This window comes from Argopecten irradians, chromosome 1, assembly GCF_041381155.1.
Source record: "Argopecten irradians isolate NY chromosome 1, Ai_NY, whole genome shotgun sequence".
Lineage (NCBI taxonomy): Eukaryota > Metazoa > Mollusca > Bivalvia > Pectinida > Pectinidae > Argopecten > Argopecten irradians.
This window is the reverse complement of record NC_091134.1, coordinates 59,126,328-59,182,494: the sequence shown is the minus strand read 5'-3', so window position 1 is coordinate 59,182,494 and position 56,167 is coordinate 59,126,328. Positions and strand designations below refer to the sequence as shown.

The 56,167-nt window shown below is 36.0% G+C and overlaps 6 protein-coding genes and 1 long non-coding RNA gene across 8 annotated transcripts; 1 reads left to right on the top strand and 6 right to left on the bottom strand.

Moving 5' to 3' along the window:
- Positions 1-3,150: 3,150 nt before the first annotated feature.
- On the top strand, positions 3,151-7,574 carry LOC138335598 (uncharacterized). The gene is made up of 3 exons (XR_011210304.1): positions 3,151-3,201; positions 3,505-3,556; positions 5,529-7,574. It is a non-coding gene; the product is annotated as an uncharacterized lncRNA (long non-coding RNA).
- A 2,234-nt stretch (positions 7,575-9,808) lies between these two features.
- Positions 9,809-20,312, bottom strand: LOC138335586 (L-sorbose 1-dehydrogenase-like). Of its 2 annotated transcripts, XM_069284749.1 has the most exons (11): positions 20,058-20,312; positions 18,332-18,540; positions 17,642-17,831; positions 17,006-17,137; positions 16,797-16,918; positions 16,263-16,430; positions 12,145-12,295; positions 11,794-11,954; positions 11,533-11,701; positions 10,593-10,818; positions 9,809-10,459 (listed from the first exon to the last, which is right to left on the bottom strand). In XM_069284749.1, exons 1-11 carry the CDS (start codon positions 20,182-20,184, stop codon positions 10,294-10,296), a joined length of 1,821 nt encoding a protein of 606 aa, XP_069140850.1. In that variant the 5' UTR covers positions 20,185-20,312; the 3' UTR covers positions 9,809-10,293. The 2 variants fall into 2 exon arrangements, with proteins under 2 accessions (XP_069140850.1, XP_069140858.1); XM_069284757.1 differs by lacking the exon at positions 18,332-18,540 and having other exon boundaries at positions 20,058-20,263.
- Positions 20,313-22,284: 1,972 nt separating this feature from the next.
- Positions 22,285-24,704, bottom strand: LOC138336335 (putative uncharacterized protein DDB_G0284695). Its single transcript, XM_069285809.1, has 4 exons — positions 24,691-24,704; positions 24,389-24,445; positions 22,897-23,965; positions 22,285-22,353 (listed from the first exon to the last, which is right to left on the bottom strand). The coding sequence occupies exons 1-4, from the start codon at positions 24,702-24,704 to the stop codon at positions 22,285-22,287; spliced, it is 1,209 nt and encodes a 402-aa protein (XP_069141910.1).
- On the bottom strand, positions 24,389-32,121 carry LOC138335577 (sarcoplasmic reticulum histidine-rich calcium-binding protein-like). Its single transcript, XM_069284739.1, has 3 exons — positions 31,901-32,121; positions 24,695-29,176; positions 24,389-24,445 (listed from the first exon to the last, which is right to left on the bottom strand). Exon 2 carries the CDS (start codon positions 27,881-27,883, stop codon positions 24,779-24,781), a length of 3,105 nt encoding a protein of 1,034 aa, XP_069140840.1. The 5' UTR covers positions 27,884-29,176; positions 31,901-32,121; the 3' UTR covers positions 24,389-24,445; positions 24,695-24,778.
- Positions 27,925-29,111, bottom strand: LOC138336249 (uncharacterized). The gene is made up of 2 exons (XM_069285698.1): positions 28,656-29,111; positions 27,925-28,512 (listed from the first exon to the last, which is right to left on the bottom strand). The coding sequence occupies exons 1-2, from the start codon at positions 29,109-29,111 to the stop codon at positions 27,925-27,927; spliced, it is 1,044 nt and encodes a 347-aa protein (XP_069141799.1).
- Positions 32,122-34,369: 2,248 nt separating the features above from the next.
- On the bottom strand, positions 34,370-37,241 carry LOC138310975 (E3 ubiquitin-protein ligase XIAP-like). The gene is made up of 5 exons (XM_069252355.1): positions 36,934-37,241; positions 36,577-36,598; positions 36,044-36,093; positions 35,678-35,729; positions 34,370-35,162 (listed from the first exon to the last, which is right to left on the bottom strand). The coding sequence occupies exons 1-5, from the start codon at positions 37,078-37,080 to the stop codon at positions 35,005-35,007; spliced, it is 429 nt and encodes a 142-aa protein (XP_069108456.1). The 5' UTR covers positions 37,081-37,241; the 3' UTR covers positions 34,370-35,004.
- Positions 37,242-47,000: 9,759 nt separating this feature from the next.
- Positions 47,001-53,047, bottom strand: LOC138335560 (uncharacterized). Its single transcript, XM_069284709.1, has 6 exons — positions 52,986-53,047; positions 50,778-51,497; positions 50,346-50,515; positions 50,026-50,204; positions 49,196-49,730; positions 47,001-47,267 (listed from the first exon to the last, which is right to left on the bottom strand). The coding sequence occupies exons 2-6, from the start codon at positions 51,470-51,472 to the stop codon at positions 47,188-47,190; spliced, it is 1,659 nt and encodes a 552-aa protein (XP_069140810.1). The 5' UTR covers positions 51,473-51,497; positions 52,986-53,047; the 3' UTR covers positions 47,001-47,187.
- Positions 53,048-56,167: the final 3,120 nt, after the last annotated feature.

Below are 56,167 nucleotides of genomic sequence, written 5' to 3'. Positions count from 1 at the left end.
ATTTTCAACTGTGGTAGCTTAATACTGTAATAGTTTTTGGTGATGTGAAAATAATTACTATCATCATATTCAAATTCCATATATATAATACATTTAATGTTGTAAACATTTTTTGATCCAAATAATTACCATCATCATCTTCATTCCATATATACAATACACATTAGTGTTGTGATTTGTGAATTTTACTTTAATATGCATATACTTGGTATTTGTTTATTTTTTATTTTCTATGACATCTACATGCTTGAAATAAAAAGAATAAATAAAACATTAAATTTATAACACAATATGACATTAGTTGTTAATATTTTTAGAGAAAACATATTAAGATTATTGTTAATAATACACTAATCATCATCTTCGGCATACTTTATTCAAAATAAATTAGATATTAATTTGCATAACACAGGTTGTCTTATGTTTTCCCTCCTTGACTATCAATCTTCTCTGATCACTCTGAAAATGGTGATTTTACCTTTTTCGGTCGCCACATGAACTGCCTTAAATCAATTATATCCAATGCAATGAGACAACTGCATTTATTATAACGCTGTAAGGCAATTCTGCAAGATCAGCTTACATTGTTAATTTACATTGAACATATACATGCACAGTATGGTACCTTATTTATATCTCCTTTCCTATTTTCAATATACCTTGATGACTTGGAATCTTATCTGGCGGAAAAAGAATGTTAATTGTCTGACAACTATTGACAAATTATTTACAGATAATATTGAAATGTATCCCAAACTTTTATCATTTTATATGGCGATGACACTGTTCTACAACAAATGTTAAACGGATTTGAATAATATTGCATTACATTATTGCATTACATGGAAATTATAATCTAATATATCAGAAAGATAAAAGTTGTAATATTCTCAAAACGTAAATTGGCCCAACAACACCAGTTTACGTTATGGGATATAGAATTATTTTGATAAGAAGGGTATACATATCTATGTATATTTTTTTAACATTAATGGTAGCGTTTTTAAAGAAAAGGAAAAAACTGCTGAACAAACAATTAAATCAGTGTCTACTATTTTTAAGAAACAAAGGAATGTATCCCTTCCTGTTGATTTTAAACTGAAAATATTTTAGTCACTTGTAATGCCAGTTTTATTATACTCATCAGAAGTATGGGGATTTGAAAATACAAATATTGTAGAAAAAATCATTTGTAATTTCCTCAAGTTAAAAAAAGTGTATAAAACAATTCATGGTTTATGGCGAGCTAACAAGATACCCAATTGATATTGGAATAAAATGTAGAATGATTACTTTTTGGCATAATGTATACTTAACATGAAAATAGACCAGACGTTTTTAGCTCGCCTATTCGAAGAATAGGGGGAGCTAATGTTGTCACCCCGGCGTCGGCGTCAGCGTTGGCGTCCCATTTCACGTTAAAGTTTTTGAGCAAGCTTCTGTTTCGTCAATTGTTTAAGCTTAAGTCATCATAAATGTTTCTGATTTTATTTTCCTAATGTGTATGGATGCTGAACGTGATAATACAACCAATTTTGGGCCCTTTAGGTTTTTTTTGAGTCTGTTAATTTGTCATATTTCACGTTAAAGTTTTTGAGCAAGTTTCTATTTTGTCTATTGTTTAAGCTTAAGTCATCATAAATGTTTATGATTTTATTTTCCTAATGTGTATGGATGCTGAACGTGATAATACAACCAATTTGGGGCCCTTTAGGTTTTTTTTTAGTCTGTTAATTTGTCATATTTCCATGTTTAAATAGTAAATACTTGAACAACAACTTCTTCTGAATAGGCGAGCTTTGCTGTTCTCCGACAGCTCTTGTTTAAATGGCTGTAAGATGTTTAAGATATTTTATCAGAGCTAGTTTAAATCATGTTTGGATATATCAATCAACTTGCTGTTTTACAAAAGACTAATTACAAAAACTTGTTAAAAGTAGACCAATTGACCAGTTTATTCAGAAATGGTATGACTATATTGATAAGTCTTCTTGAGGACTGACATATTCTATATTTAAGACATTTTGGCATAGAAAAATATGCCTCTTGTCTGTCTCTGCTGCAAAACAATACTTGTTAACTGATACTTTGGTCCCAGGAACTTAATGAGAATAGCAATTCAGAATGGATATTTTAATTGACATCAAATTAACAAGGAAAAGGTTAAAGATGCTATAAAGTCATTTGGCATATAACACCATAGGAAATATTAGAATGGGCTCCTAAGAAGTATATGTTTTCTTATTTAACTCCTTGGTGTCCAAGGAATTTAGTGGAAGGATGTTTCTTATTGTCCATTTAAGTCCTCGACATATATGAAACTTCAATATGTAATGCTAAATTATATATAATATTCGATGGAATGAAAATGTCCAAATAATCATGCAGTAGGGGCAGCAGGTACAATTCTAACGCCCCTGAACGCCTCACATGGCTTGCACGGTAGTTGTAAATATAATGAATTAGGGTAGAACTGTCTCAAATCATTTTCAGCTCTTATTTGTACATGTTAAATTAAAACCTAGGCTTTTAAATATTTCAAATTTTACAATGTTGGTAATTTTTGGTAGTGAATAAAATAATAAAAGCTCTTCTTAATTCGTTAGTATGAAAATTATGGCACATACAAATTCAAGAATTAAGTTTATTTCCTACTATTTATATATGTCTATATAAAGTCAATGGAAGAGCAGTTGTGTTCAGATTAGCGTAATTGCAATGTTGAATGAATACAAACCCAGTGTCCACTTCACCCTTCCGTAAGATGTTCCGTCATTTATAGTTACATCAATGGTAATATTTAACTTGTCAGACTATAAAATAGATTAGTTTAAATGTACGATTCCATTTATTTTCTAATGGATTACGTTTTCTAAATCAATACGCAACGTCGAGGTCTCTATTGTAACGTCATGATAACGTCGGGCTTTCGCGCCGTTCTCGGATTATTTGATTCATAGTAGTATAAGAAAGGAATCTGCCAACCAGAGAGTCGGATTTAGTATAAAAACAAACAAAAATAATAATATGATAATATAAATATACACAACACTATACATTGAATATGTATATATTATAAATCACCTCAAGACATTGTTCAAACCCTTATATGGCTGTTATATTTTATATTGTATAAATCCATTTTTTTCAGGATCAGACGCCTGCTTGAATCGAAGTACATCACTTATAGGCACATTTAAGGTGATATTTCCCACTTATCTTTTCAAATATAAATTGATTCATTGGTATTCCTCAGTAAATAGTCTTTGACTTTCAAATCATAATGAAAGGAATTATATTAGAAATAATGCAAATGAGTGTTATGCGTTAAGTGTTCATTTTTATGTGTACGTAAGCAATCCATATGTTTAGTAATTTATATCAGTGCATTTGTACATGTTTTACATGGAAAAAATGGAGGAAAAATGGATGAAAATAATGAAAGTAATAATAATAAAAAAAAAACCACAAAAGATAAGTTATATGTTTTATATAATATTGCAGACAGTCCATTCAGCGCGGGTCACTAGGCATGCGCACACAGGACGTGTCGTTGGTAAGTAATCACTTACATAAATATAAATGTACATGTACTTAGCGAAATGTATTTTGTCATCATACTTGGATGTTTTCCTCTGAGAAGTCGAAATTTTCTTGTATCAAACTTTTTTCTCATAAAACATTTTGGAAAGAGAATTTTATGCTATAGAAGAAATGGAAGAAATCACATGTCCGTGTGCTTGTTTTTGTCACTCCAAAATATCTAGTTGACAACATATTGGATTTTATTAGAAATTTGCCGTTTTGACAATATACACTAGAGATTAAAGCCACAATTTCCTAATGAGGTGTTTGATATGTATGGATGTATGTAGCATTTATTTCCCAATGGGCTTCTTTAAAAATATACCAGTCATAATTAATAAGACTCATATTTTTTTTTCTCAGAATAATACCATATGCTACCCCCTACCCCTTAATTTTGAGCTAAATAATGGCCACTTTCAGCCATTTTTGCCAAATTAAACCTTTATAGAAAAAGGCACAAAAATGGAGGGTCCGTGTGCTTACTTTTTGTCCCATTTAATTTTTTTCAATGTTTTTGAGTAAAAAATAAAAGTGTTCAAATTACCATTGAATGTACAAATTCAAGTGACAAAGGTGTATAATTTCACAAATTAATGCTCAATATTTTAATTACCACGAATCTAGTAAAGATTTACAACAAAAATGAACTCGATACAGCTAAAAATGCAGGAGCAGTGATGATATCAGTAAAAACAATTTAAGGATGTATTCTTCTGAGGTTTCAGTCCCGTTGAAGTCTCGTTTCGACAAAGATCAAAGAAGTTATGAGATTTTCAAATATATATTTTATAAATATCTGTAGCAAGTTGCCAGATGCAAACTTTGTCAAAAAATAACATTTCTATTTTCAGTGGATTTTTTTATACAGGGGATTTAAGAAATGGCCCATTTGGCGACCATTTTGAAATTGTGTCTTTTTCCTCTTTGAGTAGAGCCATAGTTTAACCAAATTTTACTGAAATTGTTTTTACTTAAATCATCACTGCAACAGCATTTTTAGCTGTATCGAGCTAATTTTTGCTGTTAATCTTTACTAGGTTCGTGGTTATTAAAATATTGAGCATTATTGCGTGAAGTGATACGCTTTTGTCACGTTATTTTTACATTTAATGGTAATTTGAGCACTTTTATTTTTTACTCTAAAATACTGAAAATATAACACGTATTCAAATGAGGCAAAAACTAAGCACACTAACCCCCCATTTTTCTGCCTAATTTAGAAAGAACAACCCATTCCCTATTGATATGCAAAATATTAACAAAAGTTTAATGCCACAACTGTTTCTATAAAGGGTTAAATTTGGAAAAAATGGCTGAAAATGGTGTATTTTGTAGCTCAAAATTAAGGGGTAGGAGTAGCATATGTTGTTATTCTGAGAAAAAAAATATCTATCTTTTTTTAAAGAAGACTACATTCTTCAAACTTCCATACATATCAGACATCTCATTAGGAAATGATGGCTTTAAACTCTTGTGTATATGATCAAAACGGCAAAAATCTCAAAAAATCTAAGATTTTGTCAACTAGATATCTTTGAGTGACAATAGCTCAAAAACAAGCACACCGACATATGTTTTTTCTTCCATTTTCTTGTATGGTATGAACTCCTATTTCCAAAAAATCTATATGAGAAAAAAAGTTTAATACAAGAAAATTTTGACTTCTCAGAGGTGTATATCCTTAACATATCAAAACTGGAATGTGATATGCAATAACGTAACAAAATAATGCAAGCGAATAAGAACGTCGCTTCTGATTGGCTGTAACAGCAGTGTAGTGATTGAAAAATGAGTCCCTAGAAGTTTGTTATTTCTCCACTACATTGAATTTATTTTATTTTATCATTGATTAATTGTTATAAAGAAATCATTTAATACCTGTATCCCTGTATGTATAAGTAAAAGCTATCGAAATCATTTTCACGATTCCTCATTGACAGAAGACTAACAATGGGATATATTCTGTAAGATATGCCAGGAACACTTGGCGGACGTGACCTTCCTGCCGTGTGGACACCGTGTCTGTTGTAGACCTTGTAGTAGATGTATACGTCACTGCTGTCAATGTTTCTGTGTCGTCGAAGGAATCGAACCCTAAACTACGGACTTAAGGAAATACCTGATATATGGCAACGTCTTGCTTCCTTCGGCTTTGTACATATGCTTTAATACTAACTACGTTTATGTATCTGATAAGAGTTTCTTCGTGCCATGAAAAGCACGAAACATTCCCTGACTTACGCTTATGAAGTAATGATGTCTGCTCAGCGCTACATTTCGTGATGGTTATGCAATATATATACCATGTTCAATTCTAACTTTTTATTGTTTTAACTTTATCTATTGTGTTGATTCAAATTAAAAAAGAAGGGAATTTTTTACGTGAAAATGAAGTAAGAGCTCCGTAGGACTACACGGACATATCTGTGATTAATAATGACTGGTATATTGAGATTTTACATCAACTGAGACAGTCGACTGATTAATGCATATCTGCTCGTAGTGACTTCGATTGCTCATTCGTTTTAGTTGAACACCGACATGGACATTTGACCTAGATGATAAATGGCATTCAATATCTGATGAACTCTTGCCATTGTTATAATTAATGATATTGTTATAAGCTATTGGAACCTCACCTTTCTATTCGTCGTTTTATTATATACCGTACTTTTATATTTAATAATGGTTTTACATGGTATTCATAAATATACACACCAAGTGTTTTATAGATGAATTTAATACGTCTGTGTGCTAAAACATAAAACTGTCCTGCGTTTCGTAAATATTTCTTTCATGTACAATCATGTTTACAATATTTCACATCGTAACGTAGTGTTTTATTTATGTGCATGCCTTTTATCTTGCTAAATCTTGAATATGTTTTATTCCCAGCTATATTCGCCATTATTCTCTGCCTAAAGCCGAAAGTGTAATGAAGAACTTATCAACAACAGATATGTTTAAAGATTCCAATTAAATGTATAACCGTCATGCAATTGGGCAGAATACTAATTGACAAGATATATATTAGCTTTGTATTTTGTATTTGTATTTATTTTAGTTAAATGAGCTAATATGTTAAGAGTTACTCAACGAATTGCAAACAATAATGGCCAATCAAATGTCAATCAAATGGCTGCAAACAACAATTTTACCCCCCATTCAGATAATTGATAGATCAATTAAAATAACTTTCTTTAATGAATAGATACCCAGAGGATTTAAACTTGATACCGGTTGAGATTGTATCCTGTAATATAATAAGGTTGTCCATGAAATAAAAGTTATACCTTCTAATAAAAGATCTATCAATTAAACCATAGGATTTAACATGATACCGGCTGAGGTACTACCCCTGTTAAATAAGGTTGTGCTTGGTAGAAAAAATTCTTAACCTGATACCGGTGGGGACGCCCCCAGTAAATACGGTCCCCTGTAGGAAAATTGACTTGACACTAGATGGGTCCGGCCCTGGTAGATAAGGTCACCTCTAATTGCATTTTAGAAGTCTACCAGCAATATTTTTAAAGTATAACCTGATACCAGATGGGTCATCCCTGGTAAATAAGTTAATTAAGTAAACAGTTAGATTAAAGGTAGAAGTCTACCTAAATAATAAGTATGTTTGTAGTCGTACGAGTAACTCAAAAGAAGCCACAGATTATTTAGTTATAGTTTAGGTTGTAGGCTTTTATTTGTACATCTCATGGTATGAATTTATTATTTTCAATTAGATGGATGTATTAGTAGTAATAAAACAATTGAATTTTATTATTTTCAATTAGATGGATGTATTAGTAGTAATAAAACAATTGAATTTTATTATTTTCAATTAGATTGATGTATTAGTAGTAATAAAACAATTGAATTTTATTATTTTCAATTAGATTGATGTATTAGTAGTAATAAAACAATTGAACTATAATCTTGCCTCATTGTGTGTAAAATGCATGTCACATATCTAAGAACTAACAATATTGATTTTGATAAGCCGCAAGGCTATTATGTACAATATACATGAGTGAGAGAGAAAGAGCTGATAAAATGGTGCGGACTTTTAAGTGGAAGTTTTAATTTATTCAAATGTGAAAATAAAAACCGGAACAATTAAGCATTTCATAGACAATATAAGAAATCTAGTTTTGATTTAGAAATTACAAATTCAGCGTGGAGTTTATTGTTGGGTTTTATTACATATTTATAGTGCAGGGTTTCACTATTAAAGGCCCAATACCTTTCAGGAGCAAAATTGAAAAAAAATTCTTAAAAACATCAATAACATTAGAAAATACATATCGATGATCTAGATGAGATAACATCGAACATATGCAAGATTTCCTCCGTAATGTATGATAACAGTGGAGGTTCATTTCAGAGTTAACTACCCCGCGGTATTTAGGACGACGGCGGGAAATTTAAGACTATGTTAAGATCTGATATCATAAGGATGCAAAAGAGGAACATATGTTAAACAACAAATGATAAATATTAGAACATCAAAGAATCGTATTTTAATAAGCTTATAGACGTAATACTAAAACATTATTGTACAAAGTAAAACATTGTTGTACAAATTAATTAATGATCAGAATTACAATATGATTACTGTATTGAGAATTGTAAAAAGTATTGAAAAATAATAGTAAAAATCTAAGCATCTTGAATCAAAGAGAAATTGACCAGCAGCACAAGCCAAATGGTGTGTTAATATATATTTATACTTTGTATTCTTTTTAGAATATCGTAAGATTGAGGCCAGGTAGGTAAATGCCCGCGAACACAAGATCAAAAAGGATAGCTTTAGATTTTGTTTGTTGTTTCCTTATATGGATATCTTGAGCACAAGATGTAAAAAGGAAATAAAGGCCAAAGAGTGTACCACCGTAACCAGCATATTTGGTCGGTATAGCCAGGTTTTTCCGGGTTATAAGGTTTACAATAATGGATGACGGGGACGATGCCATTTAATTATGTTGAAATAGACATGTAGGTATCAGGGTTAGACAAGGACCGGTTTGGGTAAGTTATACTAAAATTGTAAACAAAACATACATGTTTTAAGTTGTAATGCTAATAATAGGGTTTCGTTAGGGTCACGGTATTTGTAGATATGTATATTGATAAGGGTGTGTGTGTACGTTTATATTGTGTAATTGCAGTGCGCGTTTGTGTGAGTGGAGTGCGTGTGTGTGTGTGAATGAGCATATGATTAGTATGGGAGTAACATATGTGGTATGATACAACATTTAAACAAGAGAAGGTTCTCATGGAGCAATGAGTGACTTACTGAATAATATGAAGGATGACAGATAGAAAAGTGAAATTAAAATGGATAACATTGCAAAAATTGTGTATTGAAAAAGTTATGTTCACTGTAATTAACAAAACAAAGTGGAAAATGTGGATTCAACCATTTAACCATAAAAATAGCAATAATAGAAATGAATATCACAATTATTTCGATCCTAACTGAATATGACAATAAGATAGGTGAAAGTCACCACACTATCTAATACCGCGAGAATCATCATATTAGAATTACAGACACCTCAAATAGGTAAAAATCATCGTACTATCATAAGGATTTTAGTGCTTTCTATAATAATACAATATTGTAAAACAAAGGACAGTGAACGCGTACCTACATATAATTTTAACGGACAGATGGATGTATATATTTATTTCAGACACTACATTTGACATTGCTATACAAATTTCCTTGATTTTATTGTTGTTGGATTAACCGCGGTAATTATATCAGCTTCAGTGCCACATAAAGTTAATTGAGTAATTGTATTACGTACATGGGTCAACCAGGTGGTATGACACTTAGCCTCAGGGCAATGGACACGCCAATTAAGTATAATTAGCCTACCCGCCTGACCAGTATATTTAGAGCAGTAAATGTCAGGTATTTTTCTGTTGTATTTCATTTAAGCTTATGTTTATACTCTGTAAGATCAGTGAAGGCCACGACCACCGAACGGACAACACGGCACTATTTTGGATTATCCAGGATATGCCTACCGTTCACGGCCAAAGTGCTAGTGTAATAAAAGACCGTCAAAAGAAATCATGACGGATCCTTGTTTCTTTTACGAAATCAACATTTTGTATAACAAGTGAAAAATTTCCTTGTTATAGTACTGTCTATTACTGCGGGAATCATCATAGAATACAGATATCTCAATAGTAAAAAATCATACCGAATATCATATTAGAAATACAGATATCTCAAATAGGTAAAAGTCATCGTACTATCTATTACTGCGGGAATCATCATATTAGAAATACAGATATCTCAAATAGGTAAAAGTCATCGTACTTTCTATTGAAAACATCATCGATACACACTTTTTTGTTTTGTTTTGCGACAATCATCTCTGAAACAAATCATGCTATGCTTAATGGTACTAAATAACTCACTTTTTACCAGCTGTGCCTTCTCTGAACAAGTGAAGGTCCAACTAGCCCACATATATAGATTTGACATAAGGACATATAAAGTCAAACACTCAAAATCTTTGTGTTTTACTTTCGATTTTTTGCTTAGGATGAGTTTCCCGTTTGTTTTATCTGTTTGTTATTTTTGATTTGTTTCCCAGTTGATTAAACAAGAGGCGATATTTTATCAATTGTGAATCTCAAAACAAATATTTATGTCTTCATGATCATTAGATATCTAATTGCTTGACCACGTCATCATATATTCCTTGTCCTCTGTCTTAAGTTTCCAACCGTATCCACATTTCTAATGATATCAGCAGCCTTCTCCGCTATCATGATAACTTGCGCGTGCGGAGAACCGGAGTAAAGGTCGCGGATGACAGAAGCATCTACAACTCTTAGTCCTGACACACCCTTTACCCTGTACAAAAATAGATACAAAAATAGATAAGCATTACTGCATGCTGTTATACAGAGGAAGTGAAATCCAAACACGAGAACAAGATAATTTGACACAGAATGAAACGTAATCCCAAACGTAGTCAAATAATTACCTCATGTATGGATCGACGACAGCTGTTGGATCGTCTGAAGATCCCATCCGACAGGTTGATGCCTGGTGATAAAGAGTTGACGCTAGATGGCGCACCAAACATCTCCAATAATCGTCACTTCCGGGGGTATGTTCTTTACAGAAATTAGGATGCCAGGCATCTGAAGCTTTGGCTCCTATTGCTGCCATGGTTCGTGTATTAGCTAATCTTTCACAAAGACGAATACCTAGGATACACATTAGTAATTGTAAAATAATAATGTCAGTTGTAGTAATTGCATTGTCAAATATTGAAATATATAAGGTATAAAGGAAAATCCTTTTTTCTATGAAACTGAAGGCAGGGCCATTAAAGAGCGCAGTCAGATGTTTAAATAATCATTAAGTATGCAATGTGAAAAAAAGTGAATTTTCTGTAAATAACCGAGCCGATTTTTTCTCTATCTTTCACCCCCCTCTCATTTAAGAAGAAAAAAATATTTCCATAACAGATATGCCGTTTTCGGTCAGCTGACTATACTAGAAGCTGGTAGGGAAAGTTAATTTTTGAATACCAACCAAAAATATATTTATGTACCGAAAGGTTGGAAAAAAAAAGCAAAACAATATTGCTGACGATCATTGTATTAGTGAAAGGAATGTAATGAAAATCTGTCAAGGAAATGAAATCAAATTACTATGTCCCCTTCAAGAACGTTTGAAAATTAGAGCTTCACATGGATAAGGATTCAAATCACAAGAGCTTACTGCAGAGCATCATAGCCACGGTAAATGAATCAAATATCGCTGCCGAAAACTTTACCTGTCTGTGTTTGAATGATGAAGATAGGGTTTATATGCCTTACCTTAGAAGTGCTTCGCGTTTCTTGTCCTTGCCCTAATTAATTTACATTACCGGTATGCTTGCAGCAACGTTTACCTATTTACTCATCTTTACCTACCTTTTAAATACGTGTCTACATCTTCCGATTCTGCTAGATAATTTGGATTAATGAGCGGGTGATCAAATGGGTTTTTTGAACGAAGCCGAATGGTGCCTTTGCTTTTAGGCTGAAGCAGAATTAATCCAAATGAAAAACTTCGCTTGCCATCTGGTATAGGATTGTGCACCTATGTTAGAGAGAGATAAACGCAATTATAATCAATTCAATACATGCTGTCTATTCTAACTTCACAATTGTAGTAAAAAATTAAAGACTAACCTCATCCCTAAAATTAAATATTCCCATGTTTTGCCCTGATGAAGAAATAGACTTGCTGTAGAATGAGATCTGGAGATCTGCTGGTTGTTGTCCGGTTTCTCCAATCGATGTGTCGCTATGGAAAAATGCTGATGCCTCTGGTCCCCCATATGACAGCGGTCCTGTTGGATATAACAATAATTGAATTATTAGATAGAATGATGCCGCTAATAAAACTTTCCTTCTGTGAAACTTTTTTTCGTTCGAGGCTAGACATCATACAACAGGAAATGGGATTAACCTGAGATAATGTAACCCTTGTTGGCGATCTTGTGAAACATTCTTTTGATAGTACATATTTTCAGTAGCTACCTTTTCCGAGTAGTTCATACCGCAGCCTTTCCATGACAGACCCAGCCTCCTTCTCTGTTGTAGAAAACGAGGTGTTGGTTAGTTGCCGGAACACAAACATCAAATGGTCGTGCAGGTTTTCTCCGACAGGAAGGTCAGCAACAACAGGAATCTACAAAGGAAATACTAAGAGATTTGGAAGCAATGTTTCTAACAAAAATGACATGTGTTTGTGTTGATTTGTCTGTCTTCTGAATAGTCTCAAGGTCATGATATTCTCTGTGCTGCTAGACGACTTTCTAAGCTAGATAGAATGGGCTCCTAACCTATAACAGCACTGGTTCAGTTGCTCTACCTGTCTTGAGTAGCAGCTATATCTGGTTTACTATAATAAAATCCGATATTGACGCATGTATGTTACACATTAAGGTTATGGCTGACTGAGGAACATGTCCTCGTTTGCTATATGCAATTTATAGAAGATTCTCAGGCTCTGTCGTGTACAAACACGAAACATGGTGTCGGATTGATGTTTGATGAACTGTAGATGAAGCTACCGAATGGTGCACTGTGTCATTAAAATCATCAGAAACGGGTGAAGAAAATCCGCCAACAAACTGACGTAGGTTTGATCGAGTATGGACGAACTATGAGATTGCTTCTGAACTTGACAAAAAGAATGATGCATTCCGTATTGCAACCTTTCTAACGTGTGTTGGATCAGACGCAATAGAGATGTTCGAACGATTTGAAATCTCGGACGCGGACTCAAAAGAGACGAAAAAGATCATAGAGTCGTTTGTGAACTTCTGTATAGGCAAGACCAAAGAAAGAGGTATTGAATCAATAAGCGTGATCAAGGATACGATTCTGTAGACACCTATGTGTCAGCTCTCAGAAACTTGTAATTATGGTGCTCACGAGGACATTTTGATTCGAGATAAAATTGTAATGGGAATCATTGATAATTCCACGAGAAAAAAAAACTGCTTCAGGAACAAACACTGACCTGGGGAAAAAGCGTAGATATTTGCCGATGCTAATGAAAAAACACAAACACAAATGAAAACGATAATGCACGAAGAGGTCAAACAATAAGACCGCAGTACAATGGAAGACCTCGCAATTCAATGTCCAAAAGAACGTTAAATGTGCAAACTGCGGTCGTCAACATCCAATCAGAAAATGTCCCGCGCTCAACAAAGAATTCTGAAATGTGCTGATTTTCAATTAGACACTTGATCATCCGTGAACGTGCTTCCATCTGAAGCGTATGTGAAAGTTTTCAATGGCAATGAAAAGTACAGCATGGGATTTGAAGTTGTGAATGGTGCATGGTGTACATCCGATACTAGGTCAAGACTCGTTCGACTCGTAGGTAAAGACGTTCTCACTCGTGTTAAGAAACCAATGGGTTGGAGTTCCGCGATGATAATGGTGGCAAAGTCGTCATGAAAGATCCGTCCGTGCATAGATCCGAAACCCTAAAACGAAAACATTCTGATGCCGACTCTCGACGATGTGTTGCCAGATCTCAACAAAAGTATTCACGGTCGCTGATGTTAAAATTGGATTTTGGCACGTAGAACTGGACGAAGCCAGCAACCTACTCACTATATTCTCAACTCCATGGGGCCATTACCGCTGGAACCGCTTACCCTTTGGTATCTCTCAAGCCCCTTAGGAGTTCCAAATGAGAATGAACGAAGCCCTAGAAAGACTCGAGGGTGTACGCGCGATGCACGATGATATCTTGATATTCGGGTCCGGCCAGACCGACAACGAAGCGTTCCAGGACCATGAAAAATATCTAGAAGCGTTTCTTAATTTCTTAAAGAACGGAATAACAAGTTAAACAAAGACCAATTTAAAGTCAGAATGGACAGAATAACGTACATGGGACTCTAGCTAAATCCCGAGACGACGCGAGTGATCGCCAAAATGAGTGAATTCGACCCTAAGAAGAAAACCGTGCTGCAATGTGGTGCGTCACAAACCGGTCTAGGTGCGTGTCTATTACAAGATGAACATACAGTGTGCTACGCGTCAAGGTCGCTTACCCAAACTGAGGAGAGATATGCACAGATTGAAAAAGAACTTCTCACGGTCGTATTTGGAATGGAGAAATTCGAAACGTATATATACGGTAGGCCAGTATTAGTGGAATCGGACCACAAACCATTCGAGATAATCAACAAGAAAAATATCTTAAGTGCACCTAAACGGCTACAGCGAATGCTACTGAAATTCGACATCACGATCGCCTTCAAGCCTGCGATACAACGTAGTTGGCCGACACACTCAGTCGAGCATACATCACGACAGAACCAGACAACAGATCCTACAGTGTGCAGGAGATGGAATACGAAAACGTAGTCCTGCCGATCTCGGAAAACCGGTATGAAACGTTAAGAACAGGAACTCAAAATGACAAGACTTTGTGTGACCTTGAGACTCTTATTTTGAGAGGATGGCAAATACGCGAGCTGAAGTACCCGTGTACCTACATACCTACTTCACTTTTTGTGATGAACTGACTGTGCAAAACGGACTGATATACTAAGGTGAACGTGTTTCCGTACCCGATTCAGAACGTGTCGATTTGATTCAGACATCGCATGCACACATCAGAATTCAGGAAGATATCCGCAAAATCCGAGAATGCCCTTTTGCCCAGGAATATATAAAGGCATTGAACAATTTGTGAGTAATTGTGCCATCTGTAACATCAACAGAATGAACCCCTGATCAATCACGAGATCAGTACACGACCTTGGCAGAGGATCGGATGTGACATCTTCACACTTCACCAGAGAGACTTTCTTATAAAGGTAGATTACCATTCGAATTTTTTCGAGATAGATCGTCTACACGACAAGACAAAATAGGTAAATTGAAACTTCAACTCGAACGATACAGCATCCCGGATATCGCAGTAACGGACAATGGACAACCTTTTGGTTCTCGCGAGTTCAGTGACTTTGCAGAGAAATATGGAACACCGAACTAGTTCTCCGTTATCAAACGGTAAAGATCATGTCAATGATAGTCGCGGATGACCAAGATCCGTATCTTGCACTGTTAAAGTGGAGGAACATCCCGTCCGAAGGTCTAATTCTTCGGTTCAACGGTTGCTCAACAGAAGGACGAAAACTCAAATACCGACGTCGTCTCAGTTGTTGGAACATCAAGTTCCAAGCTATGTCCACGAACAGTTAACATGTCGAAAAGCTAACAGACTTACTTTCATGATCGGAACTCTACAGAACTTCGTCGCTCAAAATCCGTGATACTGTGCGTATCAAGCCCTATGGGCAGCGCACAGAGCGGGAGAGAGCTGTGGTATACAGTCAAGTCGATATTAGGTCAAATCGTGTTAGGTCGGAAGATGGACGCGACTATAAGCTGAATATGAGACATCTGCGTAAATCAAAAGAATCGCCTTCCTTTATTAGGTATTATAAGGTGTTCGTGATAGCTTTACTTGTAAACTGATTAAAACGGTCCCACAAAAACTTCTCCCGTAATCTATGCCATTCTTCTATTGTTATTTTTTTTGGCTTGTCCCCATTGCCGTGAGGTGATCTGGTGGTCCTGTCTTTTTCCTATCGGAAATGACGCTCCATTGTTCCGAGATGATCTAAGATCCTGTCCCTTTCCTATACCGTAAATGACATCCCATTTGCCTAAGATGATATGAAGATCTTTCCCTTTCCTTCCGTTAATGACTGGCCCCCATTTCCTTGAGGTGACCTGAATATCCTGCCCCTTTGCTACGGTAAATGACTTACGCCAATGTCCTTGGGGTGACTTGATTATCCTGCCTCTTTCCTACATTAAATGACTTACGCCAATGTCCTTGGGGTGACCTGATTATCCTGCCTCTTTCCTACATTAAATGACTTACGCCAATGTTCTTGGGGTGACCTGATTATCCTGCCTCTTTCCTACATTAAATGACTTACGCCAATGTCCTTGAGGTGACCTGATTATCCTGCCTCTTTCCTACATTAAATGACTTACGCCAATGTTCTTGGGGTGACCTGATTATCCTGCCTCTTTCCTACATTAAATGACTTACGCCAATGTCCTTGGGGTGACCTGATTATCCTGCCTCTTTCCTACATTAAATGACTTACGCCCATGTCCTTGAGATGATCTGATGGTCCTACACCTGACAGCATTAGGATTTGAGGCGACTGTACAGCTCCTGCCGACAGGATTACCTCCTTATTGGCTTTTACAATTCTCCTGTGCTTGTTGTGTGCTACTTCTACACCCACAGCTCGCCCGTCTTCTATCAAAACCTAGTACCAACAAACATACAATGGTAAGATTAGCGATTTCAAATTATATTGTACTACCTCCTTCTTTATAATGAGAACTCCAGTTTGCTTTGTTGTTACGGCGTTGTATCCATTTTAGATGAAGTGGTTCCAATGGTATATTTAAAATCAGATCGAACCAAAAATAAGTAAACGGATTATCTACGTTCGGTTATAACCGAAATATAAGGACGTTAAACTCCATGAATCAATAAAAAAATAATTGGAATGTTTACTGGGTTTTGAGAGAAAGTACCCAAAACAACATTTATGTATTTGTAATCTAAAAGAATTGATACAGAACAGAGAATTACATGTATAAAGATTGTTATTGAGGGTTTCGCTTACTTTTGTAACATGACAGTGGACATGAACTTCTAAGTTTGGACGATGCATAACCGGAAGTAGGAAAGCACGTGATGTGCCGTAGCGTTGTCCGTCTTTTATATTGGCCTGCATTGAGCAAAACCCTGAAAAGGTATATTGAAGTTGTCAGATAAATACAACAACAAGGACACTGAGTAACAAACATTGGCATAGAATGAAGAATTGTATACCTTCTATGTTCGGTCCACTGTTATCCGGATTAACCTTTCCACCTATTTCCTCCCAGGCATCAGCATACAGGTCAACCAGTGGAGTGACCCTGACCTCCGAGATCGGGAGTGGACCATCACGTAAGTGATACTCTGAATAAATAACAGCTAAAGGATCATTTTGTTTAGTGATACATATACATATGTAGGTAAAGGTATTGCTATGTGGCGGTTCCTTGGGACAAGAACTCAGATCATTTCATGTTATACGCGAACAAACTTTGTTTGGTGGTGTTCACCACTCCAGCTTTAAAACATTTTTACCAGATAAATCGATTGTGGGTTACTAAAATTTACTGCAGCTTCAGTTGTTTTAGCTAAATTAAATTCACGTTACAGCTGTTCCCTATTTATATATTCAGAATGATACCTATCTCCACTAATATTTGACAAAAGTAGCACAAATTGCATTATACAGTTGTTCCCAGCCTTGACGCTGTTTATTTGCCATAGTTTATTATTTTTTGAAGTCATTTTGGGTTGATCGTTATTATCTTGGTCTATTATTATTCCGTTAATTGGAGTAAAGACGCTATACTGGTTTCGTGAATTTTCTTTTTTAAAGTAAAAAAAACCAACATTAGACAAATTACGTACTCGAGTTTTCCAAGCTAGCAATCTGAATATCTTCTGACTTGAGGAAATATGGGAGCACGTCGTCATAGCCCCACCCATCACATCCATCTGCCGCCCATCTATCGTACATTTGGCGACCTCCACGGTTATACGCCATGGCGTTCAGGTTACTGGATCCGCCTAGCAGCTTCCCACGTGGTACATACCCTACCTGTGGTTTAAAGTGGATGTATAACATAAGATCTAATATAGCTTGAAATATTTGGGTGAGGACAGCGTCATTCTATTGTCTTTGTTGGGTGAGGACAGAGTCATTCTATTGTCTGTGTTGGGTGAGGACAGTGTCATTCTATTGTCTGTGTTGGGTGAGGACAGTGTCATTCTATTGTCTGTGTTGGGTGAGGACAGTGTCATTCTATTGTCTGTGTTGGGTTAGGACAGCGTCATTCTATTGTATGTGTTTGGTGAAGACAGTGTCATTCTATTGTCTGTGTTGGGTGAGGACAGCGTCATTCTGTTGTCTGTGTTTGGTGGGAATAGCGTCTTTCTATTGTCTATGTTAGATGCGGACAGCATCATTCGAGTATGAGTATGAGTTTGAACGTCAGATATCTATCACCAGTATCACTAAGAAAGCGTTTCAGGGAAGAAATATGTGTGGGCCATAAAGCTCAAATCTTCAGATGTAAGTGGTAACAAAATCAAAGTCACCTGGTCGTTCATGCCAAACAAAGCGTTTTGTTGGGGAGTAGTGTAGAACTGCCAATCCAGATCTGTCCCCTGTAATGTAAGGAAGTAATACGGGGTGGAGACCAGCGGGTTATCATCTGCTATTCCTCCCGCTTCAAAAATGGCTACGGTGACGTCACTATCCTCAGACAGACGACTTCCAAGAACTGACCCTGCAGTGCCTCCGCCAACTTTCAAAACAAGGCACTCGTTTAAAGTAATGCAGTTTATGCTAGCTGAGTAGTAGTTACCAGTGGTATCTATATCGGTACTCTGTTGCTGTTGCTAGAGACAATATTATACTTTAGAATTACAGCAGTCTGAGTGTCGTTTGAGCCATATGCTGGTCATGGCCGATAAGCATTAGTTTTTGTTTATAGATACTTGAGGGTTAGGACATCATGATATGATATATGATTAAGGTCAAGTCGGAGTCCTTTAGGAGTTATGGGGAGGGGGGTTAAACTGTTTTGTCCAGATATTTTTTAACGTTTTTTTCATAAATTACTATGCATTGATATGTCAAATAATAAAACAAATTAAAACATAAGTTACTGTCAAAGAGTATATCACAGAGACTAGTTTTTGTAAAATGCCCATTATGCACCATCTCGTGCCATGATATACCCGAAGAAAATGACATATAGCATATTTTCTCTCATACCTACACGTGTAATACTGGCTGGTCTAGGTGCAATGCACTCAAGCCGCCTGAGGCTGTATTGCATGGCTACCCATGCAACAAAGCCTCGTGACGTCAACTAATTCACGATTTTCTAGGTACAATTTTAATAAAAAAATTCAGAATCTAGACTGGATTAACTTTAAAAGATACTAACAACGGCATTTGCGTTGAAAATATCATGCAATTTTCATGTGTGGCGAATTTACTTGCAGTCGCGGTTTTTTTTTCGAATTTATTTCAAAATGGCGTAAAAATCATAGTAGTAAAATTGCAATAACAAGGTAAAAGTATGAGAGAAAAATACTCTTTCATACGTAGATATAAAGGATAGGTTAAGCAATATACTTGCATACGTAAACTTATAAAGATAAACTAGCTCAAATAATATGTTGGAATACAATAATAATTTTTAAGTATTTCAAATATGCATAATATTAAATATAATTACATTCTCTCAAATGTAATTTAATCAGAGAAAGCTAGTAGTATTTGAGTCAGTTTATCTTATCCTTGACCTCAACCATATCAGGATGTCCTAATCCCGGGTGTCTGTAAACAAAAAAATAATGTTTATCGGTCGTGGCCTCGTGAGGCCCCACATTGACACTCGTCCTTTATGATACCGACACCCTACTCGGGTCTATCAAATTATCTAAATGCAGACATGTGAGATAGACTGGTTCTCGAAGTTAACAATTATCAGTGTCCCAATTTCCAAATTAGAAAAATATTTTAAGGTTTTCTTAAATGTATTATTATCTGACATCACATTATGATAGAAAATCTTGTAACTGTCGAGTGTATATCAATACCGCAGATTTGTCAATTCAAAGCTTTTCATAATGAAACTGGAATTACATTGAAACGGTTAAGCTAGAATACACGTTATGTTGACATTGTTAATATGACAATGCAGAGACGACGTAGGAGTCCATATCAAAGCCGGACAAAGCAGTGAGGGCAACACGCTAGTCACAGCTTACAAATCCCACGATACAAAGATAACGTCTACACTACACTTACCGATAATATAATCATACGATTCCTTTGGTTTCCTCTTTGTACGTTGACCATTATACCGAGTTCCGTAATACAGGGCTAAAATACACGCAATGACAGCTAAAACCGACAGTGTATGTATGAGTGGCATGGTGGTATCGGCGCTGTTTCTACATCTATCTCCGTAATATCACTGCCTGTGTCACGTAGTCTGATAACAGTCTGTAGATGAAAGTATGCACACTTTGTTATTCAAATGAAATGGCGATAAAACATACAACACTCATAATATACCACAGGGAAACTTTACGATCAGCCATCAGTACATCGAGTATATTTTTATTAGATAAAAACAAGGTTGACGTCTGTAGGCTTAAGCATAAAATCCTGCACTTAGTGATACAAGTATGAAATTTGCTGTATCTATGACCTAATACTACTACGTGTATTTAGGACTGGACCCCAAACCCGGTCTTGCTGCTGATGGCCATATGGAGGACAATTTTTCAAACATGCTGTCACAGAAATGTTTAAAGGCTATTTAATTTTGTGTTTATATTTTCCGGGTTACTGAATGCAGTAAACATTTTTAAAGGTGGCTTAATTATGATTCTATATCATAATCACTTTTCTTATTATGCGCGAATGTTGAAGTGCATTTTATACTACTTTTCCATTTTGACTCTGTCCCAATATAAATGTTGTTTACAAATGGCATTGGATAGATTCAAAAGATTTATATCTACAAGCTCACATCAAGATATTTTGTATAAAAAATAAACCATCTTTTATATGTGATATGATTGATATAAACATACAATTCAAAGAGTTATAACGCATATCGCTCTGTTTCGACTAAAGGTGACCATTTTCAAAGGCCGAAATTAGATATCAAAATATGATGCTTCTGCATATTTATATGCTTTTACATGAACCATATAACTAATTAAAAAGAAAAAATAATCTGTTATTATATATTATTAATCAAATGGTTGCAAAGTTGCATCATAGTCCGATTTGCGGCTTAGGGTTGGGTTTTTCCTAACAAAAACCAACTTTTTACATAAAGCTCATAGAGGACCAACATTTACTATGGCTCATTTTATTCAGTGTGATACCAATACACATTTAACTCTTCCTAATACGGGGCGCCGATTGGACGACTTTGTAATAAAAATCAATTTTTCTACACAAAATTGAATTACACAAAATTGAATTCTGTCACAACGAAATAACTTTCGTCTTACATAATTATATTTCAGCACACAAAATTCATTTCTATCATGACAAAATTCATTTCTTATGGACAAAATTGAGTTTGTTAAACAAAAGTGATTATTGAACACAAAATTCATTTAGAACTGTCATGACAAAATTCATTTTTGTGGACAAAATTGAGCTTTGTTATACAAAAATGAAAATTGAACACAAAACTCAATCTTTGTATCTGATGATTTGATTATACGTACTGTTAAGTATGGAAAGAGAGCTCCCATGAGGCAGTGTACAGTGGTGTTGATCCATTACTTGACTGATTTCCTGTTGGGAGCCCAATGTTGGTCCGTGGTGCCTTTCTATTGTGCATCTGACGGACGTCCACAAAGTTCTGTCAAAGCATTCTGTATCTTTTACGCTGACTGGAAGGCAGAAATAGTTTGTTTCCTTTCTGTGGATGATGGTCTGGGTGAATGGGAGCATGTAATGGCGTCAAACGGAATTCAGATCCCTGCCAATGTCGTGTGGGTGCTGTTCATGGCATATCTTCTGTTGTCGGTAAGCAATACGAAGTAATTGATGTGGGGCAAAACACCTGATATAGCAGCATTGGATCTGTTTGCTCTGGGTGATAAAGGCTGTTGTTATACCCCTATAAAATAGTGTCTATATAAAATCTATTGACAAAAAATGCCAATAAATGAACTGTTCCGTCGAGCGGTCCAAAGAACTGTTAAAATCGACTGTTAAAATGTGCTGTTGGACCGGAGTGACGTAACAATGGGGTATAACAAAATAGTTATCGACTGGGTTTTCGGACAAAAGGTGATTTGTTGGACCCTCACACAAACTGTTGCCCTCGGCCTTCGGTCTCGGGGGTCTAGGGCAACAGTTTGTCTTCGGATCCAGCAAATCAAATGTTGCTCTCAACCCCAGTCAACAACTGTATATTACTACTGTCATACCAATTGTCAAGGTTGATGGGGTCATAGAGGTTCCGGATGATGTGACTTATATGGTAAACATAATTCGAGAGTTAAGGAACCAAGTGGAATGCCTGGTCCCGTATGGCATACGGACTTGTGCTGTTCTCGTGATTCGGTGTCTGACATTACAAAAGGGAGAGAGTTTCAGAATGTATGGAGTCATGGTTCCAGTTTCGCAATGCTATGGTGTTGGTTCCTGTGTATCCAAGGGAAATCTGGAGTTATCAGATCTAACGATTGACACGTTGTGGTTACCGATGGTAAGGCCTGGTAGGGTCTGCATTGCCTCACGTTTGGAGTATTACAAATGACTACGAAAGTGTTTTGACCATGTATCCAGAATGAAATGAAGAGCAAATGCAGTTACGTTTGTATAAAATAAAACTCACTTTTATGATTGTAACTCCGGGTTCTTTCAATGCCAAATCCATGGTGATATTTTATATAAATTCACACTGAACATAATCATTATACATCAACCCATTCATGTGCATATTCCATATTTCTTTTTACCATACGAACTATATCCAGATATAAATTAACTTTTTTGTCCAATTACTTTCGCGATAAAATCCGAGCATGCCCCCAACAAATCTAAGAATAGTAGAACAACAATTTGATAACCTGCATAACAGCATGATTATCTAACATGATATACCTACCTCTATAATATCTTGCGGCTGTTGCAGTCTCTCCTGTTCTAGATATGGCAGCAAAGCTGCAGTATCTAGTCTGGGATGTTCATCAAGTCGGATGACATACGGATCATCGCCAGCTTGTTGGTTCTGATGGGTTTCCATAACATTTCCAGAAAGGAGATCGTCCTGCACTGATCCATTCCGATTCTCGTCCAATATTCCATGTCCTTCTCTAATTAAATCATTTACATGTACATGCAATGGAGATACCTCTGGTGTATGGCGATCGTTGCCGTGACGTTCGCGCCTTTGATTCTCTGGTAGCATTCTTTCATCGCGACCATTACTTGAACTAGCACCTGGAGGTTGGGGATTGTGACTTATCATAGCCTGTTGTGTCTGCGACCACTGTGACCGTCCAGAGTTTACATCGCCCGGGTACATAAGAGAACCAGCATTCTGCTTACTGTTATTATGATAGCGGTATTCGCAGAATTCCTGGTCAGAAGGGTGAACATTTTCTCCAAGTCTATCTTCAGATTCATTATATAGCAGATTCCTTTCATATGTTTTGCCATATTTTTTGTTATTTGATGACAAACTTCTGTTTTCAAACGTCCTTCCATCACTTTTGGGCGCAGCTTGTGGATATGCATTCCTTGTGTTTTGATTATTTAAACCTTGTTGGATATCTGCTGGATTTTCTATGTTCGGATTTGTCTGTGATCCCGTGCAGTGATCGTTGACATCCCCCCGTTCTGAGCTATTGGTTTGACATTTGCTTTCGTTAGTGTACGATTCGTCTTCTGTCCGGGTTACAGTATGATCATGATCTACGGGGTTTGAATCCTCCAATGATGGCCACGGAGGATCAGGATCAACATCGAAGCTCTGTTGAAGGTTTGAACCAGTTGTTTGATTGGACAGAAGTAGAGATAATTGATCTTTAAAAGTCTTCTCTTCGACTTGATATTCTTTTGATCTCTCAGGGTGGAGACCTCTAGGTTTGTCTGTTTGTGGTATGTCTGGATGAATTCTAGGTCGACCAGGTATACTTGGGCATGCAAAAGGCTCCGGAGGTTCAGCGTCATCGCTAAAACATAATAATTCAAAACTCAATTTTTTGTTTAGTTTTACGTCCTATTAACAGCCAGGGTCATGTAAGGACGTGCCAGGTTTGTTGGTGGAGGAAAGGCGCAGTACCCAGAGGTGGAGGGCTTGTGGTAATATGTCGGGACATCTTAACCACTCGGCCACCGCGGCCCCAAAACTCAAATATCTCAAATACATACCCATATAAAAATCTAATTACTCTGCTAATTCAGATAAATTGCGAATTCCTACATACTTGTTTTATATTGATACATTATATATAAATCTTAATACAAACGGAATCAATAATTTTCTTGAGTGTCGAAAATTTTTAAGTCAATCTGAATAACTCTTTTACCTAAATGTATATGTACGTATATCATAGTGTACAGAATAATGCATTAACCATATTTGTCTCTATTACCTGTCGGTTTCATCCCCATAGTTCACATCAATGTCCAGATGATGTGGTAAGTCTTTCCTGAAAAATATGCAAAAGGAATTATTAGAGATTCTGAGTAATTCTAAATTGTTTATCAACTTTCATTTCCAGTTTTACATTTGAAATAAAATAGATTTGGGATTATCAATTAATTCTTTAAAATAGGTACTACACAGACAGAAAGGACCAATAAATATGAGCTCACACCTCACGGAATGACTTCAAATTATTAGCATTAATTACTTTAGTTCTTTTATTTTCTAATTTTATTGATTAATGGATACGTACGAGTCTTCATATTCTGGCTGATGTTCCGATGGCAAATTTCTTTTCGATATACTGATTCCAGTTCGTACGACTAACGTTTCCTCTTCATGTGTTCCAGAGGCTGCAGGGAGGGGAGAGTTTCTCGGCGCTAAGTATGAGACATTTGGACCTTCTTGCCTCAGCCGATCTTTTCTCCAATGTTGAACTGTTCACATCTATAGTCTGATGTGTACGCACGTCTTGTTCGTACTGTTTATTAACGACAGTTTTAAACTCTTCTTTGTGTGTATCCAACTCCACCATGCTTTCATTTTCATGCACGTGATAACGTCGATCATCTTTCTGTATATCCGCGTCACCAATGACTACAGATTTATCGTACTCCTCTTTTAGTGTACCCACGTGACCAGTGTTTTGATCTTCGGATTTATCGTACTCCTCTTTGACTGTATCCAAATGACCAGTGTCTTGATCTTCAGATTTATCGTATTTCTCTTTCACTTTTCCCACCTGACCGATGTCTTGATTTTCATATTTATCGTACTCCTCTTTGACTGTACCCACGTGACTGGTGTCATGATCTTTTGATTTATCGTACTCCTCTTTCTTTGTAACCACGTGACCAGTGTCTTGATCTTCAGATTTATCGTATTCCTCTTTCACTTTTCCCACCTGACCGATGTCTTGATTTTCATATTTATCGTACTCCTCTTTGACTGTACCCACGTGACTGGTGTCATGATCTTTTGATTTATCGTACTCCTCTTTCTTTGTAACCACGTGACCAGTGTCTTGATCTTCAGATTTATCGTACTCCTCTTTCACTGTACCGACATGACCAGTGTTTTGATCTTCGGATTTATCGTACTCCACTTTCACAGTACCCACGTGACCAGTGTCTTGATCATCGGATTTATCGTACTCCTCTTTCACTGTACCGACATGACCAGTGTTTTGAACTTCGGATTTATCGTATTCCTCTTTCACTGTACCCACGTGACCAGTGTCTTGATCTTCGGATTTATCGTACTCCTTTTTCACTGTACCGACATGACCAGTGTTTTGATCTTCGGATTTATCGTACTCCTCTTTCTTTGTAACCACGTGACCAGTGTCTTGATCTTCAGATTTATCGTATTCCTCTTTCACTTTTCCCACCTGACCGATGTCTTGATTTTCATATTTATCGTACTCCTCTTTGACTGTACCCACGTGACTGGTGTCATGATCTTTTGATTTATCGTACTCCTCTTTCACAGTACCAACGTGACCAGTGTCTTGATCTTCGGATTTATCGTACTCCTCTTTCACTGTACCGACATGACCAGTGTTTTGATCTTCGGATTTATCGTACTCCTCTTTCACAGTACCAACGTGACCAGTGTCTTGATCTTCGGATTTATCGTACTCCTCTTTCACTGTACCGACATGACCAGTGTTTTGAACTTCGGATTTATCGTATTCCTCTTTCACTGTACCCACGTGACCAGTGTCTTGATCTTCGGATTTATCGTATTCCTCTTTCACTGTACCCACGTGACCAGTGTCTTTATCTTCGGATTTATCGTATTCCTCTTTCACTGTACCCACGTGACCAGTGTCTTGATCTTCGGATTTATCGTACTCCTCTTTCTTTGTAACCACGTGACCAGTGTCTTGATCTTCAGATTTATCGTATTCCTCTTTCACTTTTCCCACCTGACCGATGTCTTGATTTTCATATTTATCGTACTCCTCTTTGACTGTACCCACGTGACTGGTGTCATGATCTTTTGATTTATCGTACTCCTCTTTCTTTGTAACCACGTGACCAGTGTCTTGATCTTCGGATTTAGCGTACTCCTCTTTCACTGTACCGACATGACCAGTGTTTTGATCTTCGGATTCATCGTACTCCTCTTTCACAGTACCAACGTGACCAGTGTCTTGATCTTCGGATTTATCGTACTCCACTTTCACTGTACCCACGTGACCAGTGTCTTGGTCTTCGGATTTATCGTTCTCCTCTTTCACTGTACCGACATGACCAGTGTTTTGATCTTCGGATTTATCGTACTCCTCTTTCTTTGTAACCACGTGACCAGTGTCTTGATCTTCAGATTTATCGTATTCCTCTTTCACTTTTCCCACCTGACCGATGTCTTGATTTTCATATTTATCGTACTCCTCTTTGACTGTACCCACGTGACTGGTGTCATTATCTTTTGATTTCTCGTACTCCTCTTTCTTTGTAACCACGTGACCAGTGTCTTGATCTTCGAATTTATCGTACTCCTCTTTCACTTTTCCTACATGACCGGTGTCATGATCTTTAGATTTATCGTACTCCTCTTTCACTGTACCCACGTGACCAGTGTCTTCATCATCAGATTTATCGTTCTCCTCTTTCACTGTACCTACTTGACCAGAGTTTTGATCTTCGGATTTATCGTACTCCTTTTTCTTTGTAACCACGTGACCAGTGTCTTGCTTTTCGGATTTATCGTACTCCTCTGTCTTTGTAACCACGTGGCGAGTGTCTTGATCTTCGAATTTATTGTCCTCTTCTTTCTTTGTACCCACGTGACCAGTGTCTTCACCATCAGATTTATCGTACTCCTCTTTCACTTTTCCTACATGACCGGTGTCATGATCTTCAGATTTATCGTACTCCTCTTTCACTGTATCCACGTGACCAGTGTCTTCATCATCAGATTTATCGTTCTCCTCTTTCACTGTACCTACATGACCAGAGTTTTGATCTTCGGATTTATCGTACTCCTTTTTCTTTGTAACCACGTGACCAGTGTCTTGCTTTTCGGATTTATCGTACTCCTCTGTCTTTGTAACGACGTGGCGAGTGTCTTGATCTTCGAATTTATTGTCCTCTTCTTTCTTTGTACCCACGTGACCAGTGTCTTCACCATCAGATTTATCGTACTCCTCTTTCACTTTTCCTACATGACCGGTGTCATGATCTTCAGATTTATCGTACTCCTCTTTCACTGTACCCACGTGACCAGTGTCTTCATCATCAGATTTATCGTTCTCCTCTTTCACTGTACCTACATGACCAGAGTTTTGATCTTCGGATTTATCGTACTCCTTTTTCTTTGTAACCACGTGACCAGTGTCTTGCTTTTCGGATTTATCGTACTCCTCTGTCTTTGTAACGACGTGGCGAGTGTCTTGATCTTCGAATTTATTGCCCTCCTCTTTCTTTGTACCCATGTGACCAGTGTCTTCATCATCCGATTTATCGTACTCCTCTTTCACACCGTACCCGCACGACCAGTGTCTTGATCTTCGGATTTATTGTACTCCTCTTTCACTTTACCCACGTGACCAGTGTCTTGGTCGTCGGATTTATCGAAATGTTCTTTCACTGCACCCACATTACCAGTGTTTAGATCTTCGGATTTATCGTACTCCTCTTTCACTGTACCCACATTACCAGTGTTTAGATCTTCGGATTTATCGTACTCCTCTTTCACTGTACCCACGTGACCAGTGTCTTGATCTTCGGATTTATCGTACTCCTCTTTCACTGTACCCACGTGACCAGTGTCTTGATCTTCGGATTTATCGAAATGTTCTTTCACTGTACCCACATTACCAGTGTTTAGATCTTCGGATTTATCGTACTCCTCTTTCACTGTACCCACTCTTTTTCTATTCACATGCCCATTGGTTTTAATTGTGGATATATCGTTTTCCACCTCCGGTATTGTCAGCGGAAACGTTTTGTCATCTACGGAGTGAGTGCACTCCTCTCCCGATGTATTTAAGTGCCCCATATTTCCATCTATGGAGTTGCGACCAGTGATATTAGATTCAGAAGTACCGGCGCATTCCTTTCTCTGTGAAACAATGAGTCCGGTGTTTTCATCTATGTGATTATCACTTCCATACCTCTGCCTATCTACGCGATCAGCATTTTCATATATGTGTTTAATTTCGTGCTGTGCGTTCGGTGCATTGGTAGACACAGTGGATAATTCACCTCTGACGATGGATTTGGGCTCTGAACCCCGACTACCTTCTCTTCTGATCCGTTAGCTGCGTCGTAAGACACCGGACACACATGATTTAAGAGATGACGATCAGGTACGGGGGCAATAAACGTCCTGTTCAGCAGTATATTTTTACAATAATCTTTATCCTTATAGTTCTTGTAGTTGTCCTCGTGGGACTTTCTTAATGGAAGTACTTTGTTTTCATTTAAGCATTTAAGAACCTGTTGTTTTGTTAGCTGAGGACATACCGCCTTGATATCTGTGCATATATCCACGTCGTCACGTGTTGTACCCGATTCCTCTTCTAATGTTAATTTCCAATCCTCACGTTTGCTTTTCTTTAGGAAAATATATAGCAGAATTAAGCCATAAAATGTAAAAGCTACGGTAAATACTAATATTAAGGTCACATGGAGATCGCCTGTCATCAATACACGAGCCATATCTTGGTGTTGAACACTTGGTATGTCAATACTCTCCTGTCATCAGTACTAGTGTAACCGTTAATCTGCAAAATATGTAAGGAAAGATAACAGTAAATTAGATAAATATAAATAACATAAAACAAAGGATTATAATGGACCTGATTTAAGAAAATTAATCACCATAGGTTTATAATCATAAATTAGGTGAACGTGTCCTAACATATATTCTGTCTCATTTCAATTTAATCAGTTCCCAAAGGGATATTGGCGCACACCATAAAGTTATTTATGTCAGTTTAAGGATGTTTTCCTGATTTCCCTCTTTTCCCCCATTCTTTGAATTATTTGAAACACATGAAAAAAATCAAATTTGAAAAGTACCCATCCAGTTCATGAAAAATAGCGATAGCAAACTTCAGTTGTCATGATCAAAGATGTTACCTGTCGAGCATCTTGTTATCCGATCGGTTTCAAAAAGCAATATACAAAAATAGCCACCATGGGGAAGCTGATTCTTTTTTTAGAAAAGGCAATAATAAGAATTATTTACGGACGGACGGACGAAATGCAATTTGCAGGGCTAAAATTATGGTTAGTATAAATCATAGATATTTGTTGCTCCACTAATTGCAACTATAACAACTTCCTTGTTACCTCTCCCTGTACAATATTCTAAGTACATTTAGCCCATATCTTATGGAATCTGGATAATACCACCATCTCACCCTCGATTTTTTTGTAATGTTTCAGGGGAATGCTGAAGGGTATTAAATACAACTTGAAAAACCAACACTATATTTGATATTATTTATAAAATTTTATATGCTTCAGTCTGTAAATTACAGCAGTAAATCTGATACAAAACTATTTTTTATCTATTTGATGTGTATTTTGTTATGTCTTTTTTCAATAAGGAAAATTATCCTCAATCAATACATAAATGTTTCCTGACTAGAACCTCTGGCCTCAGAGCAAGTGTAAGGATTTCCTAGTGATGTAACATATTCACAGTCATTTATACTAAACTGAAGAGCAACATCGTCTCATTTATAAACCTTACTGAAAATATACAATAGTCATACTGGGAAATGAAACAAAGAAAAGGGCTATTCAAAAAAGCATGAAGTAGGAAACTTGATATCTAAAAAGGCAGGTTATCCTGTGAACAATGTCGACATCATGACTGAAGTATTGTACTATTTTCTCCGGGGACATAAGGGCAGTCAAAACCAGGAAAGAGTTCCACATGCGTCTTTAGACAAATTGTGTGAAGTTACACAAACCATCCTATGATACACCAAGGAGATGTCCATGTCAAGAACATTACAATGAAAGGTCATGCAGCTGTAGTCTGATCGAATTGTAATAAAGACAAGCATCACTCCATTCTGTGGTTCACCATATCATCCCAACAACAGATACTTGGTGAATTACATCATGGAATGGTATGTAGTGGAAATGCTTTCAGTTCATTACACCAGGTTTTCAAATGGAGCAGGAATTGGATGCATTGTAAAGGACATTCTGCAGCAATCAGAGAAGAGTATGAGGACAGCACTTAAGCAGCAGTATTAGAGGAAGTGGCAAGTTACGAAGAATTAGTAGATGGCATTGATTTTATGATTGATGCTAGAAAGAATGCCAAGGATACTAGTGTTGTTGTCAACGAACAAAATTCACATACAGTTTTATATTCATGGCACAAAGGCAGGCGATCCAGTTTCCTAACGACATGAAAAATTCGGGACTGAAAAGTTTTATGAAGAAATGGATGAGAAATCAATCTCAATAAACATTCACACACATGACAGAAACCTGGCAATAAACAAATTTGTTAGAGAGTCAGGGTATTCAACAAACCAATAGAACAGCTGGCATGCAACCAAAAATTTGAAGAAAGCATTGCGTATCGCTTCAACAGGTCCAGCCGATTAGGAAACGAAAACATGATTACCACTTCTTCAATTCAACACATGCATTTTGGTGCATGAAAACATGCAATGGAGATATTGATCTGCTTAAACGAAACCTGTTGAACATTATTCAACATTACAAAGGAAACCACGCCTAATGTCATAACGAAAGCAGATGTAGAACAGACAAAAATTATGAACAATCCAGACAAGTTCTTTCAGACAAAATTGCTACACAACTTCTGTTTAGGGTCATCACAAATTCAGTTTTATATAAGTCTCACCAGGATTATGCCCTTGCACGTGACACATTTTACGTTGAAAGTTTCAATAATGTGATAAACAATCTTTCATGACAAGCAAATTTCAGTACCAAACAATATAAAACGTGATCTGAACGTCACAATATTCCAAATCCTTGGAGCTCCACAAAAGGAAAAAAAAAGTATACACAGCTTTAAGCTACAAGTACAGATCAAGCATTTGGAACAGAATGACGAGAATTGTGCTTGACTTGTCAATGACTTACTTGATATAGTAAACCAGTTTTCATGGATTAAATTAATAAACAGAATAGTAAGTACGCTTTGTTTATATTGATATACTATACTACGCGTTGCCAATAACAGAGACTAAGTTCCGCCTACTACTGAAAAGAAACCGTACGGATATTAAACTAGGTCGCCCTTGGTCTTTGGCAAACTTATTCTTATATATGAAGTATATTGACTTAATTTCAACCGATTAGTCATTATCGAATGGGGCTTGCGATTATATATATTGACAGCAGGCAAAAGACTGACGACGAATAATTATACATGTATGTAAAGCAAACTGGTCGTGTTTTTGGCGTGCGCGAAAGCAAGAGTGTACACATAGGAAGTAGTTACAAACCTGTGAATTGTGTCCATAACTTTCTTTAGATAACGTCCTTGGTACCTGTATTTTATTCCTAGTCAAAACAAGACAGCTGATATAATGTTTTATGTGTTCCAATTCCCGGAAGTCCGCTATAACATCCGGACGTTGCTCAAAATCTCGTTGAATCTCGCAATATTTCGCGAATCATTTACACTGATAATAAAAGTTGTTTTTCAGCTTTACCCATTTTTATAATAAATGAAACACTAATATTATTATTATGAATTTTAAAATGAATTTCGCCTTGTAAATACCACAGCGCACATAGTATAAATATATCTGAGAACGATAATGTAGGTTGTAATTTGTAATACTAACCATACACCATTTTGTACTGACCTATTTTTGCTTACGACTGACTTAAATGATAAACAAGGTATCGTGATTCTCGGAAAAACTATAAATAGGTGGTTCTGAGAAGAAAATCAAAACAGTTGATCATACAGTATAAACGAAGGATATTATAAATATACATTGCACATGTATATATCTATGTCACTATGTTACTATCACAAAAATCACAGATATTCCAGATTGTGTTTCGTTAATAAATGTGTATATATTCTTATTGACACAAGTCAATATGTGATATCTTACCAGAAAACATCGGTGTCCTGACAAACTATGGCTTAAGAAATTTCCAGGACGTGAGGCAACATCGTTATAGACTCCAACGCACAGTAAACTCCTTCTTTCCTTCATTTTCTTCTCTTTGGAATAATTTAGATATATCTATTAGAAATTCTCCAACTTTAAATACCTTCATATCAAATTTAAGTAAATCTTTCCCTCCAGAAACCGATTTGTGTTTTCTAAATTTTGGTACTAGACAGTTTAATGTTCTTCATTGTAGATTAAGAAATAGAGCAAGTACTTTAAATTACGATCTTTTCAGATCCAATCTTTTTCCTTCAGCACGCTGTGAATGTGGATTCACGTGCGAAGACTCTTATGACTTTTTCCTTATATGCCCAAAATATCACATTATACGACAGACATTATTAAACGATCTCCATTAGTACCCCGTTGACATCACATTAGATACATTACTAAGAGGAGATGCAGATTTAAAAAAAGATGCTAACCTTAATATTGCAAAGGCAGTCCAAATTTATATTGATAGTACTGGCAGGTTTTGACATTATGAGCATCTTACCCCATTTCCTATATCTACCCCGTATCTTAGTTAATTAATAGATTACATGTTATACGTATGTCAACAGTATAAATCAGTTGTATTTTCAAGGCAAGGAATGGCTTCGTGTGGATCTCCCGTGCATTGTTTTCTATGGAATCTGTATAATGGACAACGTTTTAAGGAAGTAACCGATCGGTGTTTCCCAGCATGTCAGATAACTATGTACACAATTATCACTTTTACAAATAATTATAAGTTAATAAATAACTATTCTCCTCTCCTATACTCCTCCATCTTTCCCTTTTCTCCTTCATTGTTAAAATATTAAATTTTGATTCATATTATATATATGTATTGTCTTCATTGCTGTCCATTATGTATATATTCATATTATGTATTCAGGAGAGGACGTTACTAGGTAAGTTGGCAAACCTTGTGTCCAATCCCTGTTGTCTATAATTTACGACATAAAAATATGTTTAAAATCAATTGACACAAGCCAGAGTCTAGTGTTAATACATATTAATTCAATCGAGGAATGAGTTTATTGATGGTTCATCAAAGTGCTAGTGTATACCAGGTAGTTTTGGAGAAAAAACACATTCGTTGTACAAAAAATAACCTTTTTGTGCCGGTTATATTATCAGGAGATGATATTTTCTGGATTTTGCGCAATCTAATTAAAATTAGACTTGTAATTTCACTCCAATACGATGCTCCATGATACGCTCCAATCCTTGTATTTGAGTGCATCGCAGAGCATCGTAATGAAGTGGAATTACATGTCTTATTTTAATTAGATTGGATTTCGCGAGACTTCGTTGTGATCTTAAATTCAGAACGCGAAATATTAAGATAAAAAAATACTCTCATCTAAAGTCGAAATCGCAAAATTGTAATCTGTGAAAATTATCGGTTATTATGAACTTAAATGAATGAATTAAAGACATACCGGTGTTCTAGCTTTTTATGCCATCTTTATCTTCCACTATGACAAATGTATGAAATATGATACCACATGTCGTAGATTGAGTTCCAAGTCAAGTTAGAAGTAGAATTGTCCAACTTCTGAAATAGGCCAACCAAAGAGCTAGTACTTTTTCATGTCATCTACTATTCTGTCAAATTATAAAGCGGTTATACATTTAATTGGAATGTGACAAATAAAGCTAGAATAAAACATATGCAATATTCATCAAAATGAAAGGCATTGTACGTGTATCACAGAGTAAATAAACAATGCGTTACGATGTGAAATATTTTATAAATGATTGTAAATTAAAGAAATAATTATGAAACGTAGGGCAGTTTTATTTTTTATTCACACACAGGTGTATCACAAATTATAATACTAATATAAAAAAAACAATATTGAATATAAAAGTACGGCACATAATAAATCGACGAATAAAAATATGATGTTTCTGTAGGTTATTACAATATTGTTATCACATCAATGGCAATAGTTCATTAGATTGTGTCATTTATCATCTAGTAATGTTAATGTCGATGTTCAACTAAAACAAATAAAGCTATTTTACAACCAAATGAAAAGATGAAACTAAGTCATCACGAGCAGATATGCATTAATCCGTCGCCTGTATCGTCTGTTGGTGTAACACCTGAATATACCAGTCATTATTATTTACAGATAGGCCCGTGTTCTAACTTCACTTTCACGTAATAGTTTTCCTTTCTTTTTACAATAGATGACGCACAAACAATAAAAAAGTTAGAATTGAACATGATATAAATATTGCATAGCCATCACGAAATGTAGTTCTAAGCAATCATTACTTAATAAGCGTAATTCAGGGAATGTTTGGTTCTTTTCATATGCAAAACCGTGAGCTACGTTTTAGTTAGTATTAAAGCATATGTAAAAAGTGGATTGAAGCAAGACGTTGTCACAAATAAGGTATGTCCTTGAGCCCGTCGTTTAGGGTTCGATTCCTTCGACGACACAGTAACACTGACAACATTGACGTATACGTCTACTACAACGTCCACAACAGACACGGTGTCCACACGGCAGGAAGGTCACGTCCGCTAAGTGTTCCTGGCATATCTTACAGAATATATCCCATTGGTAGTCTTCTGAATAATTGTAAAGGAAGGATATTGTTGTAAATGGAGATTAATTCTCTATCAAATGTAGAAGCAATATGATCATGAAAAATTCATTTCTTTCAATCTGTAAAGCAGTCAACTACAAAGTGTGTTTGGAATGATTTCTGTATACCACTTCTCTTGGCTTGATAGCATATTCATTGCTGGCAAACTTATTCCTGTAAGAGTTTCATATTGAAATTGTTTTTAAGTTAATCCCGTATTTAGTATATAAAATCACGTGAAATTTCAAAACTTTTACGGACCCATTTTTCTCAAATTACACTGCTGTAGCTAATCAGAAGCTACTTCTCAATCGGTTAAATCATTTTATTATTGATTGATAGCAAAACAATTCATTGTTTTGACAATGTAAACAATGCAAATTTACACGAAAGAATAAATGGAAATGCTCAACAATTGACCTAATGTATATCACATTCCAGTTTTGATGTGTTAAGTGTCATTACAAAATACAATGCAATAAGAAAGCGATCACTTACCATCGATATGACCTGTGTGCGCATGCCTGGTGACCCGCGCTGAATAGACAGTCTGTAAGATAATTAAACGTATTAGTAATCTCCTGTATATATAGAGGATACTTTGGCGATGTCATATTAAATATTTATCAAACGAGTACAGCCAACGAGTCATTAGATTAGTGGCATATCAAATAATTTGATGAGTTTGTATTAAAAGAAATATTAGTAAAATTTCGTCTCTCTACAAAAACAGCAGAAATTCGACTAGGATGTGACGTTTCCCTGTATTGAGACAAACAAGAAGTTCAAAGTCATTGAGTATTAATTGATTAAAATGAGTAATAACAAATAATAAACTAATTTAAATAAAGGGAAATACTACACCTTAACTGTGCCTATTAGTGAACTACTTCGATTCCGGCAGACTTCTGACACTGAAAATTGAATATTAGCGTTGTATACTTTTAAAATTACATATAAGTTATTTCATTTGAAATAATTTTGAATTATCTTCCTTTGAAATATATAATTAATTACTGTAATTAATACACGAGATGAATCATGATCTTAAACTTCTCAACATACATGTATGTTCCTCTCTCAGACCCCCATTAAATTGCACCATGGCGGAAACAGAGAGGGCTCGTTTCGATTTGGATTAGCAATTGTAAGTGGGGGTGGCTTTCAGTTCTCGACAGAATATCGTGACGGGGTGAAGATTACCTGTGACCACACCAAAGAAACTTTATGAATGGTGTAACAATCTCCCGCCGCGAAACTTCATTTGAAACGAACCCTCTCTGTTTCCGCTGTGATGCAATTCATTGTTAGAAAAACTTCATGTAAATGTAGTTTATTATATTATCGGAGCTGCTTTTACTTTGGTAAACAATGGTTATATATATAGATATACTTACTCCTTCTTTGCACTGGGACGTTCTGAAAAAAATTATAAACAATATTAATATAAAATGAATCTAGGTTATATGCATATAATATATAAATATATCTACCAGTGACTTAAAACAACTTCACCTCAGGAATGCATTAGTTCGGACCAGTATAATAACTTTTTCTCTCTGTGACAATGGCCTCCCCTTAAGAAGTGTTCTGACTTTCAAACAATATATTTGTTTCATTATAGTGTCACCATTGTCGATTTGTATTCACGATAACGATCAAAATGTGGTTGTCTGAGCAGGAATCCATAAATACGGATATTACACGTAACTATTAAGCATAAAAGCAATTTTAAGATATTATAATCAAGCTACCTCAAGTACAACCGACCGGCTCAGTCGAACTCCCTGACTTCTTAAACGTATTGGTAAACCTTCATCCTGCGTTGCAGACGGCGTTGAATTTTGTTGGATATTTGAAAACTCTGGAATCCCATTTTTATCTTCAAATAAATTATACATTAGATGTTATAGTTATGTGGTTTTTGTCTTAGGTAATGTTTACATTCGTCGAATACTATCAAGAAGTAAAATATTTGTACAAAATAGAACAGAATTGGATGAAATCAATTTTGAAAGTAGTGTTGTCCTAATTTTACATTAAGGATGGAGACAGAACTTATAAAAGATATTCTCTATATATTTTTGTTATATTGTCTATTTGCAGATAAATAATGTTTTTTCTTCTATACCATTGTGTGTTTTTTTATTGACACTAACGATGTATTATACACACAAGGTGTGAAGTCGAATGTATTATACACAGAAGGTGTGAAGTCGAATGTATTATACACAGAAGGTGTGAAGTCGAATGTATTATACACACAAGGTGTGAAGTCGAATGTATTATACACACAAGGTGTGAAGTCGAATGTATTATACACACAAGGTGTGAAGTCGAATGTATTATACACACAAGGTGTGAAGTCGAATGTATTATACACACAAGGTGTGAAGTCGAATGTATTATACACACAAGGTGTGAAGTCGAATGTATTATACACACAAGGTGTGAAGTCGAATGTATTATACACACAAGGTGTGAAGTCGAATGTATTATACACACAAGGTGTGAAGTCGAATGTATTATACACAGAAGGTGTGAAGTCGAATGTATTATACACAGAAGGTGTGAAGTCGAATGTATTATACACACAAGGTGTGAAGTCGAATGTATTATACACACAAGGTGTGAAGTCGAATGTATTATACACACAAGGTGTGAAGTCGAATGTATTATACACAGAAGGTGTGAAGTCGAATGTATTATACACACAAGGTGTGAAGTCGAATGTATTATACCAAAGTTAAGTCAATACACAGAAGGTGTGAAGTCGAATGTTTTATACACAGAAGGTGTGAAGTCGAATGTATTATACACAGAAGGTGTGAAGTCGAATGTATTATACACACAAGGTGTGAAGTCGAATGTATTATACACACAAGGTGTGAAGTCGAATGTATTATACACACAAGGTGTGAAGTCGAATGTATTATACACACAAGGTGTGAAGTCGAATGTATTATACACACAAGGTGTGAAGTCGAATGTATTATACACAGAAGGTGTGAAGTCGAATTATTATACACAGAAGGTGTGAAGTCGAATGTATTATACACACAAGGTGTGAAGTCGAATGTATTATACACACAAGGTGTGAAGTCGAATGTATTATACACACAAGGTGTGAAGTCGAATGTATTATACACAGAAGGTGTGAAGTCGAATGTATTATACACACAAGGTGTGAAGTCGAATGTATTATACACACAAGGTGTGAAGTCGAATGTATTATACACACAAGGTGTAAAGTCGAATGTATTATACACAGAAGGTGTGAAGTCGAATGTATTATACACACAAGGTGTGAAGTCGAATGTATTATACACACAAGGTGTGAAGTCGAATGTATTATACACAGAAGGTGTGAAGTCGAATGTATTATACACAGAAGGTGTGAAATCGAATGTATTATACACAGAAGGTGTGAAGTCGAATGTATTATACACAGAAGGTGTGAAGTCGAATGTATTATACACACAAGGTGTGAAGTCGAATGTATTATACACACAAGGTGTGAAGTCGAATGTATTATACACAGTAGGTGTGAAGTCGAATGTATTATACACAGAAGGTGTGAAGTCGAATGTATTATACACACAAGGTGTGAAGTCGAATGTATTATACACACAAAGGTGTGAAGTCGAATGTATTATACACACAAGGTGTGAAGTCGAATGTATTATACACACAAGGTGTGAAGTCGAATGTATTATACACACAAGGTGTGAAGTCGAATGTATTATACACAGAAGGTGTGAAGTCGAATGTATTATACACAGAAGGTGTGAAGTCGAATGTATTATACACAGAAGGTGTGAAGTCGAATGTATTATACAGACAAGGTGTGAAGTCGAATGTATTATACACACAAGGTGTGAAGTCGAATGTATTATACACACAAGGTGTGAAGTCGAATGTATTATACACAGAAGGTGTGAAGTCGAATTATTATACACAGAAGGTGTGAAGTCGAATGTATTATACACACAAGGTGTGAAGTCGAATGTATTATACACAGAAGGTGTGAAGTCGAATGTATTATACACAGAAGGTGTGAAGTCGAATGTATTATACACAGAAGGTGTGAAGTCGAATGTATTATACAGACAAGGTGTGAAGTCGAATGTATTATACACACAAGGTGTGAAGTCGAATGTATTATACACACAAGGTGTGAAGTCGAATGTATTATACACAGAAGGTGTGAAGTCGAATTATTATACACAGAAGGTGTGAAGTCGAATGTATTATACACACAAGGTGTGAAGTCGAATGTATTATACACACAAGGTGTGAAGTCGAATGTATTATACACACAAGGTGTGAAGTCGAATGTATTATACACACAAGGTGTGAAGTCGAATGTATTATACACACAAGGTGTGAAGTCGAATGTATTATACACACAAGGTGTGAAGTCGAATGTATTATACACACAAGGTGTGAAGTCGAATGTATTATACACAGAAGGTGTGAAGTCGAATGTATTATACACACAAGGTGTGAAGTCGAATGTATTATACACACAAGGTGTGAAGTCGAATGTATTATACACAGAAGGTGTGAAGTCGAATGTATTATACACAGAAGGTGTGAAGTCGAATGTATTATACACAGAAGGTGTGAAGTCGAATGTATTATACACAGAAGGTGTGAAGTCGAATGTATTATACACACAAGGTGTGAAGTCGAATGTATTATACACAGAAGGTGTGAAGTCGAATGTATTATACACACAAGGTGTGAAGTCGAATGTATTATACACAGAAGGTGTGAAGTCGAATGTATTATACACAGAAGGTGTGAAGTCGAATGTATTATACACAGAAGGTGTGAAGTCGAATGTATTATACACAGAAGGTGTGAAGTCGAATGTATTATACACAGAAGGTGTGAAGTCGAATGTATTATACACAGAAGGTGTGAAGTCGAATGTATTATACACAGAAGGTGTGAAGTCGAATGTATTATACACAGAAGGTGTGAAGTCGAATGTATTATACACAGAAGGTGTGAAGTCGAATGTATTATACACAGAAGGTGTGAAGTCGAATGTATTATTACACAGAAGGTGTGAAGTCGAATGTATTATACACAGAAGGTGTGAAGTCGAATGTATTATACACAGAAGGTGTGAAGTCGAATGTATTATACACAGAAGGTGTGAAAGTCGAATGTATTATACACAGAAGGTGTGAAGTCGAATGTATTATACACAGAAGGTGTGAAGTCGAATGTATTATACACAGAAGGTGTGAATCGAATGTATTATACACAGAAGGTGTGAAGTCGAATGTATTATACACACAAGGTGTGAAGTCGAATGTATTATACACAGAAGGTGTGAAGTCGAATGTATTATACACAGAAGGTGTGAAGTCGAATGTATTATACACACAAGGTGTGAAGTCGAATGTATTATACACACAAGGTGTGAAGTCGAATGTATTATACACAGAAGGTGTGAAGTCGAATGTATTATACACACAAGGGTGTGAAGTCGAATGTATTATACACAGAAGGTGTGAAGTCGAATGTATTATACACACAAGGTGTGAAGTCGAATGTATTATACACAGAAGGTGTGAAGTCGAATGTATTATACACAGAAGGTGTGAAGTCGAATGTATTATACACACAAGGTGTGAAGTCGAATGTATTATACACACAAGGTGTGAAGTCGAATGTATTATACACAGAAGGTGTGAAGTCGAATGTATTATACACAAAGGTGTGAAGTCGAATGTGTGAAGTCGAATGTATTATACACACAAGGTGTGAAGTCGAATGTATTATACACACAGGTGTGAAGTCGAATGTATTATACACACAAGGTGTGAAGTCGAATGTATTATACACACAAAGGTGTGAAGTCGAATGTATTATACACAGAAGGTGTGAAGTCGAATGTATTATACACAGAAGGTGTGAAGTCGAATGTATTATACACACAAGGTGTGAAGTCGAATGTATTATACACAGAAGGTGTGAAGTCGAATGTATTATACACACAAGGTGTGAAGTCGAATGTATTATACACAGAAGGTGTGAAGTCGAATGTATTATACACAGAAGGTGTGAAGTCGAATGTATTATACACACAAGGTGTGAAGTCGAATGTATTATACACAGAAGGTGTGAAGTCGAATGTATTATACACAGAAGGTGTGAAGTCGAATGTATTATACACACAAGGTGTGAAGTCGAATGTATTATACACACAAGGTGTGAAGTCGAATGTATTATACACAGAAGGTGTGAAGTCGAATGTATTATACACACAAGGTGTGAAGTCGAATGTATTATACACACAAGGTGTGAAGTCGAATGTATTATACACACAAGGTGTGAAGTCGAATGTATTATACACACAAGGTGTGAAGTCGAATGTATTATACACACAAGGTGTGAAGTCGAATGTATTATACACAAAGGTGGAAGTCGAATAGTATTAAAAGGTGGAAGTCGAATGTATTATACACACAAGGTGTGAAGTCGAATGTATTATACACACAAGGTGTGAAGTCGAATGTATTATACACAAAGGTGTGAAGTCGAATGTATTATACACAGAAGGTGTGAAGTCGAATGTATTATACACACAAGGTGTGAAGTCGAATGTATTATACACAGAAGGTGTGAAGTCGAATGTATTATACACAGAAGGTGTGAAGTCGAATGTATTATACACAGAAGGTGTGAAGTCGAATGTATTATACACACAAGGTGTGAAGTCGAATGTATTATACACAGAAGGTGTGAAGTCGAATGTATTATACACAGAAGGTGTGAAGTCGAATGTATTATACACAGAAGGTGTGAAGTCGAATGTATTATACACACAAGGTGTGAAGTCGAATGTATTATACACACAAGGTGTGAAGTCGAATGTATTATATACACAGAAGGTGTGAAGTCGAATGTATTATACACAGAAGGTGTGAAGTCGAATGTATTATACACACAAGGTGTGTGAAGTCGAATGTGTATTATACACAGAAGGTGTGAAGTCGAATGTATTATACACAGAAGGGGTGAAGTCGAATGTATATACACAGAAAGGTGTGAAGTCGAATGTATTATACACAGAAGGTGTGAAGTCGAATGTATTATACACAGAAGGTGTGAAGTCGAATGTATTATACACAGAAGGTGTGAAGTCGAATGTATTATACACACAAGGTGTGAAGTCGAATGTATTATACACACAAGGTGTGAAGTCGAATGTATTATACACAGAAGGTGTGAATCGAATGTATTATACACAAAGGTGTGAAGTCGAATGTATTATACGTTATTATACACACAGGTGTGAGAGTCGAATGTATTATACACAGAAGGTGTTGATGTGCGAATGTATTCGAACTCTGGTGTGACTTCGAAATGTATTGATACACACAAGGTCTCGTGTGAAGTCGAATATGTATTATCACAGCTAGGTGTGAAGTCGAATGTATTATACACAGAAGGTTGTGAAGTCGAATTATTATAACACGCAGGGTGTGAAGTCGAATGTATTATACACAGAAGGTTGTGAAGTCCGAATGTATTATACACAGAAGGGTGTGAAAAGTCGAATAAAAATATTATACACAACAAGGTGTGAATAGTCGAATGTATTATATAAACACAGAAGGTGTGAAGTCGAATGTATTATACACACAAGGTGTGAAGTCGAAATGTATTACACAGAATGTACAAGTACGAATTGGTATTACACTCAGGAAGGTGTGAAGTCGAACTTTTCTACAAATTCATAGTGAATTTATACATACCAAGGACTTTCCATAGTGAAGTCGAATGTATTGAAAAAAAATACACACGTTGCAAGGTGTGAATTCGAATGTATAGCATATACACAGAAGTGTCCTTTGTCGGAAGTCGATATGTACATTCAGGGAAAAACACATAAAGCAAGGTGTGAAGTCGAATGTATAAGATATTATTCACAATAAAAAAGGTTAAAGTCGAATGTATTATACACACCTGAAAGGTGTTGTTAAGTGAATGTTTTATACACAGAAGGTGTGAAGTCGTAAAATGTATTATACACAGAAGGTTGTGAAGTCTGCAATGTATTATACACACAAGGTACTTTGAAATAATAATGTTGATATTAATCCATTTTAATATAGCATTCCATATTTTAAACTGAAATTGATTTAATGTTGATTAATACTCCTTATACCACTTAACAGGTTTGTTACTATTCCTCTTGTCCAATAATTGGTACGAATGTGTTTTTTTTTTTATTAAAGTATCTGCCGTTGAAGTCATGACTTGTAAGTGGATCCATTAATCTTTTTGCAATTAATTCTGTGGAAGCTGGTGATCGTTAGTTTCTACAATTGCATTTCCACAAATGATGGGTAACTAATTAGATATATATTCCTTGCAAATATTTCTTTTGAACTGGTTGATCTCCCGACCCCCAACCCGTTTTATCTAGATATTCCATCGTCCTAGCTGATCAACATGCATTTATCTCTATTAATTACTACTAGTAAAGTTTTTTATCGTTTTCAATAATTTAATATATCTCCTTGTAATTCCATTTTTTTCTTGCTTAATTCTGTGTTGCGATTGATATAGAAAGTCACCCCAGGGCCCAATAACAGAATATAAAATTTTATTCAATATAAATTGTCCCAAGGTCCCTTAGAAAACAAGACAGCCCTTGGATAGAAACAGAATTTGAGGATAACGATATTATATGCCCGCGCATCACAGAATCTCAATTTACACACAACTATAACTATTTTAGATATTCAAGATGCATTGGTTTTTTGACTCTTCTCCCTCACCATGAAAGACCGAACCTTACTGGGACATGGAGGGTGGGTTTTATAATATATCGTATAAATTAATGTTGTTTTTTGAATAGAAGATTGGATATAGAAAGAGTTGATATAGAACTTTATTTGGTCTGAAGTTTTAGTTGAGTAACCATGTTTATATCCTCTAGCCTGCCTATACAGAACCAAGAGAGTAAATGTTGAGTTACTGGGAATCGTTTTAGACGATACTTTGACTAAAAGCTACTGATACATCACTGGATGTGGTACTTGACAGGTTGTTTTTTAATATGGATATGTTAAATGTACCCCTTAAATGAACAATTTATCCAAGACGCTCTTACTAAGCCATAATTTAGTTAGCCTTATTTAGATGAACCATCAATAATAACCACTTGAAAAGTGCAACATCCAATGACTTTATAATTTTCTAAATAATCAATAGCTTTATTAATAGATAATTTTGTGTGTCTCCACCATTTTTGTAGTGATACACTCTTCTGTTTCATGCATCAAATATCCTACCTTGTATTATAAATAAGTTAAGTTATACAAAAAAAATTTACTAAATTATGATGAAAGCAAATTTTGATGGAATTAATAATGCAATTGTGTTAATATAGATTGGTTTAAACCTATTTCAATTAAATCCAAGATTCTAATACTTATAATGAGTCCATAATTGAAGCAATTAATGATGCAGGTTCATAGAATTTCATTTTTTTTTTCCCTTTCCACACAATAAAACTAATAAGACCAAAGTGATAATACCATGGGGATATAATATAAATAACACAATTCGATTAAAAATGAGGACCAACAGACAGAGAATTTCACTGAGTAAAGAAACAAAAAACAACAAATAAATTCCTCACAATCTGGGTACCGGTTTTTTTCGAGTTATTAGAAAATGCAACGATTGACCCTTATTGTTGATGGCAAAGTTGTAATTAGAATTGAAAAAAGTTGTTTATTTTTTGTTTTTATTCCCCCCCCCCTGAAAATCCTTGGAAGATAATAATATTTTCTTCCAGGACAAAAATGGTTGGGAATGAAAAGCAAGGGTCTATCACAAAAATATCTAAAATAAATCCATCTTCCAGTCCTTCCACTTGGAAATCAGATAACCAATTAAACCAATCAACCCTGTTGAAAAATCTCGTAACTTCTTAAAAAACATTTCACTAACAATGCCACCCTCAAACTCCTGACATAGAGCTTCCGCAAACTCCACTACCTAATCCTCCTAAGCTCACTGTCTGATATCCCACATCACTCAGCAAGATGGGTAGCATGACCCAACTTAAAATCCCTTAATTCCAAATAAAAACCTCCCTGGTCCCCTGATGGTATATATCCCCTAGAATTGTGAAACAAAACTCCAAACGTCTCTAAACACTACCACTCACACTGCTTATTTAATAAGGACCTACAATCTGGGAAATAATACCCACTAACTGGGATAAGAACAAATGTATAAATGCTATAATTAAAAGGGGGATTGTTTCTACTAACGGAAGTAACAAACTATTAGACCAATCTCTAATCAACCTCATGCTTACAGTAAAACTCTTAGAGAAAATTATATTTAAAATATTTATATATAACTTTTCAGGTCCAAAATGTGAAACGTTAATTTACAGAAGAACCCAGTCCTGGGTATACACCTGGTGAATTTCCTACAGTATAACGCAACTTTTTGTTTAATTTTATCATGAAATTGTCAGTAATATGGATAAAGGAAAAGGAACTCAGATTTGAGTATTTGGTGATATTAAGCAAAGCTTGTTGACCGGGTTTTGGCATAAAAGGTCTTTCTCTATTAAACAAGAAATCATATGGAATCAACGGAAATCTTCTTCTTTTGGTTTGAAAATTATCTCCTTGGACTGAATGCAAAGTGGAAACACTGAAGGTAATTTTTCACCAATTTTTTTTTTTAGATAATGTTAAAGCGAGAGTAACCCCAGGGATCGGACCTTGGGCCACTACTTATTTCTACTTTTCAATAATGAAATAAACATCTTACAGTAGACACTAATATTAAAACCCTCTTTGCAAATGGACACTTTCCCCTTTAAAATCAAAAAAAAAAAAAAATTGATAACAACCCTGCCACAAGCTGCCCAACACATCTTTAATGTTGACTTAACTAATATTTTCACATTGGGCTACCTACCTGGGATATCAAATTAGCTCTATTCCAAACAAGATCGAAATCCCTTAATATTCCTTCTCAGAAAACATGACACTTCATTCCACCCCTCCCATTAGATTTCCAAGGGTAACCAAGTCCACAGACACACAACATCTCACCAAACACCTAGGACTTAAACTTCAGGATGATGCCACTTGGAAAGAACACATACAAAAAATCTACAATAAAAGTCATATAAAATTGATTGAGTATTCTACAATTTGGTTAAAAATAATATACATAAAATATATTTTTAAATCAAATTATACACAAGTTTCATTCGACCCAATAAATAGAAAATTCAGTCATCGATTTGGGAATTTAATATGCTTCACAGCAAACAAAGGGGATTTTACTAAGGATTCAGTCACAATTAGAAGCTGCTAGAATAATTACAGTATTAAAATCAGGGACATCCACACCAAAAAACAATATAAAGAAATTTTACGCATTGGAAACATTATCTGAAAGAAAAGAAATAAACACAAACACATTAATGATTAGACCAATACTACTATGGGACCCACTTCACCACAATCTCTTCAAGACAGTTCTATTAACCCTTTGTTACTAAATTGAAAATCCCCTATGCAACTAAGACCAGCAAAGAATTTTTAACTCACCCTACTATGTAAGAACATATAATTACATTTGAACAGTTTTTATCCCTTTTTATGTGTCCCCCGCACAGTTTTTAACATATCCTAATCCTGATCTTAATTGATAATCACCCACTAATTGAAAGCGTTTTTCAAAATAAATTTTAAATAAAGAATATCCTAATCTGACCGTGAATCGTACACAAATTTTCAAAACAACTTAACACTTATAGGTTGTAATATCTCTGTCAATATTGTACGACATACAGTGATCTTATACGCACCATGCAGCTACCTATGTCCACACATTATTTAATGTTAACTTTGATAAAGATTCTTTCCTAGAATTATCAACTTTCGACACCGATCCGTCTCGTCTCAACGCCACTCCTCAAACATACATGACACATGTCATCAGAACATGGCTAATTTGATGATCGAATGAGTCTTAAATGTCCATGTGTCTGAGAACGCGAGCCATATATCCTCATACGCTTAAATAGGAAAAACAAGATATTTCATATCTTTGTGACTGAAGTAAAAATAAAAAAAAATCGCGGGAATAAGAATTCATGCCAAATAATAAATCAAAGGGAAACAAAATGTTCATGAATAAATAAAAATTCAAATTTAAAGAGAGTCGGTATTTAGAAAGATGAACAGCCAAAATAATAAAAGCGGAAAAGCGGCTAGCAATTAAAAAAAAAATTCATTTCCAAAATGTTAAAATGTTTCTGAAGTTGTCTATTCAAACGGTTCGAGTTTCGCTATCATTATGTTGTAAATACTTTCTGTGATAGCAATATGAAATATCAGGAATAACCATGTATAACTCCCTCCTCGACCCTTCACCTTCACAGTATACATATATAAAATAGATTATTTATCAAAAGAACAGATTTGTCTTCCCGTGTAATACCAATAATATCAGAAAGGCCGCTGTACAAAAAGGGTTAGCAACCCCCATTCAAATCAATATCAGCATACATTGATGTATAATTATGATGCAAACCAAATCGATTGACTAATTAAATCAATATTAAGAAAATATATTCAATCTATGGCTACAGAGCAATGATTATCATGCTTGTAACAATTATTCACGAGTAAAATGTAACAATTATTCACGAGTAAAAGCACTTCAAAGAGTTTAATAAACTTCACATTACGTAGCCACGAGTGTAATGATTTGAAGTTTCCATCTACCAAGATGAACGTGCGACTTCATATTTTGATTATGACGTCATTATTACCTGTGACGTCACAGTAGTATTATCACATGTGTGCATTAAGGTATTTATGACATGACCGTATCACATGGCTGTTATGTGATAAATATTCATATGCATAAATGTAAATCATTTCTGACATTACTGATAGATAATTGCAATGTAGCTACCCAAGGGGAATATTTTGTGATTTCTTATTATTAAAGTTATTAAAATCAAATATCACCAATAAGAATAAACAAAGACCGTTTTGAATATAATAATATAATTTACAATAAAACTGGTTTCTAACTATTCCAAGGAACCTGGAAATTAAATTCATCACCCATGCAATTCGTTGATTGAATGCTCATACACGTTTTAACATGGTTTAACTTTAACTAGATCCCCTAAAATCAAAACGTCATTGAGCTTGTACGAACTTAATTTTGCTTTAAGAATACACTTTGTTTTTACACACATACAAATGTTCCCTTTCTACGAAAAAATCACCCATATCGTTTTGATGAAAACGTCTAGCTGAAGTTACAATTTACTCAACAAATCTAACATGTCTATTTTGTGAGATTGGTTCTGATGCCCCTCAGAGGATGGGCTAATGTTTTATACACATATGCTTTGTAGCCTGTATCTGTTGTGGCGAATAAGACCAATATCACCAAATAGACATACTATCAAGTATATTTAGAATCGTTATTATATTAAAATTGAAAAATAAATGTTAATTTATTGAGTTACAATACATATAATAACAAAATATATCTTTCCTCATCGAGGAGTTACCTTTCCTTGTTTTCATAAACTTCACTATGTATACAATGTATATGTTCTATATAAGTGTGTGTTTGTACCACCAATATCAGGAGAAGACTAAGCAAGGCTATGCCTGATGTCTTATCCTATTGACACTTAACATCTTATAAAATATTTGGAAATTGTTAAAAAAATGAAGTTACCGTTGATTGGTCATTTCGCTCTGTGAGTATTTTACTAAGAAAATGAGATGAATGAACGCAAGAATGAGTTGGAACAAAATATCTTATAAAACCTTAAGTACAGACACTGTTATTTGCTCATCAAATAGTGCTACAGTCGAGTTTTATGGTAAACTTACGATAATACAATTATCAAAAATACTACGTAGGCTTTTACCATTCTTTGAAATTTGATGTAAGTGGTAGACGTGCTATTACCTTTGTAGAAGAACCCGGCTTTAGCCATCTCTACATTGCTTACTCCCACCGACTCCTTAAGCGAATTTTCACGATTACCAAGGTAAGAATACTGAGGATGCACGGGATTCCTCTGGTCTGTAGAATAGGATCTGGACAAACTGTCGGTGGACGCAGGATACACAGGATTCCTCTGGTCTGTAGAATAGGATCTGGACAAACTGTCGATGGACGCAGGATACACAGGATTCCTCTGGTCTGTAGAATAGGATCTGGACAAACTGTCGATGGACGCAGGATACACAGGATTCCTCTGGTCTGTAGAATAGGATCTGGACAAACTGTCGATGGACGCAGGATACACAGGATTCCTCTGGTCTGTAGAATAGTATCTGGACAAACTGTCGATGGACGCAGGATACACAGGATTCCTCTGGTCTGTAGAATAGGATCTGGACAAACTGTCGGTGGACGAATGTTGATTGTTAGGATCACTCCGCTGCTGCTGTTGTGTCGTCAGCTGCTGTTTTTCCTGGTTGGTAGTCAGTGGGTGGATCTGTGAATTGAAGTTGTGAAAGATTTAATTTTTGTAGAAGAAGCAAATAGAAATAATATCTCCTAGTAAATACCTCTACGTCGAGTACGTCATTTGTGTAGTCAACAAGGAAAACGTTATATCAAACAAAAATGAACACATTGAAGAACAGATTTGTTAAAATAGATTGTTCTGCAAATACATTTATATATTCACATAAAACATCTCTAGCGATTTTTCGAAAGATTATGGACTTCGACCCTCGTCCGAGGCATGGCAGTTTATTTTCACTCTCTGTAGTGCAATGTAGACTTACATTTCCTCCTTGCTGTAAAGAATTCTGCACAAAATTCACAAAACTTTGTCCTTTCTTGTTTTTGATCAGGAAGCTGCAAGTTGGGAACCAACGAGCGTGCTCAAACCACGGGTCGTCATCCGTTTCCCATTCTTTTAGAGATCCTCCACAGAAAAAGCAGGTTGTGTGGTCATCGTCTCCTGGGGGAGAGTAAAACGGTAAATGTATGCTTTCTTGAATACAATCAAAACATCGATTTTAGATCGTGCTTTCCCTAGATTGCTCTCATACATGAAAATATTTTGTCTGGAGGTAGTTATATGATTTGCAGTTTTAATTACCTTTATAGAAAAACCCGGCCTCTGCCAAGTTGCGTGCTCGTATTTTCAGAGTGGACGGACAGTTACGGTAAGTCTGTTCTCTCACGGACAGCATTTCGAAATCTTGATGCATGGGACTGGTAGCGACATCTAATGATTTTGAAGAGTCTTCACTTATTTCGTGCTCGGGACTAACAACCAACAAATAGATACCGTGTAGAGCATTACTGTATCCAATTTGTAAAAATACGATGTGATATTTCCATTTTATCAATTTGGTGAAGTCAATATATTATGGCTACACGTATCTAAAAAGTCAAATAAAAAACATTATTACTGTCTTCTCTACATGTATTGGAAAGTGTAGAAATTTTAAAATTTTGATTTCGATTCTTTATCACAAATAAAAGTTGCATTGAAAATATGCTGTTCCCTTCAATAAAACATATCTACCTGTTAGTTTCATTACAGCCTTCACGTTTCACACTCGTCTCATCTGACCCTTGACCCCTCGACTGATGACTTTTTACTTCGTTATGCTCGTCAGTATTTCCACTGTCGTTTGCACACGCTTGATCAACATCACGTGTCTCCCCGTCAGGTACGCTATTCACTTCACCTTCATTTTGGCGAGTTGATCTGTAGTTGTTTTTTTCGTGTTCGAGAGATGGCAAGACAATCATCTCGGTGTCGGATGGAATGGTTAGCCCAGTATAGAGTATATCCAAGCCTGTTTTCTTTTGTGACCCATCAAATGAATGTTCTATAAAAAATCCTGCTTTTGTGACTTGTTCCGCAGCTTTGTTTTCATGACATCTGTTTAATTTTGTTGGATATAATGCATAGTTTGTAGGGTATGCATCCAGTCTATGTAGTGTACGGTTATGACATGAAATCACCAGTGACGTCGACCCTTCCATGTCTGTTTCTGTTTCACACATTTGGATAAAACTAGATTTGTTATTAGACTCACAACCGTCATCCTCTATGACTGATTCCCTACAACGACTTGTGTCACCAATAAAACATTTGTCACGTTTTCTTCTAAAATAGTTCACATAGCCGATGTATGTGAGTATCAGAAAGATGAATGCTATGACTGTATTCCAAACGGTGTTTACAGACAAAGTTGGTTTACTACCAGACATGTCAACAGCCTGTGAAAGGGATTTTCTGAAAAAGAAAATATAATCACATTAAGTTTGATTTTTTTATTTCAATAAAGCAAAATATTTTGTATGATGAAATACTACATCACACAATGCTTTATCCTGCAACCAGTATCGGCGTTGTCGGAACACTTTTACCACATATATTTCAGCAACTGACGGAAGTCAGCTGTATTTTAGAATTTCCAGCACATGCGCCGATTCGATTGACCTATGTCCGAGACGGAACAATGTTTGAAAGACGGACAACGTGCACGTGGGTATCATGCAGCTTAAATATGTATGCTTTTTATGAATGTTTTATGAATGTTGCAGTATAGAAAGTATACATGGTCACTGTCCTAAATATAAGCTGTATTTTTGACTTGAATCAAAAAGAAAAAGTTCGCTCGGCAAAGACTTGCCACTTTTGCCTTTCTTAACCCTTGCCAAAATACAGCTTATATTTTATAAATATAGCTTTTATACACCGACCATGTATTATCTATATACATGTATTTATTTGTTTGTATATGTTAGCAAAAATGTTTTATTTACTCGAGTTTTTAATAGTCTAAAGGCGAATGGGTATTATAGAACAACAAAATTACCAAACGAGCAATAAATAAACAATCTTTTTAACTCATTTATTTTTAATAAACATCATATCATACCCAGGCTACCTGGCGTTGGGTATTGCCAAAGCTGGTTGACACATGAAAGTATAGTAAAGTATAAATTTTTTTAATTATGATTTATACAGTGTTAAGATAGAATTCTCACTACAAACCTTGTTTAAGAACATTACACGGTAACGCGTCACATATGTCCCTAATACACATGCACCCGTGTTACGGTTCAGTGCACAGATATAGGCCTACATCCATTCACACAGGCTGGTTTGTGTACACTATACCTAGAGATGACATACCCGGGATATTTTGGACATAGCTGATTTGATTTCGTGATTGTCGTTTTGTAAATATTGAGACCACAATGATATTGCAATGATTTAATTAAATGGTAAGTACTGTTGGATAGTTTGAGTGTGCATTGTTTCCTGGTAGGTATTGAGCTGGCAAGGAATACGTCATAACATCTCTATGAAATTTAGCCAATCAAAGCATTTGTCTCTAAGACATAATGCCTTAGATACAAGTGCTACGATTGGCTAAAAAGTCGGCAAATGTACATTTACATACAGTATTTTATTTACAAGTATCAAATATAGGTTTGTGGTTGGTATTTTTTGCATTTCATGTACATGTATGTCATTTTCTTGGCGTGCGTCAAAACAAAAGTGTTTTCCGTTGCATGCATTACAGTTATCCAAAGAGCATTCAAGATGTCGGCTTTTTTACACATGGCAAAGTGTAACTTCACTAGGTCACCGACTAAAGTCTGTACCTGCTCCATATATTACCATTTCAATAGAAGTGTGCATTAAACGTGAAACGTGATAGAAATGAATAATATATACATGTATATAATATAAATATAAATGCATGCCTACCTCAAACTTGACACAAAACCTTGGTTGTAAGAACTCCTCTTACAGGAGTCAGAACAGGAAATGACGACATACAAATGTTTACGTATTACATCACTAGTTATATTCTAAAAATATACTGTTGGTAAAATATACATATAGTGTTCTTCATATTTTGTTGTTTTCAAGTCGAAGTGTTCCCTACTTTAGGGGGAGCTACATTTGTCACTGGTGAATCAATCAAATGATCATTTTACCATCAATATATACAAGATAGTGAACAATTTCCATGACGAAATTGTTACCATTAGAATATTTGAGCATGATACCGCATCCCGGACGAGAGATCATTCGCAAAAATTAAAGAAAAAACATTGCAAGTAAGATATACGGAAATATTCCTTTGGATTTAGAACTGTTGATATATGGAACAGTTTACCAGAAAATATCATAAACTCAACAACAATAAGAGACTTCGAGATAAGTCTAGACAAGTACTGGGCTAATTTGGAACTTAAATACAACCACTTGGGGAGCTATAAAATAGAACACGGACGTACCAATTAACTAACTTCATTTAATAATTGATATCACTTAACTACTAATTGTACATCATGCATATTATTTCATTGTATTTCATAGAGGCATGTTACTTGCCTGTGTCCATGAAATATCTTATTAAATCAATAAGCACTGTAGAACACATTTACAGTGATCACGTGTTTTATTTAACAACAAAGAAATCTCCAGTATTTGCGGATTGTAAACCAAACACAAATATACGAGACTACAGACAATAAACAATAAATACAGTCTCTATAATCGTTGGTTAAATGAGACGTCTTATAAACCCGAAATACTAATACGTTAGTAGGTAGTAGGAATATCAAACTCGGATAGATTGATAATACTGTTTTATAACATAGATGAGAAGGTAGTTTGGTTCATTAATGTACACCAAAAAGATATATAATAATACGATACACTGCGGTCGACTGTGTGGACATTGCGTTAATAACGATACATTGGGCGTTAATAACGATACACTGCGGTCGACTGTGTGGCTTTGACATTGGGCGTTAATAACGACACTGCGGTCGACTGTGCTTTGACATTGGGCGTTAATAACGATACACTGCGGTTGACTGTGTGGCTTTGACATTGGGCGTTAATAACGATACACTGCGGTCGACTGTGTGGCTTTGACATTGGGCGTTAATAACGATACACTGCGGTCGACCTGTGTGGCTTTGACATTGGGCGTTAATAACGATACACTGCGGTCGACTGTGTGGCTTTGACATTGGGCGTTAATAACGATACACTGCGGTTGACTGTGTGGCCTTGACATTGGGCGTTAATAACGATACACTGCGGTTGACTGTGTGGCTTTGACATTGGACTGACTGTGTGGCTTTGACATTGTACGTTAATAACGATACACTGCGGTTGACTGTGTGGGCTTTGACATTGGGCGTTAATAACGATACACTGCGGTCGACTGTGTGGCTTTGACATTGGGCGTTAATAACGATACACTGCGGTCGACTGTGTGGCTTGGACATTGGACGTTAATAACGATACACTGCGGTCGACTGCGTGGGCTTTGACATTGGGCGTTAATAACGATACACTGCGGTCGACTGTGTGGCTTTGACATTGGGCGTTAATAACGATACACTGCGGTTGACTGTGTGGCTTTGACATTGGGCGTTAATAACGATACACTGCGGTCGACTGTGTGGCTTTGACATTGGGCGTTAATAACGATACACTGCGGTCGACTGTGTGGCTTTGACATTGGGCGTTAATAACGATACACTGCGGTCGACTGTGTGGCTTTGACATTGGGCGTTAATAACGATACACTGCGGTCGACTGTGTGGCTTTGACATTGGGCGTTAATAACGATACACTGCGGTCGACTGTGTGGCTTTGACATTGGGCGTTAATAACGATACACTGCGGTTGACTGTGTGGCTTTGACATTGGGCGTTAATAACGATACACTGCGGTCGACTGTGTGGCTTTGACATTGGGCGTTAATAACGATACACTGCGGTCGACTGTGTGGCTTTGACATTGGCGTTAATAACGATACACTGCGGTCGACTGTGTGGCTTTGACATTGGGCGTTAATAACGATACACTGCGGTCGACTGTGTGGCTTTGACATTGGGCGTTAATAACGATACACTGCGGTCGACTGTGTGGCTTTGACATTGGGCGTTAATAACGATACACTGCGGTCGACTGTGTGGCTTTGACATTGGGCGTTAATAACGATACACTGCGGTCGACTGTGTGGCTTTGACATTGGGCGTTAATAACGATACACTGCGGTCGACTGTGTGGCTTTGACATTGGACGTTAATAACGATACACTGCGGTTGACTGTGTGGCTTTGACATTGGGCGTTAATAACGATACACTGCGGTCGACTGTGTGGCTTTGACATTGGGCGTTAATAACGATACACTGCGGTCGACTGTGTGGCTTTGACATTGGGCGTTAATAACGATACACTGCGGTTGACTGTGTGGCTTTGACATTGGGCGTTAATAACGATACACTGCGGTTGACTGTGTGGCTTTGACATTGGGCGTTAATAACGATACACTGCGGTCGACTGTGTGGCTTTGACATTGGGCGTTAATAACGATACACTGCGGTTGACTGTGTGGCTTTGACATTGGACGTTAATAACGATACACTGCGGTTGACTGTGTGGCTTTGACATTGGGCGTTAATAACGATACACTGCGGTCGACTGTGTGGCTTTGACATTGGGCGTTAATAACGATACACTGCGGTCGACTGTGTGGCTTTGACATTGGGATTTTTGCTATAGAAAGGATACATATTAGGGGCAGGCCGCCTAAATGGTATGCTCATTCTGAATATCCGTTTTTTCCCGGGGGTTGTCTCATTGTAAATTTTAAGAGGTCCATAGTGTCAAAGGGTGCATGAAAATTCACATTTATCTTGTAGCCTTAAGTTCCCTACTTAATTAATATATTAGAATTTCGAGTATCAGCATATGTTGAAGATTTTTGCGTTGTAAATAATTAAATTTGTGAAGTTCAGTTTCAGGCAAAAATGATGGAAGAATCTAAAAGTAGATCACAAGATCACCTAGTTAACGCATTTTATTCTATATTAGCATTAAAGACTCTCTCAATTATTTTTTTTGCTGGGAAAACTAG

What these genes read in the sequence shown, in the direction of transcription:
- LOC138335586 (XM_069284749.1), bottom strand. Translation starts at nt 20,184, where the DNA reads ATGCCACTCATACATACACTGTCGGTTTTAGCTGTCATTGCGTGTATT. An exon ending in TGTTTGGCATGAACGACCAG is followed by an intron (nt 17,832 to 18,331) that starts GTGACTTTGATT and finishes TTTAAACCACAG; the next exon opens with GTAGGGTATGTACCACGTGG. An exon ending in TGCTAGCTTGGAAAACTCGA is followed by an intron (nt 17,138 to 17,641) that starts GTACGTAATTTG and finishes TTATTTATTCAG; the next exon opens with AGTATCACTTACGTGATGGT.
- LOC138336249 (XM_069285698.1), bottom strand. Translation starts at nt 29,111, where the DNA reads ATGGCTCGTGTATTGATGACAGGCGATCTCCATGTGACCTTAATATTA. An exon ending in GCCCAAATCCATCGTCAGAG is followed by an intron (nt 28,513 to 28,655) that starts GTGAATTATCCA and finishes ATTGTTTCACAG; the next exon opens with AGAAAGGAATGCGCCGGTAC.
- LOC138336335 (XM_069285809.1), bottom strand. An exon ending in TATGGGGATGAAACCGACAG is followed by an intron (nt 23,966 to 24,388) that starts GTAATAGAGACA and finishes ATTATGTTTTAG; the next exon opens with CGATGACGCTGAACCTCCGG. An exon ending in AGCCGCAAGATATTATAGAG is followed by an intron (nt 22,354 to 22,896) that starts GTAGGTATATCA and finishes TTGTAATGTCAG; the next exon opens with ACACCGAATCACGAGAACAG.
- LOC138335577 (XM_069284739.1), bottom strand. Translation starts at nt 27,883, where the DNA reads ATGGGTACAAAGAAAGAGGAGGGCAATAAATTCGAAGATCAAGACACT.
- LOC138335560 (XM_069284709.1), bottom strand. Translation starts at nt 51,472, where the DNA reads ATGTCTGGTAGTAAACCAACTTTGTCTGTAAACACCGTTTGGAATACA. An exon ending in GGCTGTAATGAAACTAACAG is followed by an intron (nt 50,516 to 50,777) that starts GTAGATATGTTT and finishes GTTGGTTGTTAG; the next exon opens with TCCCGAGCACGAAATAAGTG. An exon ending in CTTTACAGCAAGGAGGAAAT is followed by an intron (nt 49,731 to 50,025) that starts GTAAGTCTACAT and finishes TTCAATTCACAG; the next exon opens with ATCCACCCACTGACTACCAA.
- LOC138310975 (XM_069252355.1), bottom strand. Translation starts at nt 37,080, where the DNA reads ATGTATAATTTATTTGAAGATAAAAATGGGATTCCAGAGTTTTCAAAT. An exon ending in GCCGGTCGGTTGTACTTGAG is followed by an intron (nt 36,599 to 36,933) that starts GTAGCTTGATTA and finishes AATTTTTTTCAG; the next exon opens with AACGTCCCAGTGCAAAGAAG. An exon ending in CGTCCCAGTGCAAAGAAGGA is followed by an intron (nt 36,094 to 36,576) that starts GTAAGTATATCT and finishes TTCAATTTTCAG; the next exon opens with TGTCAGAAGTCTGCCGGAAT.